We start from the raw sequence: 72,089 nt of genomic DNA, 5'->3' as shown, positions 1-72,089 counted from the left end.
ATTATTTATTATCGATCGCATCGGTGTATCTCAGGGAACGCAGCTCACTATCAATTCGTTGCGGCTGGGGTCGATTAGCGCAATCTACACGAACGAAGGAATATATCTATCTTTGAAATAGATCTGAATAGCAGTTTAACGGCGGTGGCGGCTGGAATCGACCAGGTGCCTGAGCATGAGACACGTTTCGTAGGCTCGATCGAGATCACGATCTCGATCTCGATTCTACCTTTGGCGACGAGAAAAGGGGGCACGAATCGCAGGAAGGAGAGAAAAGGGAACGGAGAAGGAGACAACGATGGGGTCCGGAGAGTTCGCGCATCGGCCACTTCCCATGTTAATATCTGGTTATGCGTAAGGTATGGAGGCGTACGGCCAGTTTGCATGGAAACTAAGGCATTACCGTCGTGGACCACCGGAGTCGAACCACTCGTCGAACGGCCCTGTTTGCCGACACCTCGGTGGACGACTCGCTGGAGCACCCTACCCTTCTTATCTCTCTCCCCTTCCTTCTTTATCCTCCACAGCTGTTCCCTTCTCGCTCGCGCTTCTGCTCGTCCTCGCGATTCTCCGATTCTTACTCTCCCTCGACATTTCGTTCTCTCATTTGCCGCGGATGTTGAGATTACGCCAAAGTATCATCGCCGGATCATTGCGGCGGCGGTTTTATCGATACCGGCAGGGTCGGTCGTTCAGGTCTAGGGGCCGCCGCGACCTATCGGCGTTAACGATCGCGCATAGCATCGTATCTCGCCGATCGGCGAATTAAATGGCGAGACGGAATCGCTCACATCTCGCGCTCCTTTCGGATAAATAAAGCCAATGCTGAGAATCGCGTTGGGAAATAAGATAACGCGCAATGTTTCGAGGAAACTTTGTTGTTTCAATAATTGTGTATCATAAAGTTTTCGTTTATTCGATAAACGTAGTAGAATTTTAATTTTGTTACATGTACGTATTTTATATAGAGCAATGTTTCTTCCCTTCCTCTCTTCTTTCTTTCTCGTATGTGTTATCTGTCTTTTTAAAGTATTATCCCACGAGAGAAAGTTTTCTCACTGCACTGTTAGATTGAGTGTCAATTAGTCGTGGGCGGTCCATCACACAGGTCCTGCTTTATTCGGATATTTTTATTTGGAGATGTCGGAAAACTCATTTCTCTCTTTTTCTTCTTCTCTTTTTTTTTTACGAAATTTCCTCGATATTTTTCGACATTCTTAATAATCATCTTAAAAAACATCTTTAATAACAAGCTAATTTAAATTAATCAAAGCATTCATTCGATAATTCTAGATAAATAAATATTTTGGAAATTTGAAGCATTTTATATCTTGCCACATCAGGACAGATATATTATCGATTCAATTAAAATTTAATTTAACAGTTTGTTATTTATCAATATACATAAAATCAATATAAATAAAATGAAGAAAGAGAGAGAATAGAATCAATCAAAATCCCGAGTAATCCTTTTCGCTGCACTCAGCCCTGTTACATTTGAGACTACATGTCTATGCTCCATATGCCGGATCTAAAAAGCTAGCCGGCGCCCACACTAGGCTTAAGGAGGTTCAAAGTTTCCTCCGCAGTCGTTTACGCCTTATTTATTCTCGTAATTTACTCCCACGCGATTCTTGCGCGCTGGCAATTTACTTTACGACGATCATATCTGAAAGTGGCCGGTAGAGAGAATGCTGCCCGGATCTACACCGAAGTGGCCTGAGATCGCGCGGATCGGGGCCTCTGTTCGCAGCGGCGGCCCTGGATAATGGGCCCAACGAGGGAAGGTAGGAGAGAAAATGGGCGATGACGCGCCGGTGAAAAAAAAAATTCAACCAAGAGAGAAGAGAGCGGCCGCGCGTCTCTTCGCGTTCATCCGCGACGGCGGTTTATGGACTGTCGGCGCGGAATATAAAAAGTCGCGGCGAGCGTTGAGCGTACTCACGGCGGATACTTTACGATTCTTAAATGTCGCGACCGCGGGAAGGCCGCCGTTTCGATCTCGTCGCCGCGTCTCTTTTTCCGCCGATTCCGGATTTCGAGCTGGTGTGGGGAAAAACTGCATGAAACTAATGTTAAGCGAAAGAGCGAGCATGTATCTCTCATATCTGTGATCATATCGAGGATGCATCTCAAATTGAGACACGGTCATGCGTCAATGTTAGACAACAAATCATACAAGTGCGCGAAGAAAACGCGTCGCCGATACGTCGTATCGCTATTTATAATGCATAATCGGTTTCCGCGATAGGCATCTCGGAAATGCGACCTCTGACAAGCGGAGGACATCGAAAGTGGTTAAACGGCGTTGAAAGAAAGAGGGATCATATCGCACCAGGTATTTCTTCCTATAATGGATCGCAATTACTGCTTATGCTGATATTCGCGCTCGTACGTACAACCTTCGACGGCGTTTTCAATTAAATCAATCGAATCAATACGGCTGCTACAAGCGAGCCGCATTCGCGGAATAGATTTACTGATGCTTGAAGGATATCTGGATTCTTAAGCACTCATCATGGAGATGAGCCATTAAAGGTCTGAGTAAGGAGGCATATGCTAAGTATACTCAAAGTGTAAAGATTCCAGAGACACTTTCACGATTAATTAAAATAGGAGATGATACGCTGATCAGCCGATAATGCCGCTACATCGCGCTACATTTTATGAAAGATTATATAGATAGGAAACATACCAAGGTTCTAGAATACCGTCGTCCCGTAATGCTTGCATCATCGGAGATTTTAAGGCTTTCTACGAGTTGCTACTTGAACGCGGTGCCATTTTTTAGAAACTCAGGATAATTGATTGCGATTACATATTGACGGTCTAGACCTGCTGCACTCTCTGACACTCTCGCTTACACAATCCCCTGCTTACGACTTCCCCACAAAGACTTTCTCTTATTCTATTCTTAATTGCATGTACTACTTCTGTATCCTACTTGCACATCACTCGTCCATGTGTACACATACTTTCTATATTTATTATCCAGAATTTTTCTGTTCCGATATCACAGATGCATTCATTATTCTCTTAAATAGAATCAATATATTATTGTTCAAAAGCACTGAATAGTCATTGATAATCTCAATTATAAGTATAGCACTGTAAATCAGTGATATCTCACTGACAGAATCAATTAGATAACGGCTGTTTCAATTAGTGATTAGTATTTTACGCATCTTGCAATATTATGAGAAAAATTTTTGACAATATTTTTCGTTAAACAAATCTCTGATCAAGAAATAGTTTAATATTATCAATATCTTGTTCATTTTTTATAAATTTATATTTAACAATTATTATATTTAAAAAATATATATAATTTTAAATTTGAATAATAATTTTACATACATGTTTTATTCCAGAAATATGTATATGTATTGGAGGCTTTCCCAAAAAATCTTATAAATATTATATATACAATTATTACTGATTTTTGAATAAAATCTTATTGACTCTAATTAATGAGACGGAGGAACAAAGTGCGAATGGTTTCACTCAAGATCGGTGAAATACTCATTTTTTTCAGTAAAATCTTGTCTCATTATTATAATCAGTAACATTTTCATTGGTTCACTCGAAAGACGAATATATAATCTATAAATTTATGATCAAAAGACAACGTTGAATAAACGATGCTAAGTAATAATAACGTTCACTTTCTTAAATAACTTGCGAGTTTCACGTGACGAATAAATATGCGTCGTTATTTTCGCCGGATTTCGCATCGCATATATCCCGTGGTTCTTTTAAAAAAAAACATCTCGTACGCGTCGGGCATGCGGAATGGAATTTTAAACATTCGTACCCATTCAAGCCCGGGTCGACGTCCACGTGGATAACATCCCATCGGACATGGGTGTCGCTGATGGTGTTAGCGCGGCAGCGTAATCAGCGCTAACAAGGATCTTTAAATTACAAGCCGCCGATAAATATCGCGCGAGATCGCAGAGTCCACCCGGATGTGGTGACGGTCCAATTACGCAAGTATATTTATATTCATTCGTTGCTCATTTTCAGTGTGCATGATTTAACGAGGAAAATGCGAATGAAATTTATACGCGAAATCGAAAGACTGGTTACCAAAAATCCAATGCAGATGATTGAAATATAAACAAATTAAAAGCTTCTGTATATTTAAGCAGAGGATACAAAGTTCATAGATCCGTAATTGAATTGCTTATTGTGCCTTACAACAATAATATCATCCATTGAAATCAGTTAAAGAGAGATGAAGCGTTGCCGGTCTGCGGAACCAAAATGCGTTAAATAAACTGCGTTAATGGCAAATCCGAAGGAGTTAATTAGACGGTGAAAAGAGCCTCGCTGTGTGAAATGGGCGATACGGTATCGGCGTGGCGGCGATGATAATTCCACGAGAATTGAATTTGCCAATTAGCAACGCGAGAGAGAGAGGCAGGAGTAATTCGGGGGCGCCCCCGTTGGCCGCGTGAAAACACACGCGGACACACGCGGCGTCGGGCGTTAACGGGCGCAAAATGAATTATCGTTTATACGCGGCTCGACGCGCGCAAATTTGCATTGGCGGGTCCCCTGCCCGGCCCGACCCGACTCGGCGCGGGTCCGCGTTGTCCGCTCCTCGGGCCCCGCTCCTCGGTAGCCCCACTTCGCACCTTCGGCAACGGCATAAACTGTGCCCACTGTGTCCGTCGTGCCGCCGCGCGTTTATTTATTCCGATGCCGGCCGGTAGCTTTATGGCGGAAAATTAGCGAGGGTTATACGCGAATGCTGCGACTTGTCGCCACTTAGAGCCGTCGATGCATTGAGCGTTTCTTTAATGGACGAGACGACACGCCCTCCTTAGCGCCCTTTTTAACACCTACCGGCCGCACCGAAGTGGGTAGCAGCGCCCGCGCCGAGAGGCGCTCCTTAAAGGCATCTTTAAAAAGCGGGATACGCGCGCGTTCTGCGGCTAAAACGGAGAGGAAGGTCGATTAGCGAGTTCCGCGGCTCGATTTCATCCCGCTCGTTCGCTCACAAGTGGACGCTTTTACGACTCCTCGACGGTTAGTCGCATTGTTCGACGGGAAGTGGAGAAAGGTGAGCGCGTGACGAAAGTTGCGTCTCTTGAAAGCGGAACGACGTAGCTCGCTGAATGGGATGCGTGTTTTAGCATCTCGCGCGTTTAGAGAATGCGGCTTCGTTTGATTGGATAATGGTTGCACGCACACGCGCGTGTGGATATACGTAATTCTCTCGGAGTTTTCTGTCAAGTATCAATCAAATCGAAAAATGTGATCGTTATCTTACTTTTTCTCTCAATTTCGAAAAATTTCATTATAACGCATATTTTATCGCAAGTAATCTTCATCCAAGCTGAAAATTATGACGTTTATAGAACCGATCAATTTTTATGGACACAAAAACGATATACTATTATTTAACACAAAGCATTGTGTGTGTCTATTTAAAACTCTTCCTAGATAAAATCATCCGCATTATTAATGAAACACTTATCAAGCAATGACTTAAATACTCAATACCGTTAACTACTTAAGACGTCAGCTTTGAACGTCAGTTTATTGAAAGTCGCAAATCCTTGTCAACGCGTTTTTGATCCACCTGGGTAGAATTAGGCGCGTAAAAGGCGAGTCGTGACGCACTTTCTCGCGATTTGCGTTTGCATCTTTTGCCCCCTCCCTTTTCTCCTCTCTTCGAGATCTACGCACTGAATTCTCAAGTGTTGCCGTCTCGTCTTCGAGATTTTCCTCGAGAGTTCTCCATAACTCTGGTGTGACGAGTGGACAGCCCGTGACGGGTATCCACGTTGTTACGCACCATTGAGTTCCATATGTCGAGAATTACCTCGAACTAATTCGATAAAAATCAGTAAGAATCAAAGACTATGCATCTTTTGCTGATTCTTCACACGCGATTATCTTCATTGATTTTGCATACGCATATTCTTCAAAACATAAAATTAAGTGCCATCTATAATAATAATAATATTAAAATATTTTAATTTTAATTTATATCGCGCGTGAATAAAAGAAATTAAATTAAAATACTTAAGATATATATTAAGTATTTTAATAAATAAAAAAATAAACTTTCAAGAGATGAAATGTCGACATTACACATTTCGATTGAATTTAAAAAATTGAACAAAAATATAAAAATATTTGTGTATACATGTAATATTGCATTTATTTCATTACAGTGTATAATAGACTTTTAAATACAAATACGCGGAAATTCGTTTTGGACAGTAGAGACTCGGCAGCCTATATGTCGCCGTGAAATTGCAAAGCGTCATCGTCGCAACGCTGGCAACAGCTCGTAATCAGCTGTCGTCGGCGACAGAAAATATTGAGTAGTCGCGGGAGAAGTCGCGAAAAGTCATCTCGTCGACATTGCGTCGGTGGCGCGAGATCTACTCGGCGCCCGTCAAGAGACGTAGCGACGTGTAGCCGATGCGTCTCGCTTTCAAGATTTCCTTCGAGAGTACTCCGCAAATCCTCGCCGACGACGACGACGGTGAACTACCCACGAGAAAAAGAGAGGGATACCTGCGTCTCTCCGTTAAGTTACAGCGACTGGCGCTTAACCCCTGACACGACGTACAATAGCCAGACGGGACTCCATAATTGTTATTTTAATAAGCTAATTTTCGCTGCGTTCGACCGGCGCGAACCACACGGGTAGAACACCGGAGCGACACGGAACGGAAGAGGAAGAAAGAGGAAAGAAAAGGGAGAAAGAGAAAACCGAGACGAGAGAAAGAAAAAGGATGAGAAAGTGCACCGGGTAAGGCCTCATCGACGGCTGCGTCGGACGCGTCGAGATTAACGGCCGTACTTCCGAGGGGTTCGACGATTTACCCGTAATAAACATAGCCACGCTTCTTACGCCGCGATTCGTTCTATCCTGGACATAGTCTTTTCCGCGAAAGTGTCCTTTTCCTACGATTGCGTTTCGTCGTTCCGAGGGTACATACATATCCCGGAAGTTGTTGCGTGTTCATGCGATGCAAATAAGAATAATCGTGCTGTTCGAAATTGCGCTATTTTAGAAATTGTATTAAAAGATCTCGCACAAGGAGAAGAGAAAATTATAATCATTTGGCAATCAAAAAAAAAGAAAAAATAAAAACGTCGGTTTGCTTTGATCCAAATTTGATAAATTGAAGATACTTAAATAAGACAACTTACATTTAAACTCACGTTAAACATGTGATTGTAAAAAATTGACTTTCTCTGTAGTTGAATCATGTCTTTCAACGCAAGCTTTAATCAATTTCTTCTTTATGGCGCATAAATACTTTTCCCCAAGCTATTTCACAGCTTTTACGCGTTGCATTGATTAAACGAGAAAGTGTCACAACACTTACTATTTTTACAAACTCTACATGTCGCTTCAAACAATTTAGCTATAAAAGTGCAAATTATAATTTAGCCTTTTTCTCGAGTAACAGTTTACTGTAAAAATAATATAATAATAGTATAATAACAGTAATGTAAAAATTTTTATGGGATTATACTATCAATTTTCTTTGCTAAAAATTTTCCAAGACATCAACAAAAAATATTAAGAAAGATTAACTGCAGAATGTTGAAAAACTAGATATACTTAAATGATGAATTTGGATATAGAAAGATTGTTTTAATCGTGAGATTTCTTTTTAGCACAAGTTTTTTTTATAAACAAACTATATATAATATTTTTCAATTACGTGTGTTTATTTTTATAAATATGCTATAAAAATAAATCACATAATTGGATATAATTTGCGAATCCTTTACCGTTTTAAAAATATTTCCTTATTACGAGTCTTTGAGAGATACAATATTACCTTTGACGGGGGGGGGGGGGATTCAATTCTACGTTACTATTGCAAGGGTTACGGAAAAGAGAGATTGAGAAAGAGAGAGAAAGAGAGAAAAGCCGAGATGAAAATGCGGCGCGATTAATTCGGCCGAGATAAATCGTAATGAGCTTATCGCTCGGCTGGCCGGCCGCAATATGCGATTCCGCATCGCTCGCTTCTAAGCTCCGCGAGCCTCAACGGCAGAACGTTCACTCGCATTAACGGCTTATGGGATTCTCGCGTAACGTATTTACGACGACAAAGAAAAATCCGGGTTCCCTCGGCGCGCGCATAATATACGCTCAAATCCGCTATTCTTCAATTACGCCTCTACTCGCGGAGCCGCGGAGCTCTCGACGAACTCTTCTTCTTCTTCGTACGTACGTGCGTGCGTGCGTGCCTGCGTGCATGCGTGTTTGCGCACGAGCCTGCCGTCGTTGGTGCACAGGTCGATGTGAGAGCGCGTGGAGTACGGGTTACCACCCGCGGGTCAAAGGTCGGGTATCTCGTAAGAGAAAGAAACGGGGTAGAGGAAGATGGGCGTGGTTCGTATTTGAAGTAGAATCGACCCTCCACCTTCTATTCCCTTCGTTCGAAGGAGGCGCGCATAGACCGTCAAGGATAACGTCGTCGGAAAGCATCGCGAATTCAAAAGAAATTCCCATTTTATCCCGCCATTCTCGTGTCGCGATACGAACGGGTCGATCTTCATCTCGCCTCTTCGTCCGTCGAGATTTATTAATTCCCGCGAATTAATCGGCGCGTGGGGCGAGTTTGGATTTCGGGCTCGTTGCCCGAATCGGAAGGCGGGATTTACGGTGTTTGTGTCGTGCTTGAGGTTTTATTAGTAGTGATTAAGCTTGGTGCCGGCGTACGATTAGCCGGCACCAAATTATATACGTCGGTGCCGAGCTTGAAACGTCGGCATCGCGAAGAGCGATTGCTCGCAAGCATGCTATCGAGAAATTAGACAAAAGGCCGATACGCATTTTTAATCAGAGAAAGACAGTCGATTCGACCTGCAACGCGCGGTAAAGTCTCGCATAAACTCCGCAGACGCGTAAGAAGCTCGATCATCGCGCGCAAATGTGGATGATTACATCTCGTAGCTATAAATTTACAATGTAGCGACCAAGGAGGAATTAGAAGGAGATGCAGCTCGCGATCGATGGCTAAGAGAGATCTTAAACAAATTCCTATAACGTAACTTCACAAATAAGAATCTCGCATACGTTTCATTGACATCGCTTAATTAATGCCCGACCTCGACGTGTATAAATCAAACGTGTTAATTCTTCTATCATTCGAGAACTATAGAACGGATCGTTTTTCTCTGATTACAGTGTTCGCGTATATTGATATGAAGGAGAAACATAAATTTTTCCACAAGACGCGTTAAAGCATCGGTCACCATTATGGAGCCATTATGGAGCGGAGGCTATTCGAGATAATCGTTGACTTGGCGAAATCTATTGAAAGTGAGGACCGATGAGAACGCCAACGAACTGTAATTTATGAATTATTGTTTTCCAGGCGCATAGATAACAAAAAAGCCAGGTGAAAGAGAGAGAGAGAGAGAGAAAGAAAGAGAGAGGTGAGAGAGCGTTCTCGTCCTGAGGACGCGGAAAGCAACCGAGGTGACGGGACAAGAAGGAATTGCGACGTTACGAGTTGTCGAACGAGTAGTCGTAAAACAGCGACTGATGGACGGTCGATGTGCTAGGAATTTCGTAAGACGGTTAACGCACGTTTTCGCTGTGAAAAGGCATACGCGCGGCCGCGACCTAGGAGTCCACGACGTGCTTTCACACATGCCAGCTTAATATCACCGCCAGACCCTTAAAGCCTAATTGAACTTTGTAACGGCATAACGATCGTTATAGCTCTAGCATTTCTTCTTCTGAAAAATGCTGATGTGATAAATTATTTCGGGTCGTAAGCATAATCGACTGAATATACATATATATGAATCATTCAGTATTGAGAAAGACTACCATAAAAAATATGTCGTTTTTCTCTTCTGCTAAAATTTCCACATCTATGCATAATGTTAGCTCTATCAATCAATGTCAAATCATTATTAGCAATGTTAAAAAACATGTATAGAATTTTTAAAAGAATATCAATATTAAAAGGTATATTGTAAACTTGTAATATATTATTACATATACATAAATAAGAAAAAAATAACATTATCTTATTCCCACTGTTGGAAAGAGTTAGTAATTAATTTAATACAATGAACGTGTAAATATTTATTCAAGATCGTTATGAGAAATCTATGATATTAATCTACAATTTTATCGAATGCGATAATATTGTAAGATAAGATTTAATTCAACGAAGAGTGTATCTGACAATAAAAAAATGTGTAATAAATATATAATAAGAAATAGTGAAGTGCGAAGAATATCGTATAATTGCACAATTAAATTTGATTAAAAAGATAACGAGATATAATCGAGATGTATCTCGATAACGAGAGATAATCCAGCACTCGAAACAATTAAGCTGTGACGCGCGCGCAAAATTGACGAAAGATGCAAAGTCTTTGTGGGACGATTCATCATCACCTCCTTATTGCTCGACTCGGCCCACCGTGACGTATACTAGTACTAGCCGATGGCCATCGCTAATTTAATAAAAGCGCCGCAAAAAAGACGGACAAAGACGTGACTCTGCGCCTCGCTTTAAACCTCAAATGTTCTCGCATCATCTATCTCGTATCGATGACCAATTTAGATACCATTTCGATCGCGGCCTTGGGCCTGCCAAACTGTCAGATCAATTCCATTGACGTCCCGGGAATAAAGTTTCTCTCCCGCTGCTTGGCGCCGTGACGAACAGCATCTTTATTGTTGATCATCGAGTACCGCTTTGTAAAACGAACAATTTTGGAGCAACTAGTGTCGTGAGCACTGCGATAAGCGATCTAAAAAATCTTGGAGTTCTTAAATCGTTATTCAAGAACAGAGTATAAGAAAATTGCAATTAGTTGAAAAAGGTTTGCTTCTCGTTATCTTCTCGTCAAGAATTATTAAGAATTTCGAGAGATGGGTTTCAGCGATGAGGCGCGATTTTATGTTCGACGATCTCGAGAAAGGAATGAAAAGTTTGTAGCGATTTGCGGCACGCAGGCAAAAGGGCTGTTTACGAGTCGTCGAGAAATTCATAGGGTGGGTGAGTTCCTAATACTTTCCCGGACATTAAGATAATTCTTCCTAGGCAACTGACTGGCTTCCCTCGACGATGTCGACAATTAAAGCCTTATATACCTTCCATTAATCCGTATAGGGGAGAAAGAGAGAGAGAAGACATCTGGGTGCCTCTCCGCGGGGGTCTCGCTTCATGATTCGCCGTCCCCGCTTCCTTTCGAAATGACACGAAACACCGGACAAACGATAAAAAGGGGAAAACACGAAGCTCCTGTCACCGAGAGATCACCGCGGGTGGGACGGCAACGACTTACACAGCCCTTCCACCTTCGGGCCCTCTTAAGAGAAGATCTCTTAACGAAGAATGCCTCCGCATACACACCGTTCTCTTCCGTGTTTAAAGATTGTCGTAATCGTGAGTTTGGTTCCCTTTGATATCGATCGTGAAGCTGGACCCGACGACAGACACTTTACTTCGTCATTTTCTTATTTCGAGATTTACTGAGCCGATTTGTGGATTTGATCAATTTTCTGTATTATTACTTTATAATAATTATTGTCGAGCATTGTTAAATTGCAATAGAAATTGATGTGTAATAAATTCATTCCGCGATGTTTCTGTTCCACAATAAATTTTCGTTTCAAAGTGCCGATTTATAATCGATGTCAATAGTATCGTAAAGAAATCATGCATCTACAATATTATTTAAAGATAATATATTTTGTGTACGCTTTCTCTCCGAAATATTACATTCGAATTCAAATATCCAAATTACCGCTTTCACAAGTTTCTTGTATATGAGACACAAACAATTCTTTTTTCAGGCAGTGAATAATCCGATTAAATATTGTCCAGCTCGCGTAATATTTAATATTGAAATCTACATCGATGATTTATCGATAATGCGATTGATCTCTCATGCGCCATTAAAAAAGAAAAGTGTCAAAATAAAATAAATTTCCTGGACTTTGTTACGCGGGTTCTCATTTTTTAAACATGTTTTAGAAAGTGAAATATCGAATAGCGCGTTACTACATTTTCTACCGAGTGTATATGCATGTGTTGTGTGTATGACGGGGTAATAAGTGTACGGAGAAGATTAACTAATACTTGGATATTGGACGCTCACTACGCGCGGTAACGACAGATAAATTAGCGATGCTCGCATTGCGGATGGGGTAATAGACGTCGCATAGCGCTGACATTTAAACCGCGACACACTGCAACCACCTCTGTTGTAATCTCGCGCATCGTGTCGTGTGCGCATCTCGCCTATCTTTGCGCTTCCATTTTCTACTTTCCTGTCGCGCTTAAAGCCGTGGAGCGCATAATGAGCCACGACGAATCGCGGCAACGAGGAGGATAAGAGCAATCGGCGCCCGCGGCCGGAAAGAATCGTCCCGACTCGGCTACAATTGATATCGATCGACTCTACAAACGATCGGATCGCTCGCTGTAGCGCTTTTGTCTATCGCGAAGAGATTGAGGTAAGAGATGAGATAAGTGAGAGGAAGTAATCATTATCTACGCGATACACGTCTGTATCTCGCTAAATTTCGCGCAATATAATAAGCGACTATAAATAATCGGACGGCTGTAGTTACATCTGCTTTCTGTCTATTCTTCTCCTCAATCCTCTCTTTTCCAAAAACTCATCGGAACTCATTCGTGTTAGCGACTAATAATTCCTCTCTTGTTAAAATGCAATCAGAGAATTTCTTGTATAATCGATCACAATATAACCCAGCGTGAAAAACGTATCGCGAAAAAATTAAGCGCGAATTCATGTAACGATAGAGAAGACATGGAAAAGAGAAGATGAAGAGGAAATACTGATTTCGCGGGAAAAGAACGTAATAAGATAAAAATGAAATGTAATAAAAGTAATTTTCCTCGATTTTTACATCGTTTCAAAATCAATCATAGCATTGCACGAACTTTACTTACGCAATTTTTAGATTAGCTCTAAATGCGTTTGATAACACTTCATAATTTTGTTTTTCGTCACAACAGCTATTGTAAAGCAAATACACGTAATGCGATAAAAATCAGATTTGTTTATAATTATGTGTCCATAAAATGCACTACTTTATTTTTTAAATTTCCAAAATTATCTGTTAAGTAATCAATTGGATAGTATTAATATGAAAAATTTACAAATTTTTAAAAATATATATATGTAAATTTTTTATACACATTTATATTAACAATAAAATATCAAAAAAAATGTATTTAATATATTAATTCGGTATATTCAAATTTTTAACTTGAACTATTTTTTCTCAACACGGCAAAGATGTACATATTCGAGGAAAAAATTTTTGCACTATTAATACACTTTTCTCTTGATATTTTTCACTGCATCCTCGTGATCGTCAAGAATGATGCGAAGTGAAGGGAACCCAAACGCGATCTCATTAACGGCATTTTGTTTAATGCGCTCGCAGGTTCGAGGCGATTTACGAAATAATCGTAGTGTCTTTAATCTCGAATTATATCCGATGCGGCGCGCGTATAAAATCAAATTTAGCTTATTATTATACCCTTCTTCATCTTCCTCCTCTTACGTCTCGCGATCAATCCATTTTTGCCGTGTACACTATATATCGCACGTATATGCCCGCATGTTTCGCACGAGCGGAACAGCTGTTGCTTGCTCGATGGTAGCGAGATGTATCACGACTGCGATTGCGGATGCACGTAATGTATTAAATCAGGTATTAACCTTGAATTTATCGGACGTCGAACCAGATGGGAAGGATCAAAAGGCGAGGTATTTCGCGATATGCTTGATCGTACGATGCTATGTGGGTGGTTATTTACGGAGTTGTCGCGTAAAAATACCGTTACCATCGAAATTGGTACCATTCTTTGCATCTGATGGAGGAATAATTTATAGCAAATTAATTCTAGGTAATTTAGGTATAAGTCGTTGATTAATTGTCAGTTACATTTCTAAATTATCAAGCTTATGAGACGTATATATTAACAAATACTCACTTAATCTTAATCTGAATAATTTTTAAGTATAAGAGAAAAATATGAACATCATTTCTTATAAACTTGATATTAGACATTTATTTAAAATCTATTTAGAAAAGATGAAAGAATTATGGAAAGTAGTTTCTCAATTACATAGATTAATCTCGATTCGAGAAAGAATAAAGAATTGAAAAATACTTTCGGATTATGATTCCGTCAGTTCCCAGAAAATCGAACTGACTATTTGTAAACGGAAAAATAATAAAAAGAGAAGAGATGAGCCGAACACCGGTTGCATCGCTCCCGCGGAAAATCCTCGAGACAGGATTAAATGTTCACACGTACGCGCGAATAGGAGGATGCATGCCTATTTTCGTAGCGCGTAAACCGTAAACCGTAGCGGAGCCATCCGTAGATTGCGTTCTCGTCTCTCGTGGTCGTCGATATCACGTCGCGGACTATCACGTGCGCGCTCGTGCGCAAAGTCGCGTCGTGCGTCGGCGGAGGAGTACTCGGGTGAGGATGACCCCTGACCCGCGCGAGGCAGGTGAGGCGCGATTTTTCAGACGATCTTCCCCCCCGTGATGTGTACACACGCGCCGAGATATCCGCACTGAGCACGCGGAGGACGAGGGAAGGTGAGGTGCCGGAGGCAACGTTTGCCGATTGGTCGGTGCCGTCCTCTTCGCAGCCAGTGACGAGAATGGAGGCCATCTGGACCCACTCCCACCGCGCCTAGTTTATTCTTACCTTACCTTTCCATTCCTTTCCTTTCCATAATCCTTACCATCTCGGTAAGCGCGATCCCCACCTCGCCCCGTCGTCGTCGTCGTCGTCGCCACCGCCACCGCCACCGCCGCCGCCCCCGCCGTAACGACTACCCTGGCCGCCGACATCGCGAGGATCTATTCCGCGATCGGCGAGAGGGTCGGCGAGAAGAATCGCACCGTTAATACATCACTGGTCCCGCGAATAATGACCTGCCGTCGAAAATGTTCCCTAGGCAGATAAAAAAAAGGGAAAAAAATCGGCGATAAATTTATCAACTATCTGAGTGAAAGCTCAAGCTGTCTCGGATGGATAGTTGCGAGGACTATCGATCACCCAATAGAGGAACCTAAATGCCCGTCGCGAGTTGGCCGCGCATCGCTCGTAATGACGCCACGAAGTGTTTCGAGGGCGAGAGGACCGGTAAACGATCGGCGTTCATCGATCATCTCGCGCGCGCGCGCGCGGATTCATCTCGCGCGAGCGCACGCGGAAGTCTCGGCGTCCGCCTGTGCTTTGTTTAACGAACACCCGTAACGCAATTACTCCCGCAAGTTTCTCTCTCCGTCGATATATGTTCCGACCTCTCCATTCGCGTCAGCGAGCGTTTCGTCGCCGTTCATCCACCTGCCGCGCGCACCAGACACTTCGACGTTTTCGATGTTGGCGCGTTAGCGGTCACGACGCCTATATCCAACGAAGCTATAGAGCGCTTCGCTACGAACGGATACTGAAAATTTCCGTCGGACGTCATGTGTGGTCCGCGGCAGAAACAGATTGGCGTGATCAATCTGCGGCGCCGATCCGAGTCTATCTTCCCTCTCTTCCTCCCCTTCGCGCTTACCTCCCCTCATTTTATCCTACGCCTCCGCCATCACGTTGCACGTTCCCTTCCCGCTCGTCTTCCCACCTTAGTCGCGCGCGGAGACGTTGTTTCTTCTTCTTATACTTCACCTTAATGCCTCCCCTCCCGGGATGCTATAGATCCCCTTTGCCTCTTTCTTTCTCTCTCTCTCTCCTTCTCCTTCCCTTCGTGCAGAGGAGCCAATCTCAAATTACGCGCGTTCTCTTACGACGCGTTACGATGTCGTAATGCCTGCGAGCGTAGGGAGTAATATCTCTATTAATAATGTAATTGCCGGGCGCCCGCAGGATCGTGTGCATGCCCGGTACACGATCATTAGGAAGGGTTCGCGCGCATTCGCTCGAGAGTATATCCTCTTCTCGACGTAGGTTTCACCTGGCGAACGTTTACCGCGGTCACGTCGATCGTCGTCGTCGTCGCGATCCATTCGCACACGTACGTCGAGGTCACTCTTGTCCCGTGCGCGCGCGTGGTTCCGCACGACTATGAATATTTTATGCCTGTTTATTCAAATCTCTCTCTCTTCTTATTCGAAATCCTTATTACTCGTGCGTTTCTATGACTACGCACATTCGCTCGACTCGCTCTGCAATTGATTTCGATTATTCCAAAAGCGTATAATAATTAAATTGATTTCTGTAATAATTAATTTGACGCGCGTTCAAATACTCTTCACATTTCGGCCGTCTTTGTTAAAATCTTCCTGTAAACGCATGTCAATGAAATAATTTATTACTAAGACCCAGTTGCATCAACATTATTTTAGTTTTAAGCGAAATATATTTGAATATATTTCTGTCTTTATTTATTTAAAAAGAAAGATAAAGATAGACATATATTTAAGTCTCGCTTAAAGCTAAAATAACGTTGGTGCAACCGGGCCTTATATATTTATTACAGCAATATGGATAGTGGAAGAATAAGAAGGGTATATTTTCAAAATGCTCTGTAGAATAGAAAACAATTTCGCGATCCCTGGAGCACTTTGAGTCCTCCGTTAATTGAAAATCGTTTTTCGCGGGTCGCGCATAGCGGCGGATAAATATATCGCTCTTCTTGCGCAGTCTACCGGTTCGCTTGAAACGATAATAATTGCATTTGCACGGTAATGGATGAGCGTTTTTCGTCGCTGAGAAAAAGAGTCTCGACGGCAAGTTCGCAAGTATGTGAGCGCGAAGAATGCAAGACGTCCCGAGAGAGAAGCGATTGTCGTCGATGGTATTTATGTTCGCTCTTCGAGAATCTATGACGGAGTACAACGTGTTATTGAAAATAACAGTATAATTCACACACGGGCGAATAATAACGATATTGCGAACGCGATGTTCGCGCTTTTTCGCGGACAAACCATTAAACTATACTCGGCGTAGCTTTCAATGCATTCTCGCGTTCCGCCTTAAACGAGATATAATTGTACTCGTTCGCCGAACGAAGTTTATGGAGCTCTTTATAGACGGAACCATAGTTACCGTGTCATTTAATAAACGAAGAGGATTATCGATGTCAATAGAGTTTGTTGTGCGCTCTAATATCCATGAAGTGAGTTTTCCTTTAAATTGTTAAAGGAATAATACAATTATCAATTGCTGACTGTATAATATTGTAGAATACAATTAAGGTAATAACCTAGAGAAAGGGAGATAGAGGAAGAGGAGTAATTTGCAAACTTTAGATGATAAAAAAATTAATATGATTGAGACGTTCATAGAATTAAAAAGTATTAATAAAAATGTCCAATGTAAACTTAAATTTTAACTGCAAAAAGTTGTAAAAAACGTATGCAACAATTTTTGAAACTTTTAATTATAGAAAATTAAATATGTATATATATAATTTTTATAATTAAAAGCTTGACGAATTTATGTAAATTAATAAAAAAAATTTCATCTATGAGAAAAAACGTAATGCACCGAGTCTGTTAAGGACTCGACAATGTTGCGAGGAACGTCGCGGAAGAAAGACGACAACGACGACGGTGGCCGCATGCGTGAACGCAAACCGCTCGCCTATTAGGAGGGTATTTCACGGCGCGTCACGTTTTATGCCGGCCACGTGATTCCCCGTGACACTGCCGAGGAGGCGAGCCGGTGCCAGGTCGAAGGTTACGTGCGATTCGCCTCGAACCGCCCGGTCCATCCGTCCGTCAGTCGGTCGGTTTACCGTCCCGATCGACTTCATTTCGCGAACGCTCGCTACTAAACGACCAGTCGGCGGTTCCTTTTGAGACTTTCTCGCCGTGAGAGCGCAAATATACCTAGCAGCGAAGTCGCGTCGCAGGACTAATAAAATTGAGAGACCGCGCGATATCGCTATACAACGTTTATAGGTGCCTTCGTAAGTTCTATATAAAGCAAATAAAAATCTTTTTATTTTATTTAGAGTTGCAGGCTCGAAAAAATATTTAAAATTAACGAAATAACCATACAATAAATCGAGGAAGCGCGTAATAATAGGTACGTACTATAATTTTGATTCGAGAAAGATTGCTAATCCTTTTGGGAGAAACAGGGACTCGCCGACACTTGCGATTATTCCGACCCTCGCGTAATGAGCGTGTCGAATTCGAGCGCGTCGAATCTCGCGATGCAGCGTGTCGGCGCCGAGCCGTCCATCAAATATTCGAAGTTCGATCATACATAGTACAAGGATAGGCGGCTTACACGCGCGTTGGATGCTACAGTTTTATATCCCGTCGTGATTTACGCGTCGGAGGCCGGTGCAGGAGACGTGATGCGCGAGGTCCAGAACGATATATTCTAATTTAGTTAAAGTTTGGTAAGCCGGGTACGGTAACGGGATGAGAGAGGCCACGAGAGAAGATCGGTGAACCGTGGCGCAGCAGGGGTGCCGGCCTTTTAACGACTCATTTGCGTCCCCCGGGAATTTTACGAGCCGCCTGATCGATTATTTTATTTTATTTTATTTTCGACTCCCCTCCCTCCACCCACCCTCGCGTCGCGTTCCCGATCCTACGAATCCTTCTGTCTCTCGTCTCTCTCTCTTCTCCCCGGAGATTTCTCACGCGGAATGCGCAGGTATCTCGTTTTATCGGCGTATCGCGTTTCTTGCGAGTGATACTTTGAGATCTCCCGGGATCTACCGGCGCCCCGATCGGATTACGGGAAATGTTCTCGCCGCGGGAGCGACCAGGAAATAAGAAGGACCACTGGGGAAAGGAGAGGACATCGTCCAAATCTTCATCAAGTTAATAATCCATAATGTATCATTACATTGTCGCTCCAGAATATTGTACGCGTCTGTCTTAGCGTTAAAATAAATCGCGTATGTCTATCTTTGACGTACGAGATGTAGAAGGATGCGTTATCTTTACGTCGTCGCCGGCGAGCGACGACGTAAAGATAACGCATCCTTCTATCTTCCTTCATTCGCGCTCGCCTGACAACTTTACAATTCCGCATGGCGCGCGGGAGTGGTACAGGTTTATAGTACTTGCGTTTATAATACGTTTCAGGCTTTATGACCGACCGGCTGCGCATCTCGCGAACAGCTCCTTCCGCGCCCGATGTCCTCGCTCCCTCGCTCCTGTCGAACTTTATTCCGCGTGAGACTACCACTTATGGAAATTGACGCGCCTCGCGCGTCGTGAAAATATTCAATATTTATTATATTGATATATGATAAATAATTTATTACGCAAATATATAAAAGCGAGGGAGCAATTGCACGAGATATTTATCTGCTTCTCTTTCTTTGATTTATAAATGATTTGATATCGTAAATTTACGATGTGGAAATAACAATAGATGATGCAAGAATGAAAAAATTAATAGAATTTTTTTTTAATTATACTAGTAAAAATTAGCTTACACTATAATATTTATTTCGTGCAAAATCGTGATAGTAAAAAGATTCTGCAAAATGAATATAAAATTAAAAAGAATATATTTTAACTGTTATCAACGTTATTTAATATAATGATTGGTGATCGTATATTGCTACCTCGACTTCGCCGGAAATTAATACAACGATTACTCACACGGACGAACAATCCATCATCGGTCGCGATTGTACGGTCTAGGTTTAAGATTTTTGTTTCGAATGTCGCGAGTCACCTCGCGCGAGTCCAAAGCCGTCGAAGATTATGCACGGATGACAAACGCGAATGAGGCATACGCGGCTCGTAAGTTGGATACTTGTTCCGTACGCTTGTCCAGAAACTCGCGGGTATTATCCGAAGCATTGGCGTGGACATCGTGCTCTCGTGCACGTTACTGTATAGTTAGCTCTATCCTCGGCGCGCACCATAAATCACGAAGTACGATACTCGGTGCTAACGGTGCTTCGAAAAATTGCGGGGACGTGCGCGCGACCATAGTTGTCTCCTGTAGCGAAAAATCGTTACTTCGAACTCATCAACGATCGCTCGGTGTAATTCGTGAGAACGATGACTCTAATTGCGCAAATTACGTGCCTTTGTGCGACCGCCATGAGGCTATTAATATTCCCGTAATTATGTATCGCGTTTACTCTCGAGTTGCGAAGGACGCTTCCATTAACGAAAACACCGAGCGACCAGCGGCTCCGATAGAAACGCGCGCATCTTTCTCTCTTCCCTTCCTCCACGCGAGCGCGCGCGAGAATAATCGCGAGTAATAAAGCGAGCATGACACGTCGATGTCGATTTTTCAAAGCTCGAACGGCCCCGGGAAGGTAGAACCGCGAAAACGAGAGGGACGTTACGCCACTGTCGGGTGCGCGCCAGTTGTATGCAAATAAGACGGGATAAAAATTGATCAACGTCAGCCACCCGATGAATCTCCGGAGCCAATCAGCGTGTCTCATTAACCCCCGCCCCCGTCGAACAGTGCCTGTCAGTTTCGAGGCGAGGCGTCCCGCTGCTCCGGCCTCGAGCAAACGGAGCGGCCGCGTAACGCTGTCCGCGCGGCGTGTCGCGAGCGTGAGAATCACTGCATCCCAATTGATCCTAGGGTCAATGAAGCTGTTGAATGATGACCACTGACAGGTGCATTCACAGGATTGCGCATAATACCGCGCAAGAGTTGCCTACAAGTTTTCAGCCGTGCCTGTCCGTCCATATACTCGCCTTCTCTCTCTCTCTCTCTCCCTCCTTCTTCCTCTCTTCTCGATTCACCCTCTTCATCGGAGAGTCTGCCTCCACGACGAGGAGAAAACGAGCTGGCGCACATACGCCCGTATTATCCGAGCATCCGCGCCGCGATCGCTAATTGTCCATAGAAATCGAAACTGCGTTCCTGCGAGTCACGCTTGCGGCTCGCCCGTTTCGTCCGTCCGATATTCATCTTTGTTCGTACCGGATCTCAACCCTTCCGTCGATCGCTCCGGACGATCGTCGGCTTCCCTCGGCGATGCGTTCCGCTCGATCGACAAATCACACGTCTGTCTCTATCGCGTCGAGCGCTCGTAATTGATTTATCAGCTGAGCGTTGACTTCGCGATGCCCCTTTGTATCCCGGCCGTTAAACGCGTTAACTTAACGAGCAGCGATACACCCCTCGCATCGGTACCAACGTACAACCGGTGCGAACGTGCAAACGTGCGCGCGCTTAAAGCTTAAGTGGTACAAAGCTGTCCGCGATTGACGCTACGTTCGCACCCGCCGGGCGTTCGCGCACCGGTAAATGCAACCGATTCATCATGAAATCATTCGCGTCGGGGGAATTCATTTATATTAATGAATGACTTATTAATCACGGTCCGACGAGAGTCGGCTATGCGCGATGCCGGGTCGGTTATAGCATTCTCCGTGGAATATCAATTATTGTTCTCTCGCACGTTGCAGCCGCACGAGAAGTGCTTCGAGAGAACATCAGGATTGGCTGTGGTCACGTGTGTTTAGATTAATAATTTTGATGCGATCAATTTCTACCAACGATATCAAATTCATTGTTATATAAATAATGTAGTAAATTAAAAATTGGAGAAATGTTTAGGAATTGATTTATATTTTATGGGATGACTGATATATTTTACGTGTGATTTATGTTCCAACACTATCCTTTGTTTGTAATTATTCTTGATATAGATAATTCCACTATAAAAAGAAGATAATAATCTAACTAAAAATTAAACTATTCTTTAAATCACTCATAAAACGTTAGAACGTTAGAAATAATAATAAAATATTTTTATTATATAATTTTTAAATTTTCGCAGTTTTTCTGTATAAAAGCATTATCTTTAATTTATTAAATTATACATATTTTATTTTAAAAAGATAAAATTTGCATAATTTAAAAAATTTAATCGAACTTAATATACGATTGATTGACATTTGTGTGCCAAAATTTTTCATATACAAAAAAAAAAGGAAGCAAAAATAATTATGTTTGCAAAGGACAGCATGATTGCATGTGCAAAGAATCAACAGGTAGTTACGTAGATTTAAAATATCTTAATGCCACTAATTTTCATATTTCATGTGCTCGCTGTATCATCTATTGTGTGTATTATCTATTTTATAGATCCCATATCCATTTTATAGATTATATCTGAGACTTTCTCTCACAAATCTGATTTGTCAATGGTCAAGTTAAATTCTACATAAGATGTTCGTATCTGATATACACACATATGACTCTTATTTAAAAGAATTCTTATGTGTACTATGTCCTGATGCCGTTGTCGATTCCTCCCTTTGAATCCCGTTGCAACAATATTCGTGACGTCGAGAAATGATACTGGGAAACGTCAGCATCAAGATGCAATAGAAATAACAAGAATTTTTTAGAGTAAAGTCATATTGTATATCAGATACGAGGATCCTACGCAGAGTCGAGCGTGACTCTGCCACGTACTTAGAAGCGAAATGCGTCTGTCTGTCTATCGACGACTTCGACATCGGTTCATCGAGGTTGATTAACTCTCGATACAGCGTGAGAAATCGACTCAAGACCAGATGCTCGCCGTAATGTGATACATGTATGCGCCAGTCCAGCTTTCCTACTTCCGAGACATGCGAGCACGCATAAACTCCCGCGGTAATTTATCACAGACGCGCGGAAATATGTTGCGCGGACGGGCCGTAAACCCGCCACGTCTCGTATATAAATTTTGGCGCGTCAATAAACGTCGGCTAAATGTCGTTTGGTAATGGTAGTCGCCGAACGCTCGATCGATCGAGCTTCAAGGACACAAACGATTTACGATACCGTAATACGTTCGTGCGAACGTTAATACGGACAACCGAGTTTCGACGCGTAAACGCTTTCTTCTTCCTCGAGAATAAAAGGAAGATCGTGCCGCGGCTACGAACAGCTGTTGGCGCGCTGATGACGAGAGAGAAAGATGTTTTCGATCGCGCGGCCGTCGCGGTGGTCGAATTGTAATGGACCGCAATTATCCGTACGTCCATTCACGTTGCCTCGGTCTAAAGAGACCTCATTATGCGCGCCGTTCCCGGCAGCGGAGCGAGAAAAGGGTTGCCATGAATTATCCTACTCGGCGCGAAAGGGGTTGACCGCTTTATACAACCGGGAGCTGATTAACGGTGCTCCGGGACACTAACGATCTCGCGTTACCGAGATATAAATGATGATATTAACAATCTTATAAACCGCATCGTGGGAGTCGGTCGAAGGTGAAACGCCGTTACTGGCCGCAGTAATTAAGATCTTAATTAGGTATTCATTCGCGTACGTGAGCGCGGCTCAATCTTCTATTCCCCTTGACCGTCCGGCCTGTCCGTCCGTTCGCCTTAAACACATCGACGTCGATGACACGCTAAAAGTTCCATAAATCTGTGATCATCTCCACGCGATAAATTACGCCTGCACCTGCGCGCATAAAATCGTCGATAATTCTCCAATTGCAACATACTCGGAAGAACAGCTGTCACGTTGTTCTTTCGTGCTCTCTCTCTAAGTATATTTAATTCCTAAGTTTTTCATGTCAACGATATTCGCGCGCGCACATTTTTTCCGCGATAAATCTAGACGTGATTTCCACCTCTCCGTTTGAAAACACGCGAGAAATTTCAACGATCCAATTGTTGGCTAACAATGCAACGCGTCGGCGTCGTCGGAAATTCCGCGGTCAGAGTAATTAAAATATTCAGATGGGTGGGGGCACAGCAATGTATACACGTAAGAGTCCGCGAGGCTCTGTTCATAGTGGGACGGACAATAAAGTACGAGCGAGAATGCCACTTGATCGTATCAGTGCGACTTTTATGCTTTCTTATGTCGACCACCGCGGTGGCCACGCGGAATGTCTCATGACGTCTCGTAAACAAACCAATTCGAGTCTGGCAGTTGCCTTCATTCGTGCGAATAGAGACAGTTTAGAGAGGGGAGGAAACGGTAATACGATACTCAGGTGAGCCTGGCCGAAATCGAGATCAAAATCCGTCCATCCAAAGCTCGAATAGCAGGAGGTCCTGGCCGCGTAGCGAAGGAGCGGAATGTCCTGGAGGTGTATTATACATGTCCAAATCTCGACTTAGTACATAAATATTACATATATAAGCCCACAATATAACTTTACGATTTGTTCTTAATTCTTATATTAATTTAAAGTCTAATTAAACGTGTTACGAATATTTTTTTTTAGCGAGGTTAAATATTTCAAAAAATCAGGGGATAGTTATTTTCCTTTACTAAATCTTGTTTGACGAGCACCACCTGTATTTCTATGCACAATAGTTTGCCGGATACGCCACGTACAATGGCGATAGCGAAAAATTCCGCGAAGAACATGAGGAAAGAGTGACATACGTGCTGTCGGAGGCGTGGCCGCGAGTGAATTCGATGTTTGAGTTCCTCGACTATACGAGCACCCGGTCGTTATACCACCGTCCGTCTCATCGGCCGCGCTTGACTGACAGCTCCAAAGGATAAAACGTACATAAACACAGATACGCGCGACTCGCGCAACCTCGCGTAGTGTAGCGTAGCGTGCAATTCATCTCCTCCTCGCGAGTAATCACTAGCGCGCCGATGAAATTCAATTTCCGTCACTTCCGTGGAAGACGCGTATTCTGAATCGCGTTCATTAGGCACGACGTTCCTAACCCCTTGTCCGTCGCGTGACGGGGCAGAAGATAAGGAAAGAGGTAGATAGGTAGGTAGGTAGGTAAGGGTGCGATGCTGCCCGATGTAATAAAAGGATACATTGACGCTCGCATTATCAGATCGCTGGGAAAAGGGCACGCATCGCTTCTCAGAACGTTACATCGCTTCGGATAGCTGTGAGAAGATAGGAAATAACGTTACTCCAATTATCAAAATTTAGAACTATTCTTAATAGCGACATTAATAATTTTTTTTTAATCGTGTACTTCCTTGTTACATTGCATCTAACACAGTTTACATTATTTACTATATAATAATATAAATAAAAAAATCTATATAAAAACGCGCTATTTATCAGAATTGTGTGAAATCGTTACAAGCAATTTTTTCGACTTTTCTATTAATTTTTTATTAGATCGTAATTTTTTATTTTATCTCGTCCCATCTCATGTCGATCGGTCTCGTTTTTAATCGTGTCACGACCCATTTTAAACATATTTAATCATCATGAGCAATCAAATCGCTCAATGGAATTGGACGTTAAGCTACGAAAAGTATGCGATAATGCCCTGAAGAGGCTAGTCGAAGAGAATACGCGCCCTATGAGCGGAACTCCTCGGAACGCAAGAACCCGTAATGGGATATAACTGTTTCGCCATCGTGAAATCTGTTATTGTTTATTAAGAATTGCTTTTTGCGACGGCATGCGCGAGCACGTACCAGCCGCTAGTTAATGGAGAGAGAAAGAGAAGTGAACGTTATGCGGCTTGGGTGACTTGATGGCTGAAACCTGCGTAGCCTTCCCATCTTCGAGACTTTCATCGCATCCACGTCACATATAGCTCTCCGTTTCATATCATGTTATGCAATATTTTAGAAAAAAAAACAGATTTAATTTTACACGTCAAAATTGTAAAATTTATAACAATTTTTCTACAAAGATTTTGGCAGTTTTATCTGAATTGATTTATTTGCGATACTCTTAAGTTTCGACTAATTGACATTGATAAAGTACTATCTAATTGTAAGATTCGATTATAATATTCATGATGATAAAAATCGATTCGTTTTCAAAATGAATTCTTTCGCAGTTTTACCGAGGATCGTGTATCACAAGCGAATTGATCTTAACCGCGCGTGGGCGTGCGATCTTTTGAGCGAAGCCGCGCCAAAGATTATCTCCATTATCTTGCTCTATCGCGCACGATCCTAAGATCTCACCCTAGAGGTGAGATACGATCGCGAACGATCGGGCATCTTTGCTCGCACGCGGCACGGAGAGCAGAACCAACCATTCCATTAGGGTCTTACGAGTGTATAGTCCTCACTGTGCCCGTCGCTCTTCATAAACAGTACCGTTCTCGAGACATTGCGATCCTCGTAGAACGATCGAGCGTTTCTCGCCGCGATCATCTAGTCGAACTTTGCCCCGAGATTGCGCGTAATTCCTTTCTGATGCGTAAGCGCACCGCTATTAATTATATATAATAGAAATCCTAATTTATTTGATTATTTTTATTCATTGTTTTGTATAATAAAAAAATATGCACCTTTAAAATTATTTGTAAACGAGAGCATCGATTTTGAAAAAATAAAATTTATATTATTCATAAATCTTTCCAAATTTTAATTGTACTCTTTTTACAACGCATGCACTTGGCAAATACACGCAAAATAAATGTATTTGTCTATGAATTATTTTCTTAATTCTCTAAGAATGGAGTAATAATTAAATATCAGGTTTTGAATTTTTTTGAGATTCGCAAATATATATCCGCGCGATGTCATTGCTAGAGAACATGCTCTCGAATCATCGATGGAGGATTTAGTCGATTCGCCGTCATGCATCAGCGTATCGGCGCCGTCGTCGAGGTCCGCGATATCTGTCCGGCGATCTCCCGACGATTTGTCAGCGCTCGACTGGCCGTGTACCCGCCTTATCAAATATATATATCAAACACCGCTCCCGCCGTGTGTTTACTGCGGTAAACTTTCGCGCATGTATGCGTGACCGATCGGATGCACGTGCCCGATCGGATCACCAACATGCGGAGCACTAGCGTGAGTGTTCGCCAATTTTTCGCTTATGATTGTATCAAATCTGCTCATTTTTCGAGCTCATGTCGGTTAATTGTTAAATATTCTATTTTCCCTTTTTTATTTGAATTTTAATTTATTTCATGTTGATGTAAAAATACCACCTATTAAAGTGCACTCGTCAATCTTATTATAAAAAAAAGACTCGTCGGACTTTCTCGTAATTAAAACCAGTTGTCTGCCTTTTCCCCGAATGGGATGCGCTACCTAAAACTTTAAGATATAGGTGCTTCGACTACTCGTATATCTATTGCACGATTGGACTTCTGATATTAAAACTGGCCGTACGTTTTACTCCTTAATGTAGTTGATCGCGGTTACGTTTCTCGCGTTACGATCCGAAATGATTTCGAGTCCACACGATATAGAATGCTCGTGTCGACCGGTTCTCGTTATCTCGATTGATACTCCGGTGTAGAAGTCTTCGATTATAAAAGATCCGAGACGGTGGGCTAGAATCCTAGCTTCGGAGACGATCTTAGAGCAACGGATAAAGTGGTATCTCTTGTAAGCCTAATTTTCTCCAGAAGGCAGCTCATTTGAAATTCAATACGGAAAAAAGGCCAGACCAATATTTTTCAAGAAGATACCGGCTTGGCTCTGTTTGTCCAGTCGCCTGGTCACGCGTACTGTAAAATGCACCGTTTGAAATTTCGAAACTTAAACTTAGCCATAAGTTCGTAGCGATATGTGACTGTTATTTTTTTAACCATGTCACAACTCCGGTCTCAACTTGAAACACATTCAAAATCGGATTACATAAGATGTCGCACGAAATATCCCGGTAATCCTATATTGAAAGATCGGGAGATACTATAGGATATCTTATAGCACGACCAGCCGACGAGATATACGTAAATAGAATCTTCACAGAGTTACGCTCGAATATGTTTAATATGTTTGACTATCGATGACACGCGCGGGAATAAAGATCAGTTTTCATCGCAATGCGTTTCGTGTATATTTTTAGAAAGACAAATCTTTGAAAGGGAAGAGGAATGTCGCGTGTTTATGGTAGGATAAAAACTTAAATGTACGAGAAATATAATTTCCAATAAATTTGAATCGAACTCATAAATAATCGACGTCATCTTCGCTTTCCGATAACGAATTCTCGGATTAATCTCGGCCTGGTACTTCTCGTGCTCGACGATCTCGATAAGACGCCACAGCAGCCTTCACGTGCCGCCTTCTAAATACCGGTAATGACGCTTAATATATCGCCGGCAGATAACAATCGTCGGAGAAACGGGGGATACGCGCCTTCAAAGTTTTACCCGGTTTTATCTCGCTAAGGCTCATACAAAGAATCGCGAGGAAGCGGCGTAGAAAGAGGAGTCCTTCTCTTTAACGTCTTTTCGATTTTTTTCTGTCCCTCTCATCTCTCGCTCTTCGTCCTCCTTTCCTCTCTCAAGACAGATCCATCTCGCGTGCGAGATTCGCGAGATGGATTTTTAGATGCGACCAGAAAGGATGTGCCGAAAGGAGGTGTGGGAGATAGAGTCGGGACGAATGGGGCTTAATCTTGGAGTAAAGATGCCATATAGATCTTCGTGTTTCTTGCAACTTCCCGCTTCGCGGAATATCGGGAGTCGATCTTGACCTTTTGAGATTTATCGCTCGAGAGCGGCGACTATATTTATAGTTTCTCGCTTGAATATCGCAGAGTTTGCGTTCGCCAAAATCGAAAAAAATCATCGTAAAATCTCATCGATCGTCCGATGGGAGGCACCCACGTCGTGGGAAGCGCGGCTAGTTACATTTTCGCCGCGTCGAAAAAGGGAGTGACGCGTTCCGTACGCAGGATGACGATGACGATGTTGTACAGAGAGGAGGGAGGAACGATAATCGCGGCACAATAGTCGAGCCGCGGTAAATTATCGCGTACGTTCCGCGTTAGTGCCGGCCGCGTTCGGGGAATCGCTCGTCGCGGCCCGTAATTTTCGACGTAATAAAGAAACGCATATATGGAGATTCCATTACCGGGCTCAGCTGTTTCAGGGTCGCGGTGCATTAAACAAATTTATACGGCACCTGACTGTCATAAAAGACACGCGGCATGCCGAGGCGCCCGTCATCGCGATCGTACTTTCGTCGCCGTTAAACGGGTACGCGCGGATCGTTTTCATAATTTCGCGCCGCCGATCGGGGGAGGGAAGGAGGTGAAAAATAAACGCGAGGAGAGAAAAGAGTTTCGATCGCCAACGAGCGGCGCAGCGACGGCGACCTCGTCCCCGGCGACGAGAAGTCACCGCGGAAACGCGAGAAAGAGAGTGCGGATGGGTCACGGGGAGGTCAAGAGGCTGCCGGCACGCGGGGTTGACGGATAAACATAATGATTTAATGACCATTTCGTACGCGAACGACACGAAATTCTATGATCGCGGCGCCTAATGACACGGCACTTGCCACGAGACTGCAATTATTTTGCAGCACGTTGGATACATGAATGACGTCATTGCCGATGCCTTCTCACGCCCTATGACCGACCAACCGCGACGAGGAAAGTAACACTTTGCTCCAAAAGCACGCCTGTTAACATATGAGCTTTTCTCTCGCACATTCCGGATCTGAATATTTCGTCATCGAAACGGAGAAAAAATATTTTTTATCGAACGGGGGGCATACGTCAAACTACGCGAACCGTGTTTGATAAATGACACGTCGTTTGCTTCATTATTTTACTCCGATCTTAGAAATGCCAAGGTCGGGCAAGAAGTTCGTCCGGAATTTTGAATCGATTCGGATCTCCGTGCAGGTTTTTATCGAGGCTGCTTAAGCGGCTCGTCTCGCAATCGCGAAACTCACTCGAGCGTCGCGACGATGCGCGGCATCTTCGATACGTCCGTTGCACGCTATAGATAGTCTTCGAAACGCGCCCGTGACCGCGGTCAGCTTGCGCGAGGTTACGCTCCAGTCTCGACCCCTTCCAAGAGTAGGGGAACGATCGCGATTTCTCCTGCCGCGGAGGAGGAATCCCAGCTGCGCCAAGAATCTTCGTTCCCGAATAACGAAGCGACTCGTCGGGCGGCGAGAGCGTTATCGCGTTCACCGAAATAAGAAAACTGTCGTTTCTTTCGTTAGAAACTTTTACGACGAGTAGACGACGTAGCGATATATACCGCTAGCCGATTAATTCCGATCGTAAACGCGGCCGCTTTTAATTTCATCATGCGATCCGCGGCGGGAGCGAACGAAACGCCACGCGCTATAACGAGCACCGAATCCCGAGCCATCGTAATATCCGATATCCCGTCGCGTTAGTTTTATACAATCTGTCCACTTAAATAAAATAATCAAACGATGCTCGATACTCCGGTCCTTTAAAAACTTCCGCGCATACGTATCTCGCGGTCGTGTCCGATATAAATCAGATCTTATCACGGAAGCGTTTTTCGGCTATCCATCGGGAGATCTCTCGGCTCTTCCGTTGAGCAATAGCGTCGATGAATCAATGAAAGGAAGTGTCACAACGTCGAGAGACGTCAGACGTAGAAGCGCAGCGATCATTTCGCAGATAATTGCACGCCTTCGCTCAATAATCTCGATTCGTCTCGATCGCAGAGACGATTAGTCGCGGCGTCGCCGGATAGAAAAACACATCGCGATGACGCAATCGCAGATTTCTACGCGGAACTCGAGGATGAAATCGCGAATTTATCGCGGGCGCGATAGTCGGTCGAATAAGATAAACGCGCGATCATGAAGACTGTGTCCGTGCGATGCTGCCGGACGGTGATAAATAGTCGATGTTCCGGCAGAAGTCGGTAAACATAAAGCTCAATTTCAATATGAATGAGACGGCAGTTTTAAAGCCATTTAGAGATGAAATATAAGTTTGCGTGTATAATTTTGTGCACGCATATTTCGAGATTTCGAAATTATCGACGACGTTTTAATCAAACTTTTTCTCCGTATCCGTACAATTTTGTTCTCGTAAAAACGTCAGTACGAAGATCCCTAATTTCATAAGAATTTTATGATACACTGTGGCTATATTAAATGGATTTTACGCAAAACGTTAATGTCGCAGAAACGTTAATAAACATGTCCATTCAACTATTTTTCTACAGAACAATCGATAAATCGTTCGGATAGATTTAAGCAAAGATTATGGATAAAATCGTGTACACATCGAGTATAATGTGTAGCGTTCTTCTCTCGATTCGAGGATCGAAAAGCTGTCTTGGTCTTACGATATGTCGATTAAAATTTATTTACGACGACTCCTCGAGTAGAGATCAATTAATATCAAGCATCTTTTTCTCATTCGGAGAAAAAAATTTCATCGGCTCGATGTTACATGCGGTTGATTTTCGAAAACCAACAGCCGTTATAATCTCTAATAGCTCTCGTTAGAGTAGACGATCGTAGATTTATATTCGATCAACGTGTGATAGCCATCATCGTCTACGCTTTAAATTCGCTGTTTCGTCGCTCGTTCGCTATAAAATCTCACATTTAGAAATATAAATTAGCAGAAATAATGATAACGCACGATGTAGTGATATTAACGAATATGTAATACGGTATAAATATATAATAAAATATAATTATGCCATCGGCAAATGGATAAATCTCGCCGTTGCGTTTCTCTACGGCCGCGTTTATAGACTTAAACGTAACATTTCTAAAGCTTTAATCGCTGACTCCTGAGAAGAAATTCCCTGGAGATTCATCCCGTTTGATAATGATGAGGAAACTTGTCCTAGAGATCGACGTAATTTCGTTTAATCGTACGAATACACGCTCCGACATCAGGGTCGTCGCTGTGGGCGTTCCGACCGTCACAAATTACGACGTTCGCCTCGTCTCTTCGGGGCTCTGGTTCTTTCTCCCCTTCTACCTTGCCTTTCCCCTCGTCCCTGCGACTCGGGACAAGGGAAGAGGCAGAGAAGAAGAAAGAGCATTTTGTCCTCGCATGTTCTAGGCTAGCGAAAACATAAATTTCATCGCAGCTCCTCTTTCTTTCGTCCAAATGCTCGGATCGCATCCCGTTGCTTTCGGGAGGAGATGAAGCGATTGGGATGCGAAAAACGTTCGCGGCATGTATACCTAAAAATTACATGTGCGGTGCGTGACGATAATTATAACATTAATCACGACCAAGTCACTCATATAATGTCTTCATTAAGACAGGTGAATTGACAGTCGCGCGGCATCTGTATGATGAAAGAACAACGTAAAAATTACCGAGTAATATCAGAGCAGAATAGATAGATACATCAATCGGAATTTTTTTTTATATGTACGGCATAAAAGTCAATATTAATAGGTTAAAAATCGACGCTGTTGTAAATATCCAATTTTTCATCTCTGATTGATGTTTAATTTGATTTAAAGAAATATTCGGGGGGGAAGAGAATAATATTTTTGATATCAACAAAATTATATATTAAAGTATCAAAAAGTATTTAATTTGTTTACCTTTCTCACTTTATATTTTAAATTTAATAATTTTTATATTTATTAAAATTTGAATGAAACGTTAGTAATCGATCCGAAATGATATTGCTGTATAAAGTGTAGTTTCTCGACTACGACGGTGTAACAAACCTATTAAAATTCGTTGATCGCACTATTAAAAAATGCAGATGAAGACTCCCCGTGTGTGTTCGCGATCGTACACATATAGTCCAATTCCAGTTTCACTGAAATTATCATAACGATCGTCGAGAAGATCGTGAGATGGAGGTCGATTTCTAATTCCCTGTTTGCGGTCGGTGCTTGCGGCCGTTTCCATAAATTTGGCGATTTACGCGCGATTGCTCAGTTTTTTACGATCCGCCCAGGTTTCGGCGAACGCCTTTGGCTACTGTCGAGGAGTCTTGAGAAACTAGTACTCATCATGACTATCGCGATCGTTATCGTTCGAATTTTGCAATCGTGAGAGAAGAATTTCGCGCGATATGCAAATCTTCACTATTTCATCATTATTTCCTACAAAGCAAACGCGTATTTGATATTTTCATTAACAAAAATGTTGTATTTTTATTTGTTGATTAACCAAGTAATCTAATTAATCAGTCTTTGTGTATTTATTTTTATCGTAGAAAAGATTTTTCTTGCGAAAAAGAGAGGATACTATCTTGTTATAGAATTATTTTATGATAAAAGTATTTAACTATAATTTGCCAGTCTCTAATTATATTCATTATATATTAGTGTAGTATTAAAAGAATACACATATATATTATAATATTTGCGAGTTTAGGACGTTAATAAATAAATTATGCAAATGAAGCTAATTAATTTTATGTTTAACTACCATGTACACCATCATTTTAGAAAATTTTTAGCGAACATGACTAGCGCTAATAACTAAGGTCAGAAATTTTTGTATCGTCTAGGCATGAGGATGAACGAACGCGCATCTCTGCCTGAGATGGACGTGTGACACAGGTGCGGCCGAGTCACGGACAACCGGAAGTGCCAACGAGGCATCTCGAGACCGTAGACAGATAAACGCTCTCTCTCGCTTACAACTCGGGTTTAATTATGACTTTGCTAATGTTACCACGACTTATCTTAATTGCCGTATAATATCGTTTTATCGTTACCTTGTACTCGTGCAATCAAGGAGACGAACCAGTGAAACTTGTACAAGATTTTGTTGCGGATTCCCGCAATTTTGCCCCCCGTTATCCGATAATAAACGCAACAACGAATAGCGTAAATCTATCTCGCGAATTTTATATATATTTTATATTTGCGAATGAGAGAGGACATGCTTGTGATCGATGCAGTCTCTGATCTCGGTTGGTCTCTAACATTTTATTGTACGCATCCTTTGATACGGGATTTTTCGCGCGAGTTTGAAAGGGCAAAAGGCAAATACAATGCCGGAGGATACGAAAATAGAACGATGCGCAGCGATTGCACGGCGATCGTATTCGATCTTCATGCTCTTCGTGCGGTGATCGTGCGCTTTGCTCGAATACGCTCGCGGACGAGCGTATCGACGCTCTTCGGCTATTCGGCGCAACGCGCGAGCGATGAAAAGTCGTTACATCTTTCACGCGGAGCGGCGCGGACGGAATCACCCGGCCCTTAACATGTAATTCGAAGTGTTAACGTTATTATAACGTCGGTTCCCAGCCACGTCCCGATGATTATGCGGTTAAAGCGTGCCGAGGCCCATAGAGCTCTCGCCGGGCTACAAAGCGGCTGACTTGTAAAGGATGTAGTGCCGTACGTCCGTTAATAGCTGACATCGTGAATGGCGGGAATTTCATGCCTTTCCCGTCGCGACAGGTTCCTATCCACCTCTCTCGGTTTTCTTTCGCTCGTTCCGTGTCATAATGAACGAGACATCTGTATCCACGGCCAAGAGCGCGGCCTAGCCTCGCGCTAACGCGATCGCGCGACTCGATTCGCAAAAAGGTTAACGACACCACCACCTCCCTGACCACACTCGCGTTTGCGTCACCTGTATAAGAGGATTAAAATATAACGGCGACGATCTATTATGCCGTTCATTATTATCACGTCCGTAACATCTCGAGGATTATCCTTTATTATATTTTGTCACTTGGTTTCGATTGGAACGATGCATTTCCGTATTCGACAAATATTTGCAATGTCTTTATTTTGGAGAAAATTGTATAGAAAAAATCAGCACACAATAGAAAAACAACTAGCGAGCTATTAATATCAAGAATTGACATAAATATGATTTCTGGTATCGAGCGTATCTGTCACGATCGGCAGCGCCGATTATTGTTTCGATATAATTATAATTTGTACGTATTATGTTGCGTATTATCATTATTAAATATTCATTTTTTAAAGAAATATTTCTTTTTACTCGTGCTTGTGCCGTAAACGCGAGTGAGATGCGATTATCGATTTCTTTATATCTGCTTTTCTTCTCTATCTGCAATAAAATACTACACCTTACATACATCTGTTTTATATAATATTATAATATATATTCAGAGATATTATATAAATCTTCCTCAACTATTAAATTAAACCATTAAATTTAATGAATATAAATTTTTCTCACGAGACCTGCTTACAAAAGTTTTATTTAATTTAAACATCCGGAATCAAAATATAAATATTTGCCATATTCAAATGTGTCATTCAATTTAAAATCTTTAGCATGGTGTATAAAACTGATATTAAATTGAGAAGATAAGAAAATGCTCATTAATGTTTAGTGCAAAAATTCTATCGTGAGGCTATTATCGTGCTGTGTCATTAAGAGACTAAATTAAAACGAGCTCGAGGAATTAAAAATCCAACAGGTCTGTAACTCTTTAACACATGCGTTACAGGATTCGTAGCTAAAAATATCCGCTATAATTATAACATACTAGAAAGTTACGAGACAGGCCTACAGGTGTGATAAAGTTGTTATATCAGACATTTTTTCACCGCCGCATCGATTGAAATATTTCGAGTATTCGCGATATTTTTTTGCACTTTCCTTTCCCTATCGTCGATCTCTCTCCAACATGTATTCGCTTCGGCACGCTCGTTGATGAAGCCAGCGAGTTAGCCGCGATGCGGCACACACATTCCCGGCGTTCGCCCGTAAATACAGCCGAGGGGGTTTTCCGTTTAGCTGATGATTTACGGCGCGAACGTGTCTCGGAAGGTGTCGATCGCATAATGGCGAGTCCTGTCGCCGTCGATCGCCGGCCGATACGGTAATCACGGGGTGGCATCTACCTGGCCGCGATCATAACGATAATGGTCGCTTCGCGGGGAAGACTTCATCCTACACGCTCGCCGTCTGCACCGGGTACGCGAGTACCGCCGTGCTCTCGTGCACCATCTCCTTCGGTCGCATTAACCGGCTTCCTCTTCCTCCTCTTTCCTCTTTCCCTTCTTCTCCCCGCGCTATTCCGAACTGAATCGTCGCGTTACGTTGCTCTGGTTATTCGTTACCGCTGGCGATCGCGACGCTACTTCTTACTAGAGGCTGGGATGCATCACGCTCGACTGATCGCGGCAGCGCACGACGCGTGCGATGCAATTCTGTCCATCGATCGAGAAACGGTTACGCTTTTTTGTCGACTCTCATTGAGTAAAATGAGAAAGAGAAATAGAAAGAGCGCAAAAACGTAGATTTAATTAAACATGATAATCGACCCGATTAAACTGTGTTAAATTATCGCGTGCATAAGATACCGTGGAGTCGTCGTGCAACGGTAACCGGCACAGATGCGCGCTCGCCTGACGTAATAAACGTCGTCATCATCCATGGCGATTTGTCGTAAGTGAAAGAATTACAAGTTTTGCAAGGAGTCAAATTGGTAAATTATTATGTGTACGAGCGCGAGATCTGTCCGGTGGGTGTATTTACCGGCGCCGATAAAATGGCCGGGCGCTTTATCGCGGCGCTCACAGCTCGCTCTTCGAAAAAATCCCCAAAATTGACAGCAATTTGTGACGGTCGTAATTTCTGGTCCTCCTCTTCATTCACACTGCGCGCGCGCACAGGACCCGACCAGCACCATCATCATCACACCGGGTGAGGTCGAGAGTCCACTGCCTCGTGATCGGTGTGGTGTTACAGCAATTTCTATAATATTGCCCACGTTGTTGTACGTGAGTAACGCTGTCGTGAGCCCTCGAACTAACAATAAAGAATCCTTAAGGCGTCCCGCCGCGCGAGAAAGAAAGAAAGAGAGAGAGAAAGAGAGAGCGAGTGCGGCTCTAAGCTCAAAGCTAACGAGCCTACGGTTCTTCAACGTCTACCTGTTCGCCACAAGGCAACTTGTTTCTTCCAAATGCCGCTGACAATTTTCAACTCGACTGAACGCGAGCATCGCTCAAGCTCGACAGCGCAATCCTCGTCGTCGAGCAAAAAGCGTCACTCGCTCCTATTTCAATCTTATTTTTATCCCACAGCGTTCTTGCACAACCATCGTTTGTTACAAGTATCTTTAGGAAGCATTCAACCCTGTGTTATATTATGATAGTTGTACTTGTAGCGTAATAAAGCTATTAAACGCATAAATACATCATTTTTAGAAGTATTTAATTTTTAGAAAATTAATTATAAAATATATATTATTATACTCCACTATCTTTCGCGTTCTTATTATTTACTGTTTTGCTACAATTTGTTTTCTTTTCTCATTAATTTTTTTAAATTGTCGAATCGACTATCATTTCGATGACTCATTTTCTCTCTCTAACAGTTGATCTTTGTCTATTCAATTTCACTTTCGATCATCTTTAATGATCTCGAAGTAATCATACGTCACTCTCATCGCCGAGTCTCGAAACATTCACGTCATTCAGGCAGACATCGATTTGGAAAACATCTATAAACGTCGATCAAAAATTCCAGTGCCTTCGGCATTGCGATCATTTGAGAGAGCACATCCCGATTTTTTAAAAACTCGTAATAGCATCTCGATCACATCTCGAGCGAACTGTTACCTACGTGTCACGACAGTGAGAAATCATAGCTATTAATGCCACAGATGGCGAGAATATTCCTGTATTTGTGTACTTCGGATTGTGTGTCATTGAGTAATCGATAGACGGCCATTGAGCGGCTGCCTCTACTGCGTCGAGCGACAGCGTCATCATCACGTGGGAAACCATCGAGTGAAAGTCACAAAATCTCAACCGCGTTATATTTCTACGCGTTTCAACGATTATTTATCGGCCGGTCTCGTCCGCCCTCGTCCGCGCTAGGGTCGACTGAATTCTTGCCTTCCGTGGGTGTGGCGACCGCGATCGAGGACTGGGACGATAAATTTCATTGAGACGATTCCCGTAACCATTGGCTACCTCGAAATTCGGTCGATCCAGTGTTATACCGGAACTCGATCTTGCTCTGTCAGCTCGATGATCTATTGACCTTTATGTTGCGATAGTAGACTCTCGTGTTATATAATATATTTTTTCTTGGATTCTTTCATTTAAATTATATATATATATATATATATTTTTACATATATATATAGATACAAAATATTAATATTAAAAATCAAAAAATTATGATAGAGATAGTAGATTTATCTATAATAATTTGATATTTAATAAGTATATATATTCAGAACCTGCACAATACTTTTTAATTATAATTTAATTAATAAACTTATATATTTAATTAATAATCTCTTAAATATAAAGTTATACAATAAAGCTAGAAATTTATAGAGGAATTTTGAATAGAAAGCAGATCGAGCTATAAAGTTTTTTTAATCTCGATGACCCAAACGGTCACCTAAATTTGCGTCATGAATAACCGGCCCTGCCGTTCGCTTCTCCTCCCCCGTCCCTCCGAAACGAGAAACCGTTGCTCGCCGCGGCCGGTCCATCGCCGCCGTAACTCAAGTTAGAAAACAACGCCCGTGAGCGTGTATGTATCCAGGTAGCGGTAAATTAGTAGCGTGGGGCTCCGAATTTCGACCGTGGTAAAAGGAGAAAGGTCCCACGGCGGGGGAGTCCTCGGATCGTCGTCGTACCATCGTTTCCTTCTCTCTCCTTCTCTTCTCCCTCGATCCGTCTCCTTTTCTCCCATCCCACAGCGAATCCACGCTGCTCCGGACGTCCCGCGGCGCGATCCGGCACTCCTGATTAAAATTACTCTGCCGAGATCCGGCGAGATTTCCGCGGCAAAATTTATGAAATTGTCCCGGTTTATTGTTTTAAATGAGCTTGCGTTCCCGAAGAGATCACCGCCGGATAAGGGCTTCCCTGTAAATCCACGGGCACAAGGTAGAGAGACATGAACGCGTGGCGAACGGTGGGGGCGGCCGACCCCCTAGAGCGGCTCTGTCGCATCACCCGGAATGAAAATCACCCGGGCACCAAAGCTAAATCAGAATTAAAATTAACCGTCCCGCTAGTCCAATGGTAGGCTCGAGATATCCTCCAGGGGTTCCGCGACCGATGGAGACAATGGCATTCGTTTTTCGTCAGAAATTACTGCTGCTCTCCATGCTGTTCTTTCGAACATTATCTCTTCGTGAGCATATTGAAATATGACGATACGTAAAGATGGCTACTCATATATTATCTTCTAAATCTTGGAGCAATAATATGATTCTTTACGATATCATTGCGTCAATAAAAATGATACGCAAATACACACACAAGCAATAAAAATTATTTAAAGCATTATTATACACTGTAAAAAATTTTTGTGTAAATTTGCAACTATTATAGTGGGTAATATTGAGATCAACTAAAGGCGTATATTTACATACATTAGTAAATTTACATTTTATAGATAAAATTATTATCTTAAATGGTAAGTAAGCATCTTGTACTAATAAATTTACATGTTAGAAGTAGATTTCTAGAAATGTTTATGTAATAATACATTTTGTATATGCATTTATACAATTTCACATATTAAATTTAATTTAAAATTACATACATAATTAGTGTAACATTTAATTTAAAATTACATACATAATTAGTGTAACAATTACGCTATTTATAACGAAAATATATAAATTCATGTACTTTTACAAAAATTAGTTATTTTACTCTTTATTGTGTAAATATTCGTTTATTAAGTGTAATTTCTCATCAAATATAAACGAATATTTACACAATAAAGAGTAAAAAAACTAATTTTTGTAAAAGTACATGAATTTATATATTTCCGTTATAAATAGTGTAATTGTTATACTGATTATATGTGTAATTTTACATACTTTTTTACAGTGTACAATAATTAATGATTAAAAATAATAATCAATGTCATGATTAAACGTTAATAGATTTAACCAAGAGTAAGAATCGTCTTTTGAATAGATTCAATGCAATACGCATGCACATTTTGTTGCTTCGAATAGCAGAAATTAGTAGAAACGTTGATTGCAGATACGTCGTTACGATGTGGTATAAAACCTCATCACTGCTAACTCGTGTAAAATAAATGCGCATCTCGTACGTACGTTGCGCGTAGATTATTAGCCAGATACCTTACAATCTCTATATGCGTTCTGTATTTCAAAAGAGTTCATAAAGAAGGACGCGGAAAATCTCAAATATATACGCGCAATATTTTAGCTAGTCGACTTGCGTTACTCGGCGGCAGAAGCAGGGACCTACCGTGATGATCTCTAGATATTGCGCTTAACGCGGACGTGATGAAATCATGAAGGATGACGTTGGCACGACGAGTGGCCTCTAGGCTGACCGGTATGCAACGAGAGAAAATTGTCTGGCGTCATTAGCCTTGATTCCACGTGGCTCGATCCATCCGTAATTAACCTTTTTTAATTAGAGTTAATATTAACCGCGCGATACCGCTCGTTCGTCATCCACGACGGGCGCGCGCGAACCAAAGTTATGATGTCGCGAAAAGGTAGCCGTTGCTGATATTACAAAGTTAAATATCACACGAGAGACATTAAATACACTCGCGATCGGAATAATTTCGCGAGATATTCTTTTACGCGGATAATTTCCACAGATCTCGTTAATGTTATTCTATTAAATGGGAAATTATCTGATTGGCCTTGATTCCGCACCGGCCCGCACTCCGACCTGTTCGCAATTAATCTTGCAGTTAACCTTTGGAAATTGCGTTTTCGACGTACTTGCACTTTCGTATACGGGCAAGATCGTCCCGAGTCCGGTATGAGGTACGATCTTTCCCGGTCTGTCTTACATGCGTATCGTGAGAAGATTGTAAAATCCCATCGGGCGCACGCGCATTCCTATGGAACAGCAGGTGTGGATCGCGAGAGAGATCGCGCACACGATCTCGCATCGGGACGAGTCCGTCTGGATGATAGCGGGGGTCTTGGTGTATCGCGCGCCCGAGTTTAGCTCAATATCAATCTAATTTATCCCTCCGTTTCGCGCGCGTAACGGTCCAGGCGCCATGGGAATCGTGCCACGAGATCGGCATCGGCGAGACAGACAGACGCGAACACACCTCGCCTATCTATAACGCCCGCTTTACGATCCGCAACGCTTCACTGGACACCGCACACCAGCGGCTCTCAAATTATTATCGCTTGCCGCGAGAAACGATCACGATCTGGAATCTCTTGTTTCGAATAAAATCAGAATTCTCAAAATTTCAATTCAAAATTTAATTCAATTTAAATTTAATTTAATTTAATTTAAATCATTAAATTTGAATTTAATTTAATAATTGGTTTTAACAACGCGGGCGGAAATTTTACATTGCATCAAAAGAATGAAACGTGAAAGAATTTTTGAAACAAATAAATTCTTATCTTATTAATATAAAATTTTAGAAAATTATGTAGCGCGATACCTTCTTCTCTTCCTACTTTTTCTTCAATTTCTAATAAAACATTCAAACATTATACAATAGTATTCTCTTACTCTGTTAAATCTTATCGTGCGTTCATACCAAAACACAATATCATATTCTCAGCGGCTTTTTTTTATAAACATGACAATTTCTCGTATCATAAGAGGAAGCCAAAGAATTACGTGATGAATGGGAGAGGAAAATGATAGAACAGATGATTGATTAATAAATTCGCTATGTTAATTTTTGGCAACTTTAGCGCGCGTCTCATTAATTTCTTAAGACTAACTTAAAGAAGAATTAAATATAGCATCACAGAGATGAGTGTCGACTCTCCGACGGGGACCCCATACCGGGAATGTACCGGACTTATAATGAACATTCATAACATCGTGCTTAAGCGTAATGTCCGAGCTCGCAACGTGTACTTTGAACGCGAATGCTAAAACCATGTGCACACGTGCGGCATTTGCAAAGTTTGTCACATGGTCCCCTTAGATTGCGCGAAAGTCGCCGACGACATTCTCGACGAATAAACGATTTAAGGATGCGACTCATGAAATATAGAGGCAATTAAAAATAATTATTTTGCATACGTCGAGTGCATACTTGATGAGTGGAATTTGAAATGTCTCGCCACATTATTCCGGTATTGTAATTAAAATGAAAAGTGCCAGTTTATTTTAATAACGACACGATAGTATATATTTTCCACACAGATTACAATATTATGAGAAATCTGATGAAATATTATAACCTGTAATTCTTCTCCTATTGCGTGTGTGCGACAAAAAATCGAACCGACCGCATTCGGGAAGATGTCATCGCTGCTATTAAATGATAGTAATGACAGGAATAGCGCTGATCGTCGATATATCTTTCTGTCATGAGCGACGTGTCGTCTTTTTTCAGTGCATTCGTCGAGGTCGTCTTATCGCGGCGCGGGATTAGATCCAGCCAACGGGTCAATTTACAAAGCCACTTATGCGCGCACAGATTATGCACGTGACTTTTTTTTTATCCGCCAACCGAACGTTTAATGCCAGGGGAATCCAGCTCGCTCGTCGGCGACGATTTACAACGATTGCGTGTCCCGCGCGTCATCTCCGCGCGCGACACACCGCAATATAATAACGCTCAATTAACCCGAAAGGTTCGCGCGATTTCGCAAGGGTTTCGCACCGCGATTGCGAAGGCACCGGCCCGGCTTTATATCGATGTCTTAACGCGACAAGCCGCGTAATTCTGCGTCGACACGCGCAGAATCGATAATTAATTTGAAAAATGACCGACGCTTGTAATAATCTCCCGCGAGAAAACATTTCAATTTTATAAGCGGCAAAATGTCTGCGTCGAAACGCAGTTTTGACAATACCTGCAAATATAAGGATATTATAAAGCGATCGATCATTATCCTTCGGGAAGTAATAATTTTTGCTCACGCGACAGGAGGAGAGCCGCGTAATAAATAATAAATAAATTTTACGAGATTACAAGTATTTAATAAACGCGTAATCGGTCATCGATGGTGCGCGAGACGTTTCTCGCGATTCGCAAAAAGTCCAGGGAGTCGCGTAAAGCAATCGATTATGCTCCAGTACCTCCGGTAGTTTGTCGCCGGCTCGTTCAATCGTATTTTATGGTCCGCATCGTTGCGCTGCGTCCCCCCCGTTGACGATTAATACCGGCGGTCTGCAGCCTCGTCGATGTCGCGAACGTAAGAAAATTCCGTTTTCATCGCGAGAGCCTATCATTTTCGTGCCGACCGTCGGCAAGAAACGCGGGGGATGCCGCGTTGCTCCGACGTAAATCACCGAGAATCGCCCGCGCGCACGGAGGTTTTCCTTTGCCAGCAGGGAATCGGAACCCGGCTGAGGCCCCATGGCGGTGCAAATGTATAAATACCAGCCACAAATCTGCCAGCCGGGCTAATTTATAAATTTCACGCCGATCTCGTAAATGCGTTTCTGATTTAGCGCGTTTAAATTATCGCTAAACCACTTCTAACTGCCCGGGCGTATAATCTTCGCCGGGACAGAGCCTCCGTGGGGTTTCGCGCGAGGTATCGCGAGAAGGGTACGATTGTCAAGGAGAGGAAGGGAGGGTGTGTTCGCTCAGCTCGCAAGTCTTCGACAAATATCAATTCGCATAATCGCGAACGATACTTGTTGCCAGCGCGAGCTCACAATTCGAAGAAATATAGAGATGGCGAGATAAAGGAGCAACACTGTGTTTTCAGTATTTATATATATAGTATTTGTGGCGATCGTCGTAATTTTTCAGTCTTTGCTCCCGGCTCGCCGCCGTGCTTCATAATTTGCCGCCTACTAATCGCACTCGGCTCCTGTGCGCGTTATATAAGACGACGGACGAGGCTTTCTCGTAGGAGCGGCGCGTTTTTAATATCGCTTAATTTACGCTTTGGTATCGCTGACTGACAGCATAGCATTCAGTGGAAATTGAGTTTGAAATCGAACGATCGTTCGTTAAACATACATGATGAACAATGGCACTAAATTGAATGCAAGCACTTCATCGACTATCGTTATTTAATATCGTAACTTTATCACCTACAAGCTTTGCGTTTTCAGTTTCAATAAATTCTTTCAAATCAAACTCATATTAAAAAAATTGTAACATTTCAAGTAACGCGTTATTAACTTTATATAACTTTCCAGTTCCGATAAAATATATTGTCGTAAAAATAACGAACGTATAAGTTGCCTGAATCATATCATATACTTATGTTAAAGTGAAAGTAACTCACAATTTACTGCATAACTCGACAAAATCTCGCTTGCACAATTGATCTACTATCCGAGTGTCAGATCTGGAAACCTTTAAATATCATCGCGGATGAGCTTCATTGATCGATATTAACCGGTCGCCTCGATGTCTATCCATTGACGTGCAATCGAGCGAATGCCACGTATATACCAGCCAGCGCCTCTCGTTCGATTTATAGACGATAATTGAAAATTATTTGGTAACACGAGTGATCGATAGCGACCCGTTAACTCGTTCATACATCACCCGCACCCGCGGTCTCTCTCTACCCTTTGTCCACCGCCCCTGCGACCCTTCCCGCCCGCCCTCCCCTCTTCCCATCCGTGAGCCCCCTCGAATCCTCCGCTTCCCCTCCACCCACCCAAGCCGGGGCCCGAGCGAGGCGTCTTAGTGGGGTCAGGTCGACCAATAAATCCAATATGCCACGGTTCGTCCCGCGCGAGAGCAGCAGTTTTACAATTCATGAATTTATTATGGGCACCACCGAGAATACCGCGGAGCCTCCGCTATTGATTTATCGTTACGCTTACCCGGCTTCACGAACGGGCCCGATCTTCACGAGCAACGTAGACGCACGCTCTTGAGGTGAGGTGAGGTCCCAGTTCACCAACACGCCAAATTCGCTTGTGTGTGTCGACGCGCGAAAATTAACTCCCGACGCGGCGAGATGTTTGCACAGCTATTTTTTACGAGATATATACAGATTATATTCCAAATTCTTTTACATACACAATTATCTTTTCGTCATCTTCTGTCTCTACGTGTAATAATACTATTAAATATTTATATAATTACACATTTGATCTATACGCGCGCGATTAATAATTTATACATATTTTTTAAAATTGTATGCTTTTTATATCCTTTTTTTACAAAATGATTTTTTATATATATTTTCCAAATCTCTTATTTTTTCCACAATTTATCTTAATAAAATCGATGAGATCTAATTTTAAATAGCAATCCGGAAGTGACGTAGTCTCGGTGGAGGCGCAGGGAGAGAGCTCGTCGTAGATGTTCCACGGCTGAGGGAACCCGGAGAGGTCGATCGGACGCCGCGAACGGAGACTTACCGTAGAAATCCCGTAGTTCATTAATCAAGCAACGCCCGGAGTAGGAATGCCTTCGTATTTCGAGAGTTGCAGTCCATTTATCACGACGGAAACGTATTTGTAGGCAGTGGCTGTGCCCGCTTCGCTAACAAGTGGATACGCTGTCCCCGTGGATGATGTAGCACCGGCTAGGCTCGAGGCCCCCCTACGGCGTCCGACACCTCCAACCTCACAACCTTCGACCAAACTCTTTCAACCCTAGTGCACCCCATACGCGTTTAACGAATTTTCTGGCGCGATAAATAGGGAGGGAGTTATTATCGCACCTGTTGCTCGCGCGTGCATGATCCATACATTTCATTTAAGATCAGATACATAATCCATATTTGTTAAATTGCGTCATATCAGATTTTGTTTATAGAAAACTATAAGAGTCGATAACATTTCAAAGTTTTTTTTCGTTGAAAAGACGCAAATATACGATTCAAGTATATTTTTGTGCGAAAAAGCGAGAATTATTAACAAACACGTTTCCCGCTTTCCAAACATGTGATTTCGATCTGTGATTTATCGCGGGCAATTAAAAAGATTACGCGCGATTCAATGATAACCTTCGACCTCAGTTTCCTAATAATTCTCCATGATTTCTGTCAAAAGTGCAGCATGTACAGAGGGGGTTGCATATATTATCGTAGTTTCATCGATTCCCAAGTAATTTCGTCGGTAACCGTCGCCGATATGCAAAATAAACGAAACGTTTGCGACGGAGTATGATTTATCGAGATGAGCAAGAGAGACAGCCATACATGTTGCTGTACACCAAACTGCAACTGCAATTCTTAATTGATATTTTTTGCACGATTCAGGTGATAAATTAAATATTATATCGTGCAAGCGAGGAGTGATTGAGATACCAATCGGAGAGATATATTTAACGTATAATGAACGGTATTTATCGATGATCCAATAATAATTGGCCGTTCACTCGCGCTTATTACGATGCGCGGAATCTATTGATAAATTGGCAACGATCTCTGTAGATTAATATCGCATGATATTTCACGAGGATTATTATTTTTCTCTCGGCTGGGTGGCAGGCGGATGAATCCGCGACAAGGGGAGTAGCGAAGCGGTTAGCCGCGATGCAAATGAATAGTCTTATAATGTATCGCCCGCGAGCGGTTTGTCTAGTTAAACGCTCAATCAGGCCTGTGGGGGACTGATGTAACAACGATATTAAAACTGGTATACGATATGTGTCGACAGCTCGCTCGAAATCAATTCAAGAAACCGCAGACATGCCGCCTCGCCTATAAGAGTCCTGGGATTAGAAACCTATACTCGGTTTATCCGCGCTACACGACGATTCTTCTCTCGCTTTGTAACGTTTTGCAGAAGAGAAATTACACGTTTCCCGCAAATTAATAGTCTGCACAATTTGCGCGAAAACAAATGCGAACGCGAGACGTGTGATTCGCGGCAGCCGAGAAGATTAATTTTGTTTCTTTCCATCGGCTGAATTTGATTATTACCTGTCTCGGCAGATTGGCGGCCTCTAAAATAAAGCGATCGCGCGGCTTATGTCGGCCTGGGCGAAATCGCAAACGCGTTACCGGAGGTGCGAGAAGATCATCCCTCGGGCATCACAGCGATCGAAGGGGCGGGCAAGAGAGAAAGAGGGAGAGAGGGAGAGAGAAAGGCCCCATTCGTGATACTCGCATCGCCGCATCGCACGGGTGTCTCGAACTGGATCCATCGCGAAAGGTTAATCGACTCTACTACGATCGTTTTCGCGATCACGCGGCGGCACATCGACAGGCGGTGCAAAAGGGCACGCCACCCGCCATAATTCTTCGCAAGAGCACGACCGAATAGGAATCTCGAACGCGCTTTTGTCCGTGCCGTTTTAGCGCGCTTTCTTTCTATTCGCGCCCTGATCACTCGCGAGCAACGGGCACGAACGAGGTGAGAAACGAGCTCGATAATGGCCGGCGATTTCCTCTTTGCGAAACGATTCGCTTGCGATGATTCACCGACCCGAGTCCGGCAGATTGAATTTTCGATCGGCATCGTGCCAAACGGCTGGGAAATCCAGGCGGGATCGATTCGTTCCGTATGACTGACTTCCGGACGAGGTCGCGCCTTCGGCGGCCTCTCGTTGCGCCGCCGTCGCGACCACCCCGAAGATTCCCCGAAGAGCACTTTCCACTTCACGCTCCATTTACAAGGAAATCGGAGATAGACCGAGAAATGAGATAAATCTCGATTGAATATAAAATCACAAAGAATCGCGTCCATCATACATACAAACGTACACATTGAAGTAGTCGCAGCGAGGATAACGTATTCGCGCAGAGTCGAGAAAGACGATTGTTTCCAAACTCAATGTTAACTTACACGCGCAATGAAACTTTCAACAATATCGGGCCCCTCAGAGATTCTCTTGTCAGTCTTGTGCGGTACACGAGCGGTAGTGTACGGCAGCGAGGGCGTACTAATCCCGTCCCCCTCTTGCACGAGTCTCGCCTCGGCGTCTAATACACGGACGACGCGGTAATGGTAAGGTGTCCGCGTTATAACGCGGTGTGTATGCCCCCTCATTCACGGTCCCCGCATCACTCGCCCTGCGCGCATCACCCGGTTCATCCGGTGCGAGAGGGGCCTGGGCGAAGCAACGAGCGGAGGCGGTGACCTCTCTCTTCCTCTCTTTCTTCCTCTCCTTGGGCTACGGAAAATAAATAAAAGGCGAACCATGGACTCGCTTATTGAAATCGGGCCCTCGCCGCCCTCGCCTCGCTCGTTGCCCGTTTTGACGGGGCAACTCGTTGCTTTAAAACGTGCCCGCGTGCGAACCTGACGTACCGACCCCTCCCAGCTTGTGTTGCGCCGCTCGCTCGCCTCGCGCTTTCAAGCCTGATTTGGGCCAGAGCGCGAGGAGACGCGCGATTATACGTACCGCGTTGCAGTATCCCAACTCGAATATTCGATCATTATACATGTATATAAAATATGGTAAAGACATATGAAATATTAAAATTAGTAATAATTCAATCAATAATACACAATGGATTGCCATAATTTTGTATAAATGTTGTGTTGATAGCACACATGTATCTATTTTATTAATTTTAAGTATTTTCTTGCACGTTTGGAGCACTTTGAATAACATGGTTATATAATTTAAAAAAATTATAGACATAATTTAAGAATTAATTTTAATAAATTATTTAATCTCTTTTCTTTGTTGACGAAGCAAACCTTGCTTAAGTAAATATCGTTTTTGTACTCTTAACACATTTAAAATGCACTCGTTTTATTACACATATGTAAAAGAAATATAAACGTATTAAAACGCAGCGCGCAATAAAATGCATCTGCGTATCTCGCCGACTAATTGTCAAACGCTTATCGTTTGCGCACAATTTTCCAATAATTAATAATATTCGCACCCCCGAGACTCTCGAGTATCATTACAAAGATACGCCGAGTCGATAATAACCGCCGTAATTCACGTCGTTGTTTTACTAAAGGCGTGAAATTCTGCCGAAGGGTCTCGTGAAACTATAAAAATCAAGATTCTCGCAATGTCGCGGCAGATATACAGATCGTAATACGCAATGCACGCGCTTTATCGCCTCTTGGCGCGTCAAGACAAGCAGACGCAACCTCGCCGGCGGCGTTTTTCCCTTCGAGAAACGACGAGCATCGCACATCGGAGGAGACGCTCACTCGCGCTGTACGATGTTCCGATTAATGTTGCTCGACGCTACTTAGCGCGAGGAGAATCGCGCGAGGGGGAGAGGAGCATTTCGTTGGAAGTCGTAATAAAACCGGATTGGAAAATCGCCGGTGACGTCCGCGCGCATCGGTAATGCACATACCGCGAGGCTAAGCCCAGATTTGCATTCCCGTTAATGATATTTCCAGATCTGTTCGGCTGAACGGCGGAACAGTGCCGCATTCCGCTCGTGCCGGCCGAGAGGGGATCCTCTCTCGGCGCAGGGTATTAATTAACACTTGACTTTTCTTTCGGTGCCTAGACGCTCGTGTTCGCGCGCGGTATCATGCACGTGCGCGCTTTTAAGGTTTAAAGCTTGATGTAAACTCAGGCATAAATTGTAATCGAGATGCACAGGCGATCGTGCACAGACTCCGTAATCTTTTATTATTCAGAATTCACCTCGACTCGCGCTCGAAGAGTATGTAGTCTGATCGAATCGCGCGACGGAATTTTTTTTCCGCATGGATGCTGGATGTAATCGCGCATTTAAGATGTACGGAAAAGAAAATGCAAAGAGAAAATGTACGTTTAATGGAGCGAGATATGCGAATCGTCATCTAATAATATGGCCGAGCAGACTGTAATTTATTAATTTTCTGTACAATATTTTCAAATAAAAGATTGATATATGATTAAAATCAACGACAAAAATTAAATTGCGTGCACAAGTTTTTATTTAAAAAATTTACTTGAAATTCACTTTAAAAAATCTGTAGCTGAAAGAAGAGGGATAGATTTAAAAAAATTATTTATTACCCAATTATATTAGATAATAATATACGTGTTGCTAAAAAAAGAGAAGATTTATGAATACAAGTCCGAGAATGGAAATCTATAATTTCTGCGACAGGTCAGATCAGCTCCGGCCGAGGCGTCGGGTCTAGAAAGCAAGTCTAGTGGAACGCGAACATACATATATCTAACGCCCGACAATCTCGAAGCCGCGAAGTTCTCTCGCCGATCTCGTTATAATAGCCGCAGACGATCTACCTGCTGACCTCGTCCGTACGGAGCGAGGTCGAGCGGGCGATCGGTGCGAATCGATCGATCGATCGATCGATCGATCGTGACGATCGGGCCTCGGAAGCAGAGGGCCGCCGAGAGGATTACCGAGAGCACAGGCCGAGCCTCGCTCGATTCACGAAGCGTTCTACTCGCTCGCACCGGAGAAAGCACGACGTGGGAATACACGTCGCCGCGGATTACGCCCCCTCTTCGGCTTGCTCGCATATAGACGCACACATACACACACGTTCGCGCGAATAACACGCACATAGCGATGCACAGCTAGCCGGGCGAGCGTGTGCGAGGAAGCAACGGGTAAGTATTCACTTTAGCCCGGTTCGTGACCTCGTATCGCCGGGCATTACAGCCGCTTTTTATCCGTGCGCCCACCACGTCACGGAGGCTGCAATTACTAATTTAGAGGCGAGACCAAGTCGTGCCAAATCCCTCGGCTTCGGCGCGGCCGCCCTCTTTCTCATGTTATTTGTATGAAGCGGGATCGCGCGGGGAGAAACGCGCGCGAACACTCCTCTCGACGGGAGGAGAGACGAGGCGCGAGAGACGAAAGATCGAGGGCCTCGAAGGGGAGGCGATGGCGATCCTTGTAACGAAGGGCACCGCAAGGATGTGCGCGAGTAACATCCGACGCGCTCAAACGGCGGAATTATATGCATATCCGCGCGTGCTCGCTAATTACACGGCCGTCAAGCGCGCGAAAATTGTACGCTCATTTGTATGCGCGTGCCGTCGAATTCGGGACACTTGTGCAGAAGGATAACGAGAGGCGCGTCATTCATATTACATGTACAACATGCGGCAACCCGAGTATTCTCGCGATTTTTCCGCCACTTTCGATCTCCATTTTTAATCTGACATTTACTTTCACACTTTTAAGTCATTCAATTGTCCTCTCTGCAATTAATTAATTAATTAACTTATTTATTAACTTGTTTAATTTATTTATTTTATAATTTTGTCAAAAATATTTTAAATTTCCAAGTAGCAAACGTTTGTTCACTATCTATTTAAAATAAAAGTTCCATATAAATATTTCTATATAAATTAAAATCCTCTAGAAGCCAATAATAAATGCGAGAAGACTGAGAAATTTCGAAAAAATCAACGCGTTTAAGAATGAATTATATCTGGAAATTACATGTATATATAACGTTGTGTTCGTGCTGTATGGCAATACTTGACTGAGAATGATTTTACAAGGTATATACGATCGAGGGAAAAGATAGAAACGCCACGAGATAATTACGGCTCGTTAATCCATCACGTAGAAAATCTCTCCGCGACAGATAGATAATGTCGCCGGTACATCGTAATCTTAATACGAAACCGAGATCTACCTCGTGTGATTTCGTGAGTCCAGGTGGAGATGAAAACGGAGAGAGAAAGAGAAAAAGAGAAAAAGAAAGAAAGAGAGAGCACGGCGATCAAGGGGATCGGGAAGGGGAGGAGGGGTATCCAGGGTTCGGGCCTTCTCCTCGCGACCGGCGCGGTGTATCGTAGAACAATGAAGGGTCCCTATTAATATTAGCCGGCTATCGCGACGCTATCGCGCGCTTCACACTCCCCACGCACTCTCGAATAACACGGTCCACTAGGGACATTTTCATTGCATATTAATGTCCCTCATTACCGCCACTCCGCACCGCATTACTCAATGTTACGCAGCTGGGCCGTCTAGTGTTTCAAACGGGATCGAGGCGGGAGAGATATTGACCACCTAGGTTCAAAGTACGAAAACCGTCCTTTCTCTCTTTCTCTCTCCCTCGGGACGAAGCGCCCGCTGCTCGACGTTATCTTTTATATTAATACACCTTGCGGTTTCTCCGGAAGATCTGACATTTTTTTATCGCGAATTATTTTCTATTTTCCCCTGCTATCTTTTATATTTTTTTATTTTCCCAACCACACACACACATACACACACATAATCTACCTACCATAACATGTATCAAATGGCATTTCCGCACTGTTGTCGTCTTCCGTTTATCTTCTATTCGATTTCGCAGAAATGAAATGCTGTCATCGTATATAACCGATGGGATAAAACCGCAACGTCCCCGCGGCGATTAGAACGGAAATCGTGGTTATTGGGAATGGTTGCTATCTTGATACCGGGTCACGGAGCGGGGCAGGGGCGGACGAATGTGGCGCGGGGTTACGACGGAAACGAGGCCGTGAAAAATGGCGTAATTTAATCGAGCGATTCGACATGGCACCGTCGGCGACGTTCTTTTACCTCCCTAAGCTTCGAGAGGTGAGAAATGCGGCTCGCCCGATGACCGATGTCTACACACCGCGCTGTCACGCGCTGACATATCGTTCTGATAAAACCACGACCCGACCAACGATTTCTCCCTCGCGTCGACGTTTAACTATTTCTTATACGTAGCAACGATTCGATAGCTAATGTCTCGGATGTCTTCGCGTGTACGTGTCGCACGGATTCGTCCTTGTCACCTTCGTAGTTTCGAATGGTCTCGCGCTAACTCGAAAGACTTTCGTATTGTATTTAATCCACGAGTCGACCTCATCCGATGATTAATCGAGAGAAAATATGTCATTATATTTTTGATAATAATTTCAAATAAATATCTTATCCTCTGAAATGCGAAATCCTAAAATGTTGATATAATAAAATAAATATAATAAAATAAAAGACAAGTCTTATTGCGATGATAGGAATATGTGATGCATCACGAATAATGTGTAAAAAAATATGACAAGTCAACGGAATTGCAAATAAAACGGACAAATACAGGTGGTATAGAGATTTAGACGTGGAAACACGTTTCTACTTCTTTATAGTCAATGCTCGTTCTCGCGGTGCGACTATCCCCGTGACGTGGGCAAACGTGACATCCGACACCGGAAGATTCTTCGACAGTCGATTATCGAACATGCGTCGCGCCGCGATCAGGCGCGCAGGTGCATCGCGTCCATATAACCATGGCGGCATCGAGACAGACACATTGTTGCTTAATTGCAAAAAAATATCCTCTATACGAGCGTTATCGATCGCGCGCGCGGCCCGAAGGCCGACTAAACGAATCAGACTTTTTTCATCTTTCTGATCTTTAAATGGTATTCGCTATTATTTCAAATGTCTCCTTCGTTTCCAGATATCTAGCCAAATGTGATTCTCGCATTTTTGAACACTTTACATTCGACTCAAGTGTTAAAATATTCGAAATATTTATAATTATTTTTTAAGTCAGGTTGTTTTATATAAATTAGAGAAATAAAATATTGAATTTTTTTGAAGCATTTTGCTCCTTTTTATATTCTTTTAAATTAACGAAAATATAAAGATAGGCGCATCTCTCTCGATGCATTTATTTTCTCTGAACTCTTAATCTCTTGTCTTTAATTCCTCACCGATAAGCGAAATTTGAAGATCGATGGGTGACTAGCGCGTAACTTCCGACGCGCCATCCATCCAACTATCCATCTATCCATCCACACGCTATCTCCCGTTACCCATTCGTCCGTAGCCGTCGCATACGCGTCCTCTCGGCGTACCAATCCTTTCAATAGAGGAAGGTCAAGGCTCTCTATAAAGGGGAGTGCGACTCGAGCCAAGTCGGGCTCTTTTCTGTCTCCGGAGGAACACAGCATAGATGTGTACGCAGGCATATCTCGGTTTGTGCCCTCGACTTTAACGTCAGCGCCGTCTCTTTCTTTCTCCCTCTCCCTCTGCCTTCTCCTATATTCGCTATACAGTTTCCTCTCTGTCTCATGGGATCTTTTGCGATATGTGCGCTGCGTGTGAGAGTGTGCAAGGTTCGCGATACGGGCCCCCGCGTGCGTCCCCGGTCACCGCCGCGAGGATCGAGATGCAAAGGAGACCCGCGCCGCTTTTAAGCTCGCCGCCGCGAAGCGGATAAATTCGCCTGGGTCCCTCGATCTATTAATTCGAGCCGGCCGTTGCATTCCTACGAGGTCTCGACCGCTAGGCTCTCCTCGAACTTCTCGACCTTCCTGCTTTCTCGCGATCGCCTGCGCCTCCCCCTCCTCCTCCTCCTCCTTCTCGCGCGTGTATCTTACGAGCGCGTACGAATTTTTACGAGTCTCCCAGCCGATCAATCAAGCCAACGCGATTCCGATCGGTTTATCATTGATCGTTGTCGTAGGAAAGAGAGAAAAAAAGCAAGAGAGATATCTCTTCTGGCTGAATCCTTGACCGATTTGACGCTTCGGTATGTAAATCGAATGCGTCATCTTCGCACAGCTCGTACTTGATGTTCGCGAAAAGGCGGTGCCGCTCGCTCGCATGTGTGATATAAAATACAATGTTGTAAGTGTCGCGCTATCGCATAATTACTACGTTTTACGGTGGTCTTTACACTTGTTTCTGCACCACCGTATCTCGCGTTCATCTCTGTAACCGGAGATCATAGGAGAATTCGCCACGTACATGCGCCGCCGTAGTGTAAATCCGCCGCGACATCGATTTTTCTCGAGATCCATCGCCATTCTCCTCTCTCTCTCTCTTTCTGTCTCTCTCTCTCTCCTCTCGCTCCTATCACCACAGATAGATAAAGACGCGATTATCGGCAACATAGTAGTAAGAGGGTTGTAAATAAGGATAATGTAATGCAGGAAAGGATAATTTCTGCGGGCGTAGGTGTATCGACGCGAGGAGAAACGTAAATTAGATTGGCGTTGCCGCGAAAGCTGCATTTGCAGTTTCTCAGGCGGTAATAATATTGATATGAGAGTAGATAAAAAAATAATGGTCTCTTTTTCACTAATCCCGTACATTCCCATAAAAAAACGTGCGAAACTTATGGCTACGGACGAGATAACAAAAACAAAAGTATTCGCAACGAAATAAGAAAGGCGTTCTTGTCGCACAAAGTAGTAAAAATTAATAGATTGGCTCATGTCTATTCCTAATCAATCTTGAATCAACTCTTAAATTAAGTGAAATTACGAAAAGTAAATTCATAATTTTATGAAAATTGTATGTAGTAAAAAACAAAAAAAATGTATTTTAAAAAAATTTTTTTTTTTCATTGCTTTCTATTTATGTTTAATAAAGCGAGTTGTTTATTTTCGTTCCAGGATATCGACGTTATATAATAAAATTCCGCTAGAATTTGCTTCGATCCTCTCTCTCTCTCTCATCGACGATAGGTCGTGGCGATTAAATTTACTCAGCGCGCTTCCTCGCAGGACGACGAACCGGAAACGGTGCGCGATATGACCGCCTCCTTTCTCAGGCATTCTGGTAGATCACGGTTAAGAGGAGGATTTCTCGGTAAATACGTTGAGGCGGCAAATCTCGCCGATCACGTTGAGGATTTGTCGGGATGCGAGAACTCTTTCGATGTTGAAGCATACACGAGTCGCGGGGGCACATGTGCTTCCTCGGAGCACAGATGGGTTCCCCATATACACGGATCGGAGAAGCAAATCCTCAGAAGGATGAAGGAAGAGAGGAAAAGGAAGATCCTTTCTCGGTGTATGAAGCTATAAATCTCGCGCGACAAATCGCTAGCTGACTTGTTCGTTCTCAAGCTAATTGTTAGGACGTGCTCGAATACCACGAGATGCGCCTGTTTCTCTCTCTCTCTCTCTCCCTTCTTCTCTTTCTCTTTCGCTCATTTATATGCGTCCAGTTGTCCGCGGCTATCTCCTTGGCATCGACGAACATACAATCGATTAATCGATTATTCACCCTCGTCGACAGAGACGCGACTGATCCACCTGCGTAATCACCATGTCACGCGGCATCGATTATCCTATCGTTTCTGTTATTTCGACCTCGTTCCGGAACCGTTTCGAAATAAACTGTCGAAACAAAGGTAACCCACCGATACGTAAGCAATTTTTTGATTTAGCTCATTTCTCTTTACGTAAAAAAATGCTTTATAATTTTTTTCATGGAATAAAAAAATCCATGTCAAATTTTACATCCTTAATTCTTTTTGTATCTAGGTTTCTTTTGTCTCTTTTGTTAAATATTGTGACAAAAAGTGATGCGTAAAAAAGATATTTAATGATATTTACGTAGAAAAAGGGAAAAGACCAGTGACCCTAATCGAGATTAGAAAAATTCAAAGAAGGCCGGTAGAAAAAGAGAAAGACCGATGACCCTAATCGAGATCAGAAAAATTTAAAGCACTTTAGTCGCTATACAGAGACAGATCCGTAATCCACTTAACCGTAGTCCCCGCATTCCAGGAACTACTTTAATCCCGACGTGTACGATAAATATCACGTTTTCCTTCTTCGATCCTTTCTATTGAACGTCGCGATTCCGGCTTGCCGACTGACCGTTGACTTACTGCACTCGGTTAACTAGTCCTATTATGGTTTGATGCACAAACTCAGAAGCATAGAAATATAACTGTGTATCCGTCGCGAATTTGTCAATCATTTATTTCTTTTTTTCAACAATGGAAAAACGGCAAGGAAGGAAAAGGAAAGAAGAAATTTCTCTTTTTGACTGTCAATTGACAATCGACGATTGATGTCTCACAAGGAATCGACATAAATATATGAAATAGCTTTTTTCCACAGTGGATGGATAAACGAGTCGACGAATGGTTTATTAACAAAGATATTCGCCAGTGATTATTTAAATCCGCGGATCGAATGAAACGTATACAATTTCTTACGACGCGTATCTCGTGAAGATACACACAGACATGAATAGAACGAAATTATAAATTCTATCTCATTAGCTGTTATAGGCATCGGTCTCTATTCAAATGATATTTTTCAGAAAATCATCATCCTTGTATAAATACTTTCAGTACGACACTTCGGTCGCTCCAATAATTGCAACGACTGATCATGATTTAACAAGTTGTCTGCAACTTTCGCGGAATCTAATATGTCCAGATTCTCATTCATCTTCGTTGAAAGTACCTAAATCATTTATATTCTTATAGCATTGGCAGCAGTTGACAGCAACTATTAGTAATCTTAGGCTTAGTTAAATTTAGCAATCGAGTCTTATATAACCACACATTGGTAATATAGGAATTAACTATGCTTGTCTCGCAACGAATTGTGAGATACTACAACCTGTACCTTCATTTATTTAATAAAATCAAAACATTGATACAATTAATTCTTCACATTATTCGTAACATTATTTGTAAAAAGAGAGAGAAAGAGAGAGAGAGAGAGATCATTGTCTTATTATCAGAAGAATACAACCCTTCCATTATTTTCCTGTTAAATATATCAAAGTGAGACAAGTGGATCAATATTAATTTCATTAACCTAATCGCATTAATTTTATTCATAAAACATCGTCATTCAGTATCCAACTGTAGAAGCATCTATGGTTTCTTCAACGGCACTTAGCACCGATGTATCGAAGCGAAAGAGCTTGAGAAAGGCCCGACGAGGCTGCTGTAAGGGATTAACTGTATTATGCGAATGACTGGGAGATAAATTTTACGCGAGTAAAATGCTAATCGCAGCGGCAAAGCGTAAATCCGGGAGCACCTGTTGTCACTCAGCTGGAGGATCGGCGTTCTCGCGACGCGATGACTTTCTCAAAAAATTCTGCGCGAACATTAAAGCACGGCGTGCGAGGACCTCCGCGACCCGCAATTCGACTTATCGTATAATGCCGATAATAGTGTTTGCACTATCTCCGAGAAAGTTTCCACACCGCGAGAGAGAAAGAGAGAGAGAGAGAGAGAGAGAGAGAGACGAGGAGACGTAGGTATTATAACGGAAACGTCCGCGTCTCTCTCTGTGTGATTTCTCTCCTGGCTACTTCGCACGTTCGTCGCGCAATCCGCGTCGCGAAGGTGAGAACAGCGTCACTCGTGCGAATGGCGCAATTTCAGGCCTCAATGATTCTACGTAGTCGTTGAAACGGCGATGCAACCATACGTAATGTATGTTTTGTTTCGAGGGCCCGCGGCGTTGTTTCGCTATTGAAAACTTTTGTGTAAACTGAAAATCGTCGTAACACACACGTATTAGCGATCGTTTAAACGGCGAAACGCGCAATATAAGAATCAAAGACGTAATCTTTACGTGGCAATAACGACTCTTCGCTATCGAGAATGCAATTGGAAAAAATAATAAAATCTCGATATAATATTCTTATTTAATTTGACTTCAGATTTAGTGAAATTTACGCAAATGAAATCTAATCTTAGATCTGATTAAAATCTAAAAAATGATCGAATTAACAGATAACGATGAATATATCATAGTTACGCCTTATCGAGATAAAGAAATTGTGTTAATAAAGGTAGAAATGATGGAAAAAGGTCAACGTCATGTCTCGTGGGAGTTGATCTCCAAGTGGACGTTTTCTCGAACCGAGTGGAACGTAAGCCGATCCGGTCGAGATGGGAGCAAATGACAAGGCGTGCTTTGCATGTCGAGGGTCCTTCCACCAGCTACCCAGCAGGAGTAAATAAGACGGAATCTGCACGTCGCATTGTTTGACTTTCCGGACGAATGTTCAGAGCGACGACGGTAAAGGGACCGACCGATGCTGGTACGCGCGACAAGACCGCAAGTTCTTGGAAAAATCGCTTTTACAATCCTTGCTGTCTCATTCACCATTGAACTTTACATATTCAAATTCTAAATCGTGTCATTTTCTTTTAATTTTGTAGTCTACAAGAAAATCATCATGTGTAGCGTGCGATTTTAGAAGTAAAAATTTTAGTCTTGAAAAGTCAATTTCAGCCGCTATTTTTTAAATTAGTTTTTCCCTTCAATTTTTGCCTATAACATTAATTTAATGCTGATATAATTTTTAAAATAAATTATATATATTAAAGTAAAATAAAATCAATTTTGCTTTAAAATAAAATAATTAATTTTCACAAAATATTTCCACAATGCATTATATTTATAATCATATATATTTTTATTAGAAGCACGATACGGTTCTCATGGTTCTTGAATTTCTCCTGCGAGATACGCGAGATTACTCAATTTTTCTACCAATTCTTCCTCGTTATTATCGATTTACGAGATGCGCTTGAACAAGTGAGAACGAGGTCCCTACGAAGGTCTCGCGGAGTCTCGCAAAGGGCACTATTAATTCCGATTTAAGGTTCCGTTACGCGCTTTGTGTGGTCCCCATATATCAGCCAGTGTTATCGCTCGTTGCAAAGCAACGCCTTTACGCGTACCTAACTTCTGCTCGTGTTGGTATCTTACGCGGGACGCCTACCGGATGAATAATTTGGTTACAATCTTAATCCAATGACGCATGGGTTCGGTGGCTCCTCCGTCCTCCCGCTCCGCTTTTACTCCTCTCGCACTCTCAATTTCTCTTTCTCTCTTTCGGCCGCTTCGATCGCGCTTAACTGGTCACTCTGCTTTGCCCTGATTAAGGACCGGTCGCTTCTTTATACATCGCGTCTTATACCGTCGCCTTACCTCGTAAATCATGCTCTTTATTTCACAAAAAGTTGCCTATCTAGTCAATTTTTGGTCAGCAAAAAAGATCAAAGTAACGATCGATCTCTTTACATTTTTTTTTATTTTTTTTATTTTTTTATTTACTGTAAAATTTTAAAAGCAGCACGTTCTATATTTTGAAACTGGAGCATGCAAAATACTCATTGGCTATATCATTGAATAAGCTCGTTGAATTAACATTAACACTATCGCAATCGAATAAAAATTTGTTGCCATGGTCCAGACTCCGCGGGAGCGACCGCGTTACGTTTGACAACGGTATGTACGTGGTTTCTCCCGAGCAAGTGGACTCTGAAACTCTCACAAAATACTACCTAACATCGCGAGCAACGATACTACATGGGCCACCGAGGACTACCAGCGACAACGCACCGCATTTTTTTCGTTTCCCAGCATCTGATTTATAACGTGAATTCTGCGCGCGGTTATACATCGCTCGAGAGAATTCCATGCGTTAACCTTGGAACCCACAACCTTCCGAACCTTCCTCTTTTCCCCCGAGATCCTTTTTTTGGCCTTGGCAAAGAAAGTGTCACGAGACATTACCAAGCAAGTCAAGATGACATGTTAAAACATCTCGAGATCAGAATATTACAAAAATTAAATTTACTAAATTTTTAAAAAATTTTAAATTTATTAAATTAAAAAAAAATTTTTTTCAAGTTCGTAAAAATTAAAAATCGCCTTTTTAAAATAGACCAGTACGATAGTTTTCACATTGGTCGATAATAAATGCACAAGAGGATGAGAAAGGCCGAGATAGAACAGTTAATCCAGTCATCACATCGCGTTGCATGTTCGAACATATCAAGGTATAATTATCAGAGTTACCGTAATTAGAGCCATAATTATGGTGGCAGTAACAGTGATAGTAATAGTTGCGTAATCACTCGCGCGCGATACATAGTATCGCATGGAAACACGGATAGGTTGTTAGCCGCGGAGCGAGTTATCCGGTACCGTACAACACTCTCTATAGCGCGTAAGAAACGCAATGCGTGCCCACGTATTACTTGATATACACGACCGCATCCCCATCGCAATAAAGAGCATCAAAAACATCCTATTATAATGCTTTCCAATTTCTTATCCCGCAAACTCGCGCCTCCCGCCGCGCTCTCTTTTCTCACCGCTCATCCCAGATCCTCTCACCTGTCTCATCGTAATTAGTCAATTAGTTTAAGTGCTCTGAGCTCGCGCTCACGCTGTCTTGCTCGGTAATAGTCTATCTCGCGGATCGCGAAAGTACTAATTGAATATGTTGAAGTTATTAAAAATACCGTAATGATAATAAATCTATAAATATGAATTAAAGGATGAGACGATATATTATCTCTGTAACATGATGAATAATTTTTAAAAAGGAAACATCTCATATGTGTTGTACTTTTTCTCCTATTTGTTAACGATATTAATCACAAGTAAAAAAAATTCTATCTACATAGACGTTACGATTCCTGTGATATTTTATCTCACGCATAGATCGCGGTATCGCGTAGGACGTTCCGTAACGGATCGCACGTAAGATGTCGAGTCGATTATAGCAGTGGGCGAAGTTATTCTACGTAAAGTTGCTTCCCATCGAATAATTCAGTTCAAATGCCCATCACCGAGGGGTCAATGGAGAAATCAGGTTGAACGTCGTCGGACGAGCGTTCCACGTACGAGCTCGTACGGGGGTCTTAAGTGCTCTGTGGTCTCAATCGTTCTGCCTAGGCCGCGGCCGGGTACGTTAGTGCTGCAGGGTGGAGAAGAGAAGCGCGCGACCGACGGAGGTCGAGCAATAAGGAACAGAACGGTTTTGCGGTTCGGTCTCGTGGTTCTCTTCAAGGGACCCGACTATCCTCTGTCCCCGCGCGTACACGTTCCTACGTACGCCAGCCTCGGCCGGCCATCATCAAGAAATATGATGATTGCAGGCTGCTACCATTTACAGTAGTGCGGTTTTGTCTCGTACTCTGGCGGTCTCCGCCGGGACAGCTATCCTCTCTCACGCGCGCTCCTTGTTCCCCGGCATTCAAGTCCCTTCCGAATTTTAACTACCTTCTGCGAAACGTTATCGAACTACCGTGCTGGCGAGAATGTAATCACGGATCTACTCGCTTTCGAACGCTCTCCAACATCTTTTTACAATGATTTAAAATCTCCCCGTTCGATGAAAAATTTCAAATCGTTATTACGTTTGTCTGCTCGAAGTGACGGATGCAAATTGAATCTATGCGTTCTCGAGAATTTTCAGTACGCAGAATTTCTATTTAAATGTCATTCATTCGATTAAGAACGTTAGTTGGTTGAGATTCCGGGATATCAGCGCGTGAAATTTACAATACGTGCCAATTAGTCGACGTCACTTGACACGAACCGGAATAAAATGGACTTTACGGCGTTCTCGAGAATGACACGTGATTGCGTGGCTCGGCGAGACGACTTTCCGTTTCGGAACGTCCGCGTGAAGGTAGCGATCATCGGCGAGAGTCACCCTACGCGTTTTCGTATGCGATAAATCATCGCGTGCCTCCACGGTGCTCGCACAATGCCGTACTAATCTTCCATCACGCACGCACGATATAACTACGCCCGCATGGCGTCTTGTGATTTACCATCCTGCGGCTAACCTCCATTATGTATAGCGCACGGTGGAAACTGTTGAGAATACCGTGCACCTTGCACTCGGATACTTACGTACAGTGCGTTTGGAAAGTACGGATGAAGAGAGAGAGAGAGAGAGAGAGAGACTCATCGATTTCGCGCAGCGCCCGTTCGATCACGACCGATCTTTCGCGATTTCCTTCCGCCTTTTACGAAACGGCCGGTCAGCCAATAAATTATTTATTACCCGATCGCGGATTAATTTAATACTGCGAGATATATATTAGGGCTTTCAACGTATTAATATTTTAAAATGAAAACAATCGTTACATCTTAATTTAGTATGATGGAAAACGAGGAGAGAGAGAAGAGAAAAAAAATATTTTATATAAATATAAAATGCATGCTCTGGTATCTTCAATCGTTGGAATGACCTCGTTTCAAAGTGCACGCAAATTCTTGCACATTTCCCACGATTTTTGACAATCATGTCTTCAACGAAATGACACTAATGCAAAAACTTAATTCAAATTGCAAATTCCTATTTAAATATTTCCGCGGGGCATCAAGCGATTGCTTTGTCCGCCGACTGTTGCATAGTCACGCGTACTTCCACCTGCAGATTTCTCGTGATTGTGTCTGGAAAGCCCTTGGCGCAGCACAGAGGTTACATACACGTTCGTTATGCGGCGGTTCGTCTAAAAAATATTTCATTACCGAGTACTTGTACGCGCCGTTACCGTAGCGATAGTACGGTTTCTTTATCGACGACCCGAGACTAGAGAATCCACGGTGAGAGCGCGAATAGTGTCCGCAGAAATAAGGGGGCAACGATATTCGCGCGTACATAAATTCTCGCGGCAGATAGGGATAAGTCGCGCAGCAGCCGGCGATACTCGAAGAATGGAGCAATAAAAGACGTCCTCGTATACAGGGCAGCGATCAAGCGCGCCGGAAATTACAACAATTAAGCGTTCATTCCGCAAAAGTTACGAGGTACTTGCGAATCGAGAGCTCGGGGATTTTAGCTTGCTAGATCGAAAGTTACTCGCAGCTGCTCGCGTTAAAATATTATATTATACGAACGACTACCGAAATGGATATAGAGAGAGCTGGCGAAACGCAAAGTTAACACATTTAAACGGCGGAGGACAAGCATTACTCAAATTGCAAAAATTAACTACATGATTCATAAGAAATCCGCTTGCATAAAAATACCAAATTGGCCATTAATTTAATTTATTAGCTGTTACGAATTTACATTCGGTACGTTTGCGCATCTTAATAAAGCATTATAGTGCACATAAATATAACTGAGCATCTAGATACAACGGAGAAATTTCCGAGTATCTTTTTTCTCAATAATAGCAACGGAAAAGGACGTTTGTGATCACTGAAAATTTTTTCTGCAGCAAAGCGTGATATGCAACCCCATAAGAGAGAGAGAAAATTGATGTTCGTAATAAATTTATAATATCCAACGAAAGGAAGCGAGAAGATCTCGCGATGCGAGAGCCGAACCCGTCCTTCTCCTATAGCTATTTTTACCGCGCCTCGGCGACCGGGGAAATCGAAAGCCGAGCGCAGGTTGTATTAAAGAGAGATAAGAGGATTTATGCGAGTCGCATCCGAATACGAATAGGTCGTCGTCGCGCGTCGTCGTTAGTAGACGGGGCGGCTGGAAAGAATGGAGCAATAAAGGACTCCGACGTATACGCTTACGAGTCTGGCACCGGTCTTTACGAGCGATTTTCACGAAGTAACGGTCGCCCGATAGAGAATTACGCCGGCGCGATCGGAGATCCTCTCTCGTGCTAATAGCGTACAAATCGGGCGGATGATATTATTCACCGTTCGCGACCGTATATGTATCGGTATCGTGCCGTGCCATGCCATGTCGGTGCTGGATGCGTGGCCCTCGCCTCTGTCCCCGGCGAGATTTGCGACGATGCTAACTCGCCGATCGAAGGAGCGCCTTTTAAGTTTCGCTCGCGACTCGCCGTATCGCGACTTCCGGAATTATTAGCCCCGCTGAACCGAAGGATGAATAAATAGGGATCGAGCGCGGTTCGATTCTGGATCTTTACGATCCCTGTGTCTTTTCGCAATCGGAATTAGCAATTACGAAACAATTGGGATTGATTATTTCCCGCATAAATAATGAATCGTATATGTTTTAAATTTGGAGTAAATTTTCCTTTAATTGAGAAAATTTTTTAACGGTTTTATCAAATTAAATATGAAATTAAACACAATATTTTTTTTGTTATCGGATGCATCGATACGCATTTGCCATTTTGCTCGAAATTCGAGATAATCAACCGAAATAGACCGCAAAACAAATCTCTGTTCTCGTAGGACGTAATTTATGATTAACGAACGACCAGCGATATCCTTTCCAACGTATAATTTATATCAGAGATATTCCTCGACTCTTTCTCTCCTTCTATCTTCCCTCTCTTGTCGCTTGTGGCTATTATTACGCGCATTAATGGCGCACTCGCGAACGGCTAGGCTCTGACGAAATATACGAATGAACGCGTAGATATATAAAGGATGAAATAATGGTGTGACATAACGGTCGACGGCAGCGGGTGGACTTGCGCGATGATCCCACGGTTGATCCATCACGCTGGACCGACCGTTCCACCGACCGACCGATCGACCAACCGACCGGCTGTAATGATGCAATCGAGCGAAAGGAACGCTGTTCTCTCGGGTTCGTTTTGATTTCATTAATGGATCGGGTGCGCACTAATGCGACTCTGTTTGCCAAGCACTCGGCTCGCATTAAGAGAACGCTTCGCCGCGCGCTGGACACACGCGTCGTTTCGCGCTCCGAGATGACACCGATGTCTCCTTCCTCTTCTCTCTTCCTCTCCCCTTCTCTCTCTTTCTCGTTTTTTTTATCTATTCTTTCTGCTCTGTTATTGGTTAATCATTTTTCAGCCTACCTATGTTTTTTATTTTTAATTTTGCTTTTAACATTATTAAAATATCTTCCCCTGCACAAATATGTTCGCGCTTCCTTACAAAATATTTATCCAACATAACTGGATTCTTCTACTTTATTTTAATTTTATCTAAATATTCGGTCTATCTTAATTGAGTTTAAAGCCAAGTTTAAAGCGCACTTGAAGCGGAAATTTGAAATTCTCTAATATTAAGTTAACGCAAGAATGACTGTTCGTAAGATATTTTTTATCTCACAATGGATGCCATAATATATTTGCATTTTTTATATAAAAATAAATTTATACGTCCTCCAAGATTAAATGTTACAAGGCTAACATATCCATTTCAAAAGGTAATAGATCTATATGATTCAATTCAAGAATTTTTTAATGTATAATATTATAAAATAAATAATAAATTTAGATATTAAATTTGCACGAAGAAATAATAAAAGATATTGCTTATCATTGCATTATTTATCATTATAAATTTAAAGTTTTTTTTGAGTGATAATTGTTGGAAAGATTTTAATAAATTTATATTTTTTAACAACTCGATATTTTTTCAATTTTCTTTATCTTCTTTATCTTATGTATAAAGATTTTATACATATCTAATAATTTTTATAAATCTATTACCTTAGGATTATAAAATAAAAAGTTATTTAGTACTCACCGATATGATGCGCAGCACTAGAGTTGCAGATACTGTTGCACATATTGTTGATCTGTAAAATATAAATATATATAAATTATAAACAGCGTCTAAATAATATTTATATACAGTACCGGATCAAAGATATTATCATCTTTATATTTTTGGGGAATAACTTAATTCAAAGTGTATATATTTAATTAATTTTTCTCAAGTTGCTGTATCCATTATTGAATGAAAAGTCTTTGTTCAGTAATCTATATCTACTATTAAAACATATGACTAGATAGAAATATATACATTTGGAATTAAGTTATTCACTTTGAGTTAAGTCATTCTCAAAAAACGAAGCTAATATATTTTTAGCCAGTACTGTACAAATAAAGTCCAAATAATATATTTATATATAAATAAAAAATATTTATATATATTGCATGTATGTATAATTTTTTAAATAAATAATAAATTGAATAAATTATCTCACAGTTCCATCATCGCTCGATGTCTCCTTGAACCTTGTTCCTCCTCTCTTGTTGCTTCTTCTTTCACATGACACTCGCGAAAATATAGTTAATTATAATCGCGCGCACTAATCAGTATAATATAACGATCACGCAACTTTGTATACAGCCCTTCCGATTTGTATACAAGCACATTTTATTACATTGCAATCAGAGAATAAAGCAAAAATTACTAAATCTGCTTGGTATTGTAAACGTTTCCGTTTTAAAACAATTTACAATCTTATATTATGACAATGTAAACTATAGTATAATACTATAGTAAAAGTTAAAGATTAATAACTAATAAAGGCGCGATATATCATCCGAAAAAAATATATATATACGTATATATAATTTTTACTTCAAATAAATAGATTGCGTAAAATACCTGCTTCGATAGGATAATCATCGTTATAATACAATTCGTTAATTAAAATAATTTATTAATCACGTGGACTCATCATTAAATGTGCTTGTAGAGAATGATCGTCTTATCGCAATCGTAGTTCAAAACATAATACAATGGTATACGTAGCAGTGATGCCAGATTCCGATACCTTCGGTAGCATGGAGGGGGTACTAGAAGCATGTTCTGTCTCCTTCTATTACCCCCTCCATGATATTTCACGCTACCGAAAGGTTGGAATCTGGCATCACCGATACGCAGCGGCGCGAGTCGATATCGAGTCTCGGCGTTGGAATGTCAAGGCCGCGGCATATCAACAAACGCGCGCTACGTCACAGACCCCTAACGCCATATATATTACATATATGGCGATAAGTAGTGAAAAGTGCCAAAATAACGATTATTCTCTAATTATTAAAATTCGATGTTCCATTTCTATGACGTGTAATACGCTGTTAATGACTGTATTCAAACGACAAGTATTTATCGAAGTATTACTATTACCACTATTTCTCATAATTTATTCATTTGATAAAATACAAAAGAGTACGTATATATTTTCCCGTCGTGTTTTTATTAGTAATTAATTCAGTCGATATAATATCACATAGTATATTTGGATAAAATCGACGAAAAGGAGAGATATAATTATACAATTCATTAGTAACAGAGACGTTATCGTTATAAATTTGAATTTTGTGTCAGATTATATCATCATCATTTTATTCTCGATATAATAAAGTGCGTGACGTAGAGAGTACAAAGTGTCTCGCAATCGTCATATCTTGTTAATGCGCACGCGATCGTAATTAACTGTGTTTTCGCGAGTGAGTATTCTGTGAGTGCCATGAAAGTACAGCAAAAGACAAACAAGAGAGGAAACAGCGGCCTGAGGAAACGTCGGACTACAATGGAACAACTACGAGGTTTGATTATAATTTATTTAATTTATTATTTAAACTAAGTTCTTCGTTGATCTCTGCGTTAATGTGTTCATTATTATTGTGTGGCTATATGTATATAAATACGACATATATTTAAATATTTAAAATATATATTAAGCAATACACTAAAAATATATTTTTATAAGATAAAGATAAATAAAAAATATAATATGTTTATACCAATAATTTAAATAATTATAAATCTTAAGCACAATATATATTAAAATATAAAAAAAAATTATTCATATATATGTGTGTGTGTGTGTGTGTGTATTATTTATCGTAAATATTTTATTATTTCAAGTATATATATGAATAATTTTTTTTTATATTTTAATATATATTGTGCTTAAGATTTATAATTATTTAAATTATTGGTATAAACATATTATATTTTTTATTTATAATATATCTTATAAAAATATATTTATAAAAATATATTTTTAGTGTGTATTGTTTAATATATATTTTAAATATTTAAAGATATGTCGTATTTATACACATATAGCCAATTCTGCAAGTTTATTTAGTATTAATAGATATTTTAAATATTTATTCTAAAGATATACCAAACTCTTAAAAATAGCTTATGAACGTGTTATGTACCATCCATTTTTCATTATCCTTCTTCTACTATAAACCTACATTCATCCTTTCAGTCTCTCTCTTTCTATGTAACTTCTTGCAGTTTCTTATATTTTTTTTTCGTTATTCGCGACTTGTACCGCCGTCCTAGTGTCGTGTCCCGTCAATTCCCCTCTTCTGGGAACCTATTCATATCAGAAATTACCTGACCGCTGCACGGCCTAGCGAAGAATTAACACTTCTAGAGCCAGCACGAAAGAATCGCCTTGGCGAGTTTGCTTATGCTAATCCGACGAGCAGTCGGTCTCGTATCGTCTCGAGTCACGTCGCCGACGCTTCAAATATATTAATTAACGTGGTCATTAAGCGGTGCGGCTGCCAGTTTACCGGATCTCCTCCCGCGCTCTTCTCGCGGCGATTCACGCGCGCGAGGACGCGTTTCTTTCCTCCTCCTCCTCCTCCATTTGCGCATTCTACGAGCAACCGAGGGCATCCTCCGGCCGAGGCCAGGCTAGAAGCCTGTCGCGCGTGTTTGCAGACGCATAATTCCATGCCGCGATCGTAATTGCGGTCGGCACATTGTCGACCCGCCGTGGCATCGAGACACGAGACATTTCGCGGGGACGTGCTACATCGGTCGTCCGATTATGCTAATGCGATCGAGTAACGGGGCCCCGGTGGCGACTTCCGTGTCAAGAAATTAAGAATGCAGATGTATATTCGTAATAGACATGACCGTCGTCGCGAATAATCGATCGAAAGCCGGCGCGTTTTATCTGTCTGCAAGCGACAATTTAGCACAATTAAATAAATCAGGCGGTAATATGTATGAAAAAATACGGTACATTTTGCACTCGGTGCAGCTCTAATTAACATACGGCTGGTTGGCGTTGCTTAATTGTTATCATTTTCATCGTATCGAAAATCGCGGAAGGAAAATATGATCCAGCGTCACACGACATGCACCTTAACTAGATGTTCGATGCAATCGCTTTGACGATACACGATCGTCCTAATTAGACGGTAATTAGATTCGAGGTCGGTGTATCCAGTAAACGATGATGCGAGCAATGAGTTTGGAGATTTTTTTCGCGAAAATAATCGGCAAAATTTTTTAAATTTCATCTCTACTTTCGATACATACAATGCGAGAAAGAATTGAAATATAATTATAATAAATTATAATAATAAATTATAACTTAATATTTTCAACTTTTTTGTACTCGGAATGTGTTGTATTAAAGGGGACACATTTTATATGAATTATCAGTTGCGTGATGCGTATAAAAAGTTATAGCGTCTACTCTCTTGCAAATGCGAGAAGAGTGCAGTTTTACGACTGTGACGCGAGTTCGTACAAAGGGCAATGAAGGCAACGTTATCAATTCAATGGACCCCGAATTCCGTTCCAACATCGGCCAGCCATCTCTTCCACTTCTTCTTTGTGCCCGCCGTTATTTACCGCGCTCAAGCACGGCCGCGTAAATTATGGCGAGCCCGTTTCATAAATTCCAGGACGAGATATGGAGCGACAAATTCAACTCCCAGGACCCGGCGCCCAGGTTGCACGCGGGCGCAAGTTACACGCGCGCATCGTGCATAAATACGTGCGCTCGTGCTCGCAGATTCCCTACGTTCACGTAGAGTGCGCGTTTCAGATTATCATTTGTATGCCGACTTCCTGCTGCGATAAACGCACTACCTGCTCGCGCCAAGTCGATTCGGACGCAAATCCGTCTTTTCTAAAAAGATCCCGACATGTTGAGCCATTTAAATTGGCCGCAAATATTATTAAATATATACATTTTTATTATTTTTATATTAATAGTTGCTAATTAATATTTCGCCAAATTAATTACGAATAAAAAAAATTTGAAGCGTTGAAAAGCATCGTAGAGGATTGCATCATGCGCGTTAATGATTTTCACAACAGAAAAGCGACGATGCCGACGCGGATTCATCAATGATTTATCGAATGGCATTCATACCGCGAGACAAACAACATCTATTTCCAACACGACGACACTAAATAGAGACCTTGTTACGTAGACGCGACTACCTGCTGGTAAATACAGAAGGAAGAGAAGTCGAATCGATCGGTGGAAGCCGGTGAAAAACAGCTGGTCGAGAGCCGTGGGTGCGCGTTAGGTCGTATGGATTTCAGGTTCTCGTAAAAATCGGTAACATCGACGTGTACGAGGAGAATAAGTGGAGATGGTGGACACGAGTAGAACGGCGGAGGAGGGCTAAGGTGGAAAAGAGCCCCGAACGCGACGTGGAAAGAACCGTACGGAGATCCCAATCTCGCGTGGAGGCCTCTCGACCAGTGAGTAAAAGGTGGCTACATCTCGAACATCGTCCCTGTAATCTAATGAGCACCTGCTAGGTGTGCGCCGCCTACACTGTACATATAGAGGCGGACGCTTCTACGTAAAGTCGCATATGTGATCTCAGGGCCGTACGCGTTTGTCTGCCGACAAGCATTGTTTCCCTAAGTCCGAACGCATTATTAAAAAAATTATTCAGATGGATAAAGGGGGTATTTATTCAACAGCGAATTTAATAATAGATCACTTATTGAGTGTCCCCCGATAAGAGAACATAATATCGATAAATGATGGAAAATGAGATCTATATAATCAAAATTTATACGGATAAATTGACAATCGTATTTTTCTTTTCTCGAGAGTAATGTGTTGAGAAGCTCGTGATATTCTTGATATTCTTGTTTTCATATTTCACGAAACATCTCTCGCGAATCGTAGATGTTGAAGTAGCCGAAGGTAGCCGAAGATGTCGGGTCTCGCTGGCGTGAAGACAAATCGCAAGTAGCGGCGAGAACGTTCTCCTTCGGCAGCGTCCGTTCGTGTGTATCCTCGTGCGAAATCTCGGATCGCTGACGGATAACTTTCAGCAGCGAATGCGCCCGCGAACGCGATCGCGGACTCGTGTCGTGCACGACGGCCCTGCACCTCCGCTCGCCATCAAACAAACGGCCAGCGTATAGTCCGACACCCGCGGATGCGAGGATACGTATACTCGAACCTAAGAGAAAGAAAGAAGAGGAGAGAGACGGAAGAGCTGAGATAGGAGAGGAGAGGAGAGGAGGGGGAGCTCTATGTTATGAGGGTACAGGTGCCGGTTTATTCTCCTCCGTCTCCACCTCCGTCTCCATATCCTCTCCTCTCATTTCTCTCGCGTTTGCCGGCGTTGTCTACAGCCGCGGTTCCCCTCTACCTCCGTTCTCCATCCTTCGCTCTTCTTTTCATTCTTCTCTTGTCCCCTCCCCTCTTGCTTCGTTTTCATAATTTCTTTTTTTCTCTCGATTCTTCCCATTCCCTCCGGTTCAAGAAGCCCCGCGTCGTGCTCCTCGCCATCCATGAGACGACGTTCGTTCGGGAGAGGATGCTCGCGTATGCGTGAGGTCGCGCCGAGTGCGGGTGAAAGTCTAACCGCGGGTCATCCGCCGCCCGTACCCCGCCTGCCGCTTATGTAGGTGCACCTATATCGCCGTTCGCGCACGATGGTCAACCTAAACTCTTTCTCGCGGAAATGCCGCTCTCGCGCTACCATCGTAGATGCGATGAAGCGGCACGACCGAGCCGGCTATCCTATTATCTCTCGCGCGGCAGATTCGAAAGATGCGCCGTCGCCGATAAACCCGACAGCGAGAGGTTCCCTTCCGCATGAGAGGAGGTTCGCTCCGCGTACCGAACCTTGCCGGGCAAAACCTCCGTGGAAACGTTATTATGATATCGCGAGTAATAACGCGAGTGATAGACGCGTTAACGCGTGCTAAGTAGCGGTTGTTACATCTCCTCGCGTTGTATCCGCGGATTTCAGCGGCTTACAAATTGTGGCTTAATGTCTATTTAAGTGTTGCATGTGCTACTCGGACGCATGCTACTCCTCACTCGACTTTCACGCAAATTGTTGCGAGAAGTTTCGACATTAATCGAAAATGGGAAGCGCATCGGGGTACAATTAATGAGCCACTTGATATTTGTGTATGTATGCTTGCACGAATTTAGAAATTTATAAATCTACGTATATATCTTGCGTCAGCGGAAGAATATTATTATTAATTCCTTTAATTTATTCCTTTAATTTTTTCATCAATAAAGAAATTAATATGAATATGAATATTAATATTAATATTAATTCCTTTATTCATGAAGAAATTATTATCTCTAACCCAAATGAGAGATATTTGTAAATATGCATTCGTTTAAAATTTATTCTATCGAAAGCAAATTATCGACAACAATTTTATATGTTTCCGATATTTTTTTCGCAACGACTTCGCGCTCGTAAATCGTGTCTTCTACTTCGAAAATTACGCGATCGGTTGCGATGGTCAGATCAAATACCAAGACAAGTCCTGAAATCGGTGAAAGCGTATGATCGTAACATTGTCACGAAGCGTGGGTCGCGGGGTTACACGATACGCGCGATTCCGCT

This window comes from Camponotus floridanus, unplaced genomic scaffold, assembly GCF_003227725.1.
Source record: "Camponotus floridanus strain SB8 unplaced genomic scaffold, Cflo_v7.5 scaffold95, whole genome shotgun sequence".
In the NCBI taxonomy this organism is placed as follows: domain Eukaryota; kingdom Metazoa; phylum Arthropoda; class Insecta; order Hymenoptera; family Formicidae; genus Camponotus; species Camponotus floridanus.
Note: the sequence above shows the minus strand (reverse complement) of the source record.